General features: G+C 35.3%; 1 pseudogene across 1 annotated transcript; it reads right to left on the bottom strand.

Annotated features, from left to right (window-relative positions):
* Positions 1 to 20,776: 20,776 nt before the first annotated feature.
* Positions 20,777 to 30,623, bottom strand: LOC309817559 (vigilin-like; annotated as a pseudogene). The gene is made up of 2 exons: positions 30,555 to 30,623; positions 20,777 to 24,517 (listed from the first exon to the last, which is right to left on the bottom strand). The product of its transcript is annotated as a vigilin-like (transcript).
* Between the last annotated feature and the right edge of the window lie 41,466 nt (positions 30,624 to 72,089).

Here is a 72,089-nt window from a genome sequence, read left to right on the forward strand (position 1 = left end):
GAGGATATGGGGAGTAGGAAGGGTAAGCTGTGAGAAAGCGAGAGAGCGGCATGGACATATATACACTACCAATCATAAGGTAGATAGCTAGTGGGAAGCAGCCGCATAGCACAGGGAGATTAGCTTGGTGCCTTGTGACCACCTAGAGGGGTGGGATAGGGGGAGTGGGAGGGAAGGAGACACAAGAGGGAAGAGAGTTGGGAACATATGTGTATGTATAACTGTTTCACTTTGCTATAAAGCAGAAACTAGCACACACCATTGTAAAGAAATTATACTCAAATAAAGATGTAAAAAAAAACAAATTTTAAAATAGCAATCATATCAAATATCTTTCAGACCACTATGGTAGGAAACTAAAAATCAATAGCAGGAGGAAATTTTGAAAATTCACAAATATGTATAAATTGAACAGTCCACTTTTGAACAATGAATGGGTTAAAAGGAGTTAAAGTTGAAATCAGAAATTATCTTAAGAGAAAAGAAAATGGAAACGCAATATACCAAAATTTATGGGATAGGCCAAAAGTAGTTCTAACAGGGCAGTTCATAGCAGATAATGCCTACATTAAGAAAAAAGAAAGATCTCAAGTAAACAACTCAAATTACACCTAAAAGAACTAGAAAAAAAGAATAAAGTACTCATAAAATTAGCAGAAGGGAGAAAATAAAGATTAGATCAAAATAAATTAGATAGTTGAAAGACAATAGATAAAACAATAATGCTTTACAGATCACCAAACATTTGAAAAACAGTAATGTCCTTCTTAAACTCAGCCAAACATTGAAGAGGAGGGTACACTTCCAAAGTGATTTTAGGAGACAAACAATACCTTGATACCAAAGCCAGCCAAGAAGATTACAAAAAGGAAAATTACAGTCAAATATTTCTAATGGACAAAGATGAAAACATTCTTAACAAAATCATAGCAACAGGAATTCAATGCTACATTAAAAGGATTATATACATGAACAAGCAGATTTATCCCTGGAATACATGATGGTTCAACAACTGCAAATCAATCAATGTGAAGCACTGCATTAACAAAATAAATCATCTGAACATCTAAATAGATGAAGAAAAATTTTGCAACAATTCAACATCCTTTCATGATAAGAACTCTCAACACATTATGTATAGAAGGAATGTACCACAGCATAATAAAGTCCATATGTGTTAAGCCCATAGCAAACTCCATAGTCAATGGTAGAAACATGAAAGCTTTTTCCTCTAAGATCAGGGATGAGACATGTTTGCCCAATCTTGTTACTTCTATTCAACATACTATTGGAAATCCTAGCCAGAACAATTAGGCAATAAAGATAAATGAAAGGCATCCAAATTGGAAAGGAAGAAGTTAAATTATTCTTTTAAGCAGATGACATGCCTTATACATAGGAATCCCTTGAGTGTCTTCCAGCAAACTGTTAGAACAAGTAAACAGATTCAGTAAAGTTACTGGATACAAAATCAATGTACAACAATCAGTTTTGTTTCTATATACTATGAATTATCCAAAAAGAAAAAAATAAAAACAGCTGTGGTATTGTGATTTCTAGGAAATATGTATATATTTGGTTTTCATCCACAGTTCCTGTCTCACTGCTCCTCAAACTCTTGGAATTTCCTAAGTGTTGAGAGTGATAAAGATGTCTCCTGTTATATAAATGAGGCAATTTTTGGAAACACCTAAGGATGGAGACTCGTTGCTAGGAGACCCAATCATGAGATTAGAGGTTGGAAACTTTCAGTCCCACCCCTTGATTTCTTGGGAGGGGAGAGGAGCTTGAGGTTGAATCAATCGCCATTGGCCAATAATTTAGTCAATCATGACTATGTAATGAAGCCCCCATAAGAACCCTAAAAGACAGCTTTTTGGCCCTTTTTCGGAGAACTTCCATGTTGGGGAAACAGAATGCTTCCATGTGCTATCAAACTGGGCCCCAAGTTCCATAAGGACAGAAACTCCTTTGTTCAGGATTTTGTCCTATGTATCTCTTCATCTGACTATTGATTTGTATCCTTTAATATGGTTTGTAATAAATTGGTAATTTAGTGAGTAAACAGGTTCTCCTGTGTTCTGTGAGCCATTCTAGCAAAGTAGTTTAAGCTGAGGAGGGGGTTGTGGGAACCTCTGATTTTTTGTTTGTTTGTTTGTTTTTGTTTGTTTGTTTGTTTTGCGGTACGGGGGCCTCTCACTGTTGTGGCCTCTCCCATTGCGGAGCACAGGCTCTGTATGCGCAGGTTCAGCGACCATGGATCATGGGTCCAGCTGCTCCACAGCATGTGGGATCTTCCCGGACTGGGGCAGGAACCCGTGTCCCCTGCATTGGCAGGCAGTCTCTCAATGACTGCGCCACCAGGGAAGCCCGGAACCTCTGATTTTTAATCATTTGGTCAGAAGTACAGGTAACAACCTGGACTTGCAATTGGCATCCAGAGTTGGAGGGGGTTGTTGGAACCTCCAATTTGTACCCAGTAAGTCAGAAGAGCAGGTAACAAAGTGGGATTGGTACTGGCATCCGAAGTGGAGGGCAGGTCTTTTGTGACTGAGCTCTTTATCTGTGGAATCTGATTCTATCTCCAGGTAGATAGTGTCAGAAGTTATTTGAATTCTCAGACACACTGCTGGCATCTGAGAATTGCTTGTTGGCGTGGGAAACCTACACACACACGCGTTGGATAATTCTTGTTGGTTTAGGCCAAGGTTTATTTTTTGTTTGTTCATAGATGTTTATTAGTTCCAGTGTTTTTTTTTATTGTTATTGTTGAAAGGGCTATAATTCCTCCATTAAATTCCTTTTGCAAAAGATGCAAAAAATGCAAAGCAACTTCTGTATCCTTTGTCAAAATCAGTCGGCCCTATGTGTGTGGGTCTATTTTTTGGTTCTCTATTTTGTTCCAATGATCTATGTTTCTATCCCTCTAGCAAAGCCATACTATCTTGATTATAACAACATTATAATAAGCCTTAACATTGGGTAGAGTGATTCAGCCCTTTATTATTTTCAGGATTGTTCCAACAACTCTAAGGCCAGTAGAATAGTTTACATGCCTTTCCATATACATTATAGTAAAAATTGTCTAAGTCTAGAAAAAAACTTCTCAGTGATTTTGGTATTATTTTCATGAAACCTACAGATCACTTTTCAGAAAATTTACATTTTATTGTTTTGTTTTCCATTCTGTCAGCCTGGTATGTCTCTTCATTTATTTTGTTTTCTTTGTTTTCTTTCATCAGCATTTTGCAATTTTTAGCATACAGATTCAGTGCATGTTTTGTTGCACATATATTTAACTATTTCAATTTTTGGAGCAATTGTAAATGATATGTGCTTTTAATTTCAGTTTTCACATGTAGTTGTTGGTATTATATTAAAATGAGGTTGATTTTGTGTGTTGATCTTGTGTCTTGTCACCTTGCTGATCTCTTTCATTAGTTATAGTGAATTTTTAGTAAATTCCTCAGAATTTCCTACATAGAGAATCATGTAATTTGCAAATAGGACCAACTTATTTTCTTCCTTTCACTTCTGTATATCTTTATTTCTTTTTATTACCTTGTTGCAGTGATTAGAATTTCCAGTACCATATTGAATAAGAGAGGTGAAAGCAGACATCCTCACCTTGTTCCCAGTCTTAAGGGTAGCACACTCATTCTTTCATCATTAAACAAGATGGTAACTGTCATTTTTTTGTAGAAATACTTTATCAAGTTAAAGTAATTCCCCTCTATTTCTAAATTACCAACAGTTATTTTCATGAATAAATGTATTTTTTTCAAAAATGTTTTCTACATCAATGGATATAATCACGATATTTTTAAGCTTTAGCCTGTTATAATGGGTTACACTGATGTTCAAATGTTGGAACATTGTTGCAAATCTTGTATAAATCTCACTTAGTCATAGTGTATAATTCTTTTTAAGCATTGTTGGATTAGATTTGCTAATATTCTGTTGGAGACATTTTTGTGTCTGAATTGATGAAATATTGGCCTGTAGTTTTCATTTTCTATACAGTTTTTGTCAGTTTTGATATCAGGGTAATTACAAGTTGCATAAAATGTGTGGGGTAGTGTTCTTTATTCTTCCATTTTCTTGTAGAGACTATAAAACTTTTTAATTATTTTATAAATTGTTGGTGGAATTCTCCCAGTGAAACCATCTTGGCAAAGATATTTAATTTTGGAGAGTTTTTTAAACTGCAAATTAAAGTTATTTAATGGTTATAAGACTGCTCAAATTTTTTTATTTCATCTTAGTTGAGTTTTGATCATTTGTTATTGTGATGGTAATTTCATATGTCAATTTGGCTGGGCTATAGTTCCCAATTATTTAACCAAACACTAATCTAGGTATTGCTGTTAGGGTATTTTGTAGATCTGGTTAACATATAAAATACATTAATATTAAGAAAGGACATTTCTCTCAGTGATGTAGGATGGACTTCATGCAATCAGTTGAAGGCTTAAAGAAGAAAAACTAAGATTTCCTGGAGAAGGAGAAATTCTACTTCAGGACTAGAGAATCAACTCCTGTATGAGTTTTCAAACTGCCGTACGTATTTCAGACTTAGCACCCCCCACAATCAGAAGACTATTTCTTAAAATAAGTCTCTGTCTATCTCTCTCAATCTGGGTAACCCTTGTTGATACAGATTTTGGTCTTGAGAATAGTTCTAGAAGGTCAGATACTTAAGGATCAATTTTTCAAATTGGTTCTGGTGTTTCTGGTAATGGTTCTCTAATGTAACTGCATTTAAAGGGACTAATAACTCTATTTCCAGTGGTAAAGAGGACACTGATAGTCCACGGTGTGATGTGGCAATAGAGACATGAAAAATATCACCACTGGATATTCGAATCAAATACTTATAAAGGCAAAGTTCTAAATGACTATGGATTTCATAAGTTAGAAAAATTCTTGTCAGTCTTGTGAGAGGAATGAGATTTACCGCTTGCTCCTAACTGTGCTGGAAAAAATATAGAATGAAAAGAATAAGCTCAGGGCTTCAAATTCCCAGCTCAAGCTCTGCATAAATGATCTTAAATTTTCTATGTCTTCCCTGAAAGAAGTCCTTATCTCCTGCAGCCAGAGCTAAAATTTCAGAAAATTAAATACAGAATATCATCCTGCAAGCATATTAAATTACAATACAGATTAAATTCCCAACCTCCCAGAATGTCTTCTTTAAACTGATCAGGGAGGAATGGTATCCTGAAAATTGGAATAGGGACATATTGGGAGATTTTAATGAAACTGGGAATATTGAACCCCTAAATTCTGCTGTGTCTTCTTTGCCAATAGAAATAGCCCTTCTACCTCTCTCTGATGAGGTAACCACACTTTGCTTGAAGAAAGCAGAATGACCTACTCTGAGGTGGATGCCTTGCAAGACACAACTGATTCTCCTCGAGACTTACCTCCACCACCCCTCTCTGCTTCAAGACAGATACCTAGATTCAGTCTCAGCAGGCTCTGAGAGATGAGATATAAGTTGTGACCCAGGAGGAGGAATGCTATGCTCAAAAACAACTGCGTGATTTTTTACCATGTATACAGACAGAGATATGAGGAATACACGTGGAAATGAATACTAAGAGTGTAGAATAATGGTGAAAATAACATAAAATTATATCAAATCAAATTTATTGGTATGGACCTGCTAAGCAGAGATTCTGGATTCTAGGGGTGCTCAAGGAGTTATAAAGGGCTTAAAAGTTTATTTTCTTGATTGAATGAAACATGGACCAAATGGTGGCCTAGAGTGTATGAAGTTAAAATTCCAGACCTGCCTTGCCATACTGTAAAGGAAGTGATCCAAAGGCTAGGGAGACTGGGATATTGGAGTGGATTTATTATGTAATACCTGCTCATGCACACTGGTAGGGTCAAGAGGACACATCTTTCACCATGACTGAGAGAACAAAGCATTCTTTAAGAGTACTGTGGTTGCTCTTTTCTGTAGTTCAGAAATTACAGTGGGAACTGCTGTCACTGAGCAGTCTACTGAATTTTTACCTGATCTGTATAAGTGATTGAGTTCTAAATGAATCAACAGAAGTCTAACTTGAATTACCAAAATAGAGAAGCAACTCCCATGGAGAAAGAATCCTACACACTGGCAAAAATGTACACTATTTCTCCCAGCCTTCTCCAAAATAAGTTAAAACATTTTACCACTCTGACAGTGCAGTGGAGAAAGGGAAATACTGACTTTGGATGATCACTGGACACTGGCTCTAAGTTGACACTAATTCCAGTCTGGTGGTCCACCAGTCAGAGTAGGGTCTTATGGAAATGAGCAATGGAGTTTCGGCTCAAGTCCATTTCAAAGTGGTCCAGTGACTCCATGAACCCATAATGTGTTTATTTTCCTAGTTCTGGACTGCATAATTGGAATAGACATACTTAGAAATTAGAAGAATCCCCACAATGGCTCCATGACCAGTGGAGTAAAGACTATTATGGTAGAAAAGGCCAAGAAGAAGCCCCTAGAACTGCCTGCCTTACCTAGGAAAATAGTAAAATGTAAACAATGCCTGAAGGGATTGCAGACATTAGTGCCACTAACAAGGACTTGAAGGACACAGGAGTGGTAATTCCCACCTCATCCTCTTTCAACTCATTTATTTGGCTTGTGAAGTAAACAGATGGATCTTAGATAATGAAAGTGGGTTATGGTAAAGCTAATAAGGCAGTGACTCCAACTGCTGCTGCTGTTCCAGATGTGGTTTTATGCTTGAGTAAATTAACAAATCCTCTGGTACCTGGTATGCAGCCATTGTTCTGGAATTTATTTTTATGACCTCAATATCTGTTAGTAAAGACTACTAGAAGCAGTGTAGTTTCAGTTAGCAAGGCCAGAAAAATATCTTCATTGTCCTACCTCAAGGATTTGTCATCTCTCCCCAGTGCTATGCCATAATTTGGTCTGTTGATCTCTCTTTTTTTTTGAAGTATAGTTGATTTACATTATTGTGTTAGTTTCAGGTGTATGGCAAAGTATTCATATATATATATATATATATATTATAAGATAATGAATATAGTTCCCTGTGTTGCACAGTAAATTCTTGTTGTTTGTCCATTTTATATAGTAGTGTATATCTGTTAATCCCATACTCCTAATTTATCCCTCCTCCACTTTGGTAAACAGAAGTTTGTTTTCTATGTCTGTGAGTCTGTTTCTGTTTTTTTTTTTTTTTGCCGTACGCGGGCCTCTCACTGTTGTGGCCTCTCCCGCTGCGGAGCGCAGGCTCCAGACGTGCAGGCTCAGCGGCCACGGCTCACAGGTCCAGCCTCTCTGCGGCATGTGGGATCCTCCCAGACTGGGACACGAACCCGTGTCCCCTGCATCAGCAGGCAGACTCTCAACCACTGCGCCACCAGGGAAGCCCTCTGTTTTGTATATAGATTCATTTGTATTATTTTTTAGATTCCACGTATAAGTGATATCATATAATATTTGTCTTTCTCTGTCTGACTTACTTCACTTAGTATGATATTCTCTGTGTCCATCCATGTTGCTGAAAATGGCAATATTTCATTCTTTTTTTATGGATGAGTAATATCCCACTTTATATATATATGTGTGTGTGTGTGTGTGTGTGTGTGTGTGTGTGTATACATACACACACATATATAACACATTTTCTTTATCCATTCACCTGTTGATGGACACTTTGATTTGCTTCCATGTCTTGGCCGTTATAAGTAGTGCTGCTATGAATATTGGGGCATTGGAGTGCATGTGCCTTTTCAAATTACAGTTTTTGTCTTTTCCAGATATATGCCTAGGAATGAGATTGCTGGATCATATAGTAGCTTTATGTTTAGTTTTTTAAGGAGCTTCAATACTGTTTTCCATAGTGGCTCTACCAATTTACATTTCCATCAACAGTATAGGAGGGTCCCCTTTTCCCACACCCTCTCCAGCATTTATTATTTGTAGACATTTTGATGATAGCCATCCTGACTGATGTGAGGTGATATCTCATTGTAGCTTTGACTTGCAATTTTCTAATAAATAGCAATGTTGAACATCTTTTCATGTGTCTGTTGGCCATCTGTATGTCTTCTTTGAAGAAATGTCTATTTAAGTCTTCTGTCCATTTTTGAGAGGATTGTTTGTTGTTTTGATATTGAGTTGTATGAGCTGTTTGTATATTTTGGAAATTAGCCCATTGTTGGTTGCATTGTTTGCAAATATTTTCTCCCAGTCCATAGATTGTCTTTTTGTTTTGTTTACGGTTTCCTTTGCTGTGCAAAAGCTTTTAAGTTTGATTAGGTCCTATTTTTAAATTTTTGTTTTATTTCTTTTGCCTGAGATTGGTCTAAGAAAATATTGCTATGATTTATTTCAGAAAATGTTCTCTTCTAGGGGTTTTATGGTGTCATGTCTTATATTTAGGTCTTAAACCATTTTGAATTCATTTTTGCATATGATGTTTAAGATTGTTCTAATTTCACTGATTTACATGAGGCTCTCCAGCTTTCCCAACACCACTTGCTGAAGAGACTCTCTTTTCTTCTTTGTATATTTTTGCCTGCTTTGTTAAAGATTAATTGACCATAGCTGTATGGGGTTATTTCTGGGCTTTCTATTCTGTTCCATTGATCTATATGTCTATTTTTGTGCCAGTGCCATGCTGTTTTGATTACTGTAGATCTGAGTATTGTCTGAGGTCTGGGAGGGGTCTGGTGACATCTTGATTACCTTTTCCTTCCATAAGAAATCACATTGACCTACTACATTAATGATATTAAGCTGATTGGATCTCATGGGGAAGAAATAGCAACTACCCAGGACTTACTGATAAGACATTTGCATGTCAGATGATAAGACATTAATCTGACAAAAACTCAGACCCTTCTGCATCAGTAAAATTTCTAGTGGTCTAGAAGTATGGGGCATGTTGAGATATCCCTTCTAAGGTAAAGGATAAGGTGTTGCATCTGGTTCTTGTTACAATCAAAAAAAGGTACAATGACATATGGGCCTTTCTGGATTAGGGGACAATATATTCCTAATTATGGTGTGCTTTCTGAGAAGTTATTAATTTCGAGTGGGGCCCCAAAATAAGAGAAAGCTCTGCAACTGGTACAGGATGCTGTGCAAGCTGCTGTGCCACTTGTGCCATATGATTTATGAGACTTAAAGTTGCTTGATATTTCGGTAGCAGATAGATATGCTCTTTTTAGCCTTTGGCAGGTCCCTACTGGCGTCACACAACAGGTCCTTGGGATTTTGAAGAAAAGTCCTCCAATCCTCTCCAAGTAACTACTCTACTTTTGAGAATCAGCCTTCGGTTTTCTACTGGGCCTTAGTAGAGACTAAATGCTTAACAATGGGACATCGATTTACTGTGCAATCTGAGCTTCCATCTTGTAGTAGATGTTATCCATCTCACCAAGCCATAAATTTTGGTATGCAGAGCAATGTTTCATGCTATAGACTTAATATTTGTTCCTCCACCACCCAAATTCATATGTTGAAACCTAGTGATGGTATTAGGAGGCAAGGCCTTTGGGAGGTGCTTAGGTCATGAAGGTAGAGTTCTAATAAATGGGATTAGTAATCTTATAAAAGAAATCCCACAGAGCTCCCTATCCTTCCACCATGGGAGGTTACAGTGAGAAGATGGCCATCTATGAGGTAGCAGACCCTCATCAAATCCCAAATCTGCCAGCACCCTGATATTGGATTTCTCAGCCTTCAGAACTTTGAGAAATAAATTTCTGTTGTTTATAAGCTACCTAATTTATGGTATTTTTGTTATAGCAGCCCAAATGTATTAAAACAGAAATTGGTACCAAGAAGTATGGTACTATTGTAACAAACACCTAAAATGGGGAAGTGGCTTTGGAACTGGGTAATGGGTAGAGGCTGGAAGAATTTTGAGGTGAATGCTAGAAAAGGCCTACTTCGCTGTGAATGGCCTGTAAGGGCAATTTTGATGAGAGCTGAGAAAGTAAAGAGGAGAGCTATAGAGAAAGCCTCAAGCTTCTTTGAGAATACATGTTGTTTATTGCTCTGATATGATTTCAGATCCATTTGTTATGACTTAAGTGAAGTTGTTTTAATTTACTTGTTTATGACAAAGACAAAAAAATGGTCATTTTTAGAAGTAAAGTTGTACTGATATAAGAATGAAGTAAGTTGTGTCAGGATGTCAGCATCTCATGTCTTCTCGATAAAAACTTAGTAGCTCAGTTGCTGAGGGGCCCAGCTAGGGGCTTATTGATAAGAATATGTGGAGAAGCAATAGTTATTGCAAGGAGACATTAGAATAAATACTGAGAATTTGTTAGTAATATCTGAGAGTATTGGTCTGGGCAAAAGATACCCTTTGCTGATCTAGCTCTCTGAAGCTCTTGAGGAACTTGCTCCAGCCATGGCCAGGCTACACTTGGTTGGTAGTGGTGATAAACCATGCAGCAGTCTCAGGAAGAGAAGGAACATCTATTCCTGTCTTGGATAGGCACTCCATGCAGGCAGTGGAGAAAGCCAGGCAATGGTCCCTGGAGCGATAACCCTCAGAATAAGTGGCTTTTATTTTTGCTCTGGCAGGTAAATGTCAGCTGTCGTTGGCAAAGCTGTCTTTCCTGAGAATCTAAAGCTTGTGAAAAAGGTATACCTTGAACTTAATTTGGACCTTATTTCCGTCATCTCCTGTTGCCTGGAAAAATAGTGTAGTCAATTTGTCATTTGTTTGGAGTATGTTTATTTGTTTATTGGTTCATTAAAATACATTACCCTGTATGTTATTGGCTTGTGAAATTTCCACAGTGAACCTATGTTAAATAAACTATTGGCAAAGACAATCTCAGTGTCTGAGCATATTCGCCATCCCCAAAACAAAACAATACCTAAGTTGTTGTGAATACAATGTTGGTAAGAATATGAATGGCAAAGGCCATTCTGATGAGGTCTCAGATGGAGATAAGAAACATGTTATTGGAAACATGAGAAAAAGTAATCCCTGTTTTAAAGTGGCAAAGAACTTGGCTAAACTGTGTTCATGTTTTGAAGAGCCAGGCTTTGTTTCATTAACTTTCTCTATCATTTTCCTGTTTTTATTTTCATTTATATTTATTCTTAGCATTATTTTTTAATTTATCATCTTGCTTTCATTTATCTTGCTCTTATGTTTATAGTTTCTTGATGAAGGAATTTAGATGATTGATTTCAGAACATTCCTCTTCCTAAAGCAAGTATTTTGGACTACAAATTTCCTTCTCAATACGTGTTGTCATCCTCCATATTTTGATATGTTGCATTTCCATTTCATTTCATTCTATATTCTTGTTTTTCTCCTCTGAAACATTCTCTTTGACCCATATATTGTTTAGAAGTGCACTGTTTAATTTCCAATTGTTTGTAGACTTGCTTGTTATCCTTCTGTTATTTATTTCTATATTGATTCCAATGTGGTCAGAAAATATGTGCTGTATGACATCATTTTCAAAAAAATTATTGAGCTATGTTTTCTGGCCCAAGATAAGTTAGATCTTAATGAATGTTCCATGGGCAACTGAAAAATATATTCTACTCTGATTGGGTGCGGTATTCTATGTATGCTACTTACCTCATATTGCTTGATTTTGTTCTGTTGTTTTACATTCTTGTTCATTTTCTGTCTAGGAATTCTACAAGTTACTTTTGAATTCAACAAGTATAATTGTGTATTTTTCTCTTTTTTTCTGAGGTCTACTGTATCTATTATTAACAGAGCCATTTCTGATAAGTTTCAGTTAATGTTTGTATAACACATCTGTTTTCATCTTTTTACTTTCAACCTACCTATACCATTGTATTTGAAGTGAGTTTTTTGTAGACAGCTTTTTGAGAGATCATTTTTTAAATATTTATTCTGTCAATGTTTGTCTTTAATTGGTGTATTGAGACTATTACATTTAAGGTCATTATTGCTATATTATGGCTTAAATATGCCATCTTATTATTTCTTTTCTATTTCGGTCTTCCCCTTCTCTTTCCTCTGTTTCTCATTTCTTGCCTTCCTGTGGATTGCTTGTACTGTTTTTGTGATTCCATCTTGATTTATATGTAGTATTTTTGATAATATGTAGTATTTGTGAGTACATCATGTTATTTATATTTTTCTTAGTGGTTGTTCTAGTTATTACAGCATCAATATATAACATCACAGTTTACTGGTATCAACATTTTATCACTTTGAACCAAATCTAAATACTTTGCTTTAATTAATTACCTTTGTTCTTACCACATTTTAAATATAATTGTCTTATTTCCTGTGTGTACATTAAGCACTACATCACATGGTGTTATTATTTTTACCTCAACCATCAAATATGATTTAATGAACTCATGAGAAGGATACTCTATTATATTGCTCCTGTTTTTAAACATCCCAGCATTCTTCTTTCCTTTCTAAAGTTCCAAGCCTTCTTAAGTTTCATTTTGTCAATACTTTTTGTTTAGATAACTTTACCTATTAGTTATTGTTGTCTTTTTTTTCTTTTTTCTTGGCCTTGCAGTATGTGATATCTTAGCTCCCCAGCCAGGCATCAAATCCGTGCCCCCTGCAATGGAAGTGCAGAGTCCTAACCACTGGACTGCCAGGGAATTCCTTTTAGTTTTTCTTTAAGATTAAGTTTACCAGTAGTAAATTTTCTCAATTTTCCTTTGTCTGAGAATGTCCTTTATGCTTTCTGGTGAAAACGATTGTATTAGGAAATTAGAAAGCCACTACCTTTTTCTGCTGTGCTGGAGTCAGGTGATGAGGAAAATATGCTAACCTCTCTGAATCTTGGAAAACGTAAGGAGCTATTTAGGGAACAGATTTTCAATTGGTGTTCAGCTGGAGTATGATGGGTATCATTTAAAAGCTTTTATGTTCTGTTAGACCACACTTTCCCCTATCTTTTGGTTAGGGAGAGTAGGCTTTTCTCTTAGTGTTTCTTGTCTGTGGTTATTGATGGTTTGGGTTACAGATTTCTGCAGTATGCAGTCCAAGATACATGATATGTTTATATATGATATAGTTTATATGATGAAACATGAAGTATGCATAAAATAATTCTGCTGCACACTGAAGTACAATGCTTATTTCAAGGAACAGCACTTGTGTGATTGTTTTAGTTGCAACCTGAATAAGCCATTTTTTTCATGGCTACAAATTTTACTTGAAAAAATGAGTGACAAGCTACATTTATTGATACTTTGGTATGTAGTATAAAATTTCTTAAAAATTAATGAAGGGAGCCTGCCAATCAAAGAAAACAACATGCCTCATTTGTTACTAATAATAAAAGATTTCAGCTTTTAAGTAAAAATTGGAATTTTGGAAAATGTATACCTGCCAGTAGGAGCTTGACATCTCTCTATTACTAAAGTTGTTTTAATGATGAGATCAATGGTGATATCAATAAATACAATGTTAAAAATATACACTGAAATGTGTCAATAAATGGAAATCCTTCATGACTTAGAGGAATATTTTCCAAATTACTAATGAATGATGTTATGAATTCTTGCATGGTAAAAATTTTATTCAAAGTGCAAGAGGGTCCAATATACTTTAATTTGACAAAGTAAGAAGAGTTTATTGATAGTCTCACATTGCAACTAACTTTTAAGAAATGATCACTTGTTGAGTTGTGATATTGCATCTAAGATTATCCACAATTAGACAATTGAAATATTCTTCTCCGTTTCCACTATATTTCTGTATGAGGCCAAGTTTTCTTCATATCAGTGCATTGTAATAGCATATCAGAATAGATTACAGAATACAGAATCAGGTATGAAAATCCACCTGTCTTTTATTAAGCTAAATATTCAAAAGACTTACCAAAAATGTCTTAGACAAAATGTTTATCAATCAGAAGTTTATGTTAAATAACTGTGGCAAGTACAAGTTCGGAATCAACTTCAGTTTTCAACAAAGATCATGATTTGCTTTGGGGAGATGCAACAGCAGCAAATCAAAGCTGTAAGCCTACTTTTCCAATGGCTCAGAAACTCCCAGGATAAATATCCACTTTCCCTTCTTTTTGGGGGGGAGGGTGATTTTACATCTCATGCCTGGGGATTCTTTACTTGCTTGCCTATCGAATCTACTCCCAGCTCCCACCTGTTGAAGCACCTGAGTACAGCAACAAATCACCCAAGGTGGATATCCTTTGTCCACAAGTTACCCACATATTTCCACCTACTGACATCTCCTTATTTATTTTCTACAAATAAACCACTGAAAGGCTAGGCTTGACCTTATAATTTCAAAATCTTTAGAATTCTGTGATTAAGTAGGTCTTTTGGGGGACAGATGGTCTTAGCCCATAGTCTCAAACATATTTGTGTACATACCCCGACCTCCAATTTCAAGCTGCATCCACATTTCTATCCATATCGCCTCTATAGTCAAGAAGAATTAACACCAACTACACAATCCATATTTGGGAACATAGACCCTATGAAGTGGACAAATGAACTCTGAGGTGTTGGGTAACCAGAGTATAATCTAGTATATGAAGTAGTGTGTGTGTGTTGCTGTGTGTGCGTATATGAGCAGTCTCTTTGTCTTGAAAGATCCTTGCCAAGTGAAAAGAGCTGTCTATGGATGAGTCACAAAACAGGGTCTTTAGGACAGTGCTTCTCAAATTATCTATAGTTAAGGATAAGTTTCTTTCTGTTCCCCAATATGTCACAAACCAATAATTTTGGAAAATACAATAAAACTGAATTAGTAAAAAAGCCTAAAAAGACATAGAGAGTTTACATCCATAATGAGAGCATAAGGAGCTCAGTAGACCCACTCACCAATTAAATAAGCATAACTGCTGAAAATTAGCAAAAATAAAATAAAAACAAAACAAACTAAAACAAAAGTATAAACACTTAAAGCATCTTGAAATTATTGTAAACACATACAGAAAATAAAAGAAAACATTTATTCAAGAAAATCACTTAATCTCAGTAAGATCAGGAGGAATCTATGGCACTTGAGCCACAAAACACTCCCTCCTCTTCTATCAGCTTGATGGAAGCGAACTCCAGGTTGCTGAGGCTAAGAAGATAGGGCTTCCTTTACCCTCAGCTCTCAACAAAGGTAGTTGGTATCTCACCAGGAGAAGCAGGCCACAGGCATTTCTTATTCCCTCCAAATGTGAGTTGAAGCAGTTAAATTCCTGGTGAGTGCAGCCAAGAGGTTTGAGGTTCCCTTCTCCTACTCCTTTCTTACTAGCAAGATAAAAGTTATATCCCAGGAATCATGTATATCATTATTTTTTATGGCTGAATAATATACAGTTCTCAAATTTTCTTTATCCATTTATACACTGATAGGCACTTAGGTTGTTTCCATATCTTGGCTATTGTAAATAATGCTTCAATAAACTTAGGGGTACATATATCATTTCATGTTTGTGTTTTTGTTTTCTTGGGATAAATACCCATAAGTGGAATCACTGGATGATATGGTAGTTCTAATTTTAGTTTTTTGAGGAATCTCCTTACTGTTTTCCATAGTAGCTGTACCAAATGGCATTCTCACCAATGGTGCACAAGTGTTCCTTTTTCTCCACATCTTTGCTAGTAAGTTCAACATCTGTGTTTCCTCAGAGTCACCTTATATTAATTACTTTATTTTCTGTGTATGGGCCATACTTTCCTATTTCTTTTCTTGTCTTATCATTTTGTAAAAACTAGATGTTTTAAGTAATAGAGTTCCAACTATGGAAATCAGATTCTATTCCTTCTGGAGTTTGTTGTTGTTACTGCTGTTGTTGTTGTTGTTGCTCTTATGAGTGGTGATTTGAAGACACAATCTTATAGAAGAAAATGAATAAAAGCTATGAGGTGATCATTTATTTTTCTGCCCATCAGTGTATAAAATAATATCCTATCTCTAAATGAAAAATAGTCAATTCCTCTGTACTATGGCATACTAGTGATATTCTAGCATTAAACTGTTAGTACTCACTTCTAAGTAGACATCTTTAGATGTACTCCCTAACCATTCTTAATTTAAGGTTAGAAGAGGATCTAAAAAATCTACTATGATCCATTTCTCTCCTGTATCAAGGAAAGATCCAAGAAGCAAAGGAATCTAGTCATTAGAACTCACTTTTAAACATGTTGGTCAATGGATTGATACCAGTAGAGAGGCATGTCCTTATCAATGAAATGTTATTAGCAGGATGTCCTTGGTTTGAAAAACAATTAATGGTAAATAATCCCAGAATGTATGAATTTTTGAGGAATTAATCCTTGTAAAATAATATATAATCTCTCTAACTATCTGAGTATAAAATGCAGATGGTTCATAACCTAAAATGCTCTGGGTTGTGTGAGGTCACTGATAACCTTACTTATAGTACTTTCCTTTGAACTCAGACCCAAAACACATCTGTTGTGAGAAGCAAATATCTCAGGAATTTATCTCAATGTTCCAGACTATTTTCCTCTTTTTATGGGCCTGTTGATTGCTGGGATCCTTGAAATTATTTGTAAAGCTTCATATTACATAAGCGTGCTTATTCAAGTAAGGCTGAGTTGATAATCTTATCCTGTGAGTTATTTCAAGGACCAAGAAGGGAACAAAGGGGACAAGTTTTGAATTCATTTTGCTTGTCCACTATCTCTTGGATCGAAAATAATCAAGTAATTAGAATATGAGCTTCAAAGATATGTCACAACGTGGGCTTGCTGATCTTGTCTGGCTCTTGGTGAAACGTCAAAAATGTTCAAAAAATAAAGAAAAGGAAGAATTATTAGTTTTCATAAAGTCCTTTGGGGCTCAAGATACAGAAACATCATTATCTCCAGTTCAGGAAACTGTTAATTGTGATTCTCCAGATGAAACAAATTTGAAATAGGGGGAATGCTTCCTAGTGATTTCACAGACTTATGATTTTCCTTAGCACGTGGCAATGGACTAAAACATAAAACTGAAAATATCTGCTCAGAGGAGATAGTGAAGGCTATGTCACTAAGCTGAGACTATATTCCTATAGTACTGGAGTGGCAGATATGTTGGGCTCAAAAGGAACAAGAAAGTTTGTATAAGGAAACTTGTTCAAATTAGACTTGGGCTACAACCACTGCAACTATATGAACTGCACCTGAAGTAAAAAATGTCTCAAATGACAAAATCTGGGGTGTACACAATTTGCTAAGATAAATATATTTCCCAAGATATGGTGATTTTATAATGTCAAAGCTTTCCTCACACTTACTTATGGAGAGGCTACAACCAAGATTTTTCTCTCTCTACTTTCTATTACTCAAGTATTACTGAGCATTTGTTATAGAATTTGACTTTATTAACTACTAATCTTGTGAAATTATATGATTTCATCCATGCTTTCTTCTGGAAATTTCACGTTTGATTTTATGATCCACTTAAAGTTTCTACAATTGTTTGGAATGAGGAAAAGATAATTTTATTGTTTTCCATATGACTTTCCAGACATCCAAGCTGTAGTGGGTTGAATGGTGACCACCACCCCCTGTAAGGCATCCTTTCATTCTCACCCTTGGAGTTTGTGAATATAACCTTATTTGGGAAAAGGATCTTTGCAGATATAACAGAGGTTCTCAAGATAAGATTATCCTCAATTACCTTGGTGTGCTTAAATCCAATGACTAGTGTCCTTATAATAAAAAAAGGGGGAAGACAGACACATACAATAGAAAAAAGATGTGAAGATGGAGTCAGAGCTTGGAATGATGGGTCTAAAAGCCGAAGAACATTAAGGATTGCCAACCATTACCAAAATCTAGAAAAGGCAAGGAACAAAGTATCCCCTAGAGCATTTTGAGAGAATATAGGCCTGCCAAGACATTGATTCCAGACTTCTAGCGTCTAGAACTGTGAGAGAATAAATTTATGTTATTTCAGACCACGAAGTTTGTAGTACTTTTTTTACAGAAGCCCTGGGAAAATATAAAACTACAAATAAATGAGATAATTTCCAGAAACATAAAACATCAAATTTGACCCAAGTAGGAAAAAATATCTCAATAGACCAAATGACCATGATAGAAAATACAGAACTTTCCCTTAAGAATCTATGAGGCCTAGATGGTTTCAGAGAGTTCATTCTATGAACGTCTAGAGTGTAAATAATCCAATTCTACTTAAAATATTTCAGAACATAGAAAAAGAGGGAAAACGTCCAAATTTAACTTTCAAGTATATTTAATCTTTGGAGTTTTATTTCTTTTTGGAAATTTTATGAGTAGTTTATTTTTGAATTTGTGTTTATTTCTATAATGCTGGTTTTGTTTTTTATTGTTATTGCTATTGTCTTTACATAACTTATTTAAATTTTTCCCCCTTAAAACTCACTGGCCTTTTTTTTTAAACATCTTTATTGGAGTATAATTGCTTTACAATGGTGTGTTAGTTTCTGCTTTATAACAAAGTGAATCATCTATACATATACATATATCCCCATATCTCTTCCCTCTCTTAATATTCCATCTAATCTCATTGCAGATACTCTGATCGTTTTGTTGAATAACATGGCTAAACATATTTAAAAATAAAATATAGAAGAGGAAATTATTTATTTAACCTTGGGGTAAATTTAATTAATGCATCAATCTGACTCATTTCAGTGCCCAATAGTGGCAAAATCTAAAATAACATCCAGCGGTTCTAGTGAGCAATTGTTGATATTGGGGATGGAGATCATGAGGGTAAAACATAAATATCTGGTATGTTGCTAGTAATGTTTTCCAAGGATGGATAACCATAACTCAGATTCACCTGAAGAATAATGGTTAAGCTTAATGTGTTAGGACAAAAAGCTAGGGTACATGTCTATCTATAATCATAAAAGACATTGACTCAGTGGCATAAAATCAATATTATGCTAAAATAATGTCTATCAGGTCAGGCTAGTAACACCAGTTGTTGATGAAGATGTAGACCACCAGGAACTCATATACTTCTTGTACAAAGAAAATTTGGTAAAGCTTAGTTGAATTGCATATACCTATATCTTAACCTAGGTGTGTATGTCCGTTACCTTGACCCAAGCATCCTTCCTCCCCAACCTGCTATCCAGGCCCACCTTTGTAAGAAGAGCAGCTTGGCATGATGAAGCAAGTGATGGTATCAGAATTTTCACATTGTCATGCAAAGCCTTTAATTCTAAATGCCAAAGCAAAAACAAAACAAAACAAAATTAAGAGATATCAAATATTCAGTAACACTAGACATTTGCGGTGTTTTGGAAAGGCTATATGCATGTATACAGAAGCTTGAGACTATTTAAAAGAAAGTGAGCCACTCCTTAAAATTTGGTCATCATCATTAATATTAAGGTCTGTCTCCATTTCCCCTCTCTTGACAAACCCTCATATCCCATATAAGGGTGTTTTTCAGATTAATTCATCTAACTATAGCTTCATCAGACCCAGAGAGCATTTGGATATAGAAAGTTTACTGGAAAATCATCTTAGATGAACACCTGTTGGGGAATGAACAAAGCAGAATTGGGCAGAAAGTTTAATGTTGATGTAGTCCCAACAATGGAGACATCTGAGCTCACAGTGAGCGCTACACTTAAGATGGCCAAGCAGAGTTGTCCTAAAATGAGGAAACAGGGCTGGGTTGACTACTCATTGGATTGATGCTACCCCTGGGAAGGAGACATGCCTTGGGCAAGGTGACTCACTTCAGATGAGGAAAATGCTGGTGGTGAGTAGATGTAAACACTAGACATCAGCTGTTTACAGCAGCATCTGAATGAGTAGTAAGTGCTTCTATCATACAGGGAGGATCTTATTGGTGACCCACAGAATTCACTAAAATAACACTTGTTACCATTACCCTAAGGTTTTACCAGACTTAATAGATCACTGGAAAATAGATGAAAATACAGTCTCTTGGGTTTGACATTTTTTCCCAAGGAAGCCTTTTGTAAAGTATGTCTGGGGAATGAAAAAAAAAATCATGGAAATCTTAATTTACCAAATTGCAATTAGAAACATCATCTGAAAAACCAAAGCAATTCTAAGTAAACTGATAATATTTTTTACATTCCTTGGCCTTTCATATCCCTTCTAACATCACTGCTATGTTAATTTTGATATGCAATCACTCCAATGCCACAGCCAGCACCTAATCATGATATCCAAAGTTTATTTTTCTTTCTATTCTATAAGCCACATTAAATGAACATTTTGGTTGTTGGCAAAGAATCTGTTTGCACTCTACAAAAGAGAAGATCAGGAGTAATGCAAATAAGAATACATGAAAAAAGGGTAAAAATAGCATAATCAGTGCTATTTTTTTTAGCACAAATCAGTGCTAAAAACTAAAACAATCAGTTTTAGCTTTTGTGAAGTCAAACTTTATGCCTTGGGACGATGACACAGATGTAATCTCCTTGCCACATTATTGAGTTCTCATAATGAAAGTTAAGTGAACAATGACATGCTAAGCAGATCATGAAATTCAGGAAGCATGTGGTAGTTGTTTAAAATTTTAATGAAATACTTTTAAAACTTTAAAACAATGGAAAGTTTGTCCCATAAATGAAATTTCAAAGGCAGGTCCTGAGTGGAAATTAGACACTACATTGGTAATTACTGGACTCACACAGAATTGAGCACTTCACTTTCACTATAACATATTTTGGAGGATTTTAGGAGAGATGTATTGGAGTCAAAGTATAAGAAATGTACAAATGATCCAGAAGTTGGATCTGTTTAGAGATAATTTTTGACATCTTTCAGTAAGCTTGCTGGAAAAAAATTTCTGGGTTTTGGTCATTATTTGCATCTCCAAGGGTGAGTCTTAGAGTCCACTTGAGGATCCAAGCTTGGAAAATATTCAGAGCTGTTCATGTCAGGGATCTTTTGAATGGTGTTTGCAGTACAGGGAACATCTTTTTCTGCAAAACTCTTGGATGGAATATAGACTAAATCACACAGAGTGACCTTCTTCATATGCTCCTTCTGTAACTCATGCTTTGGAACAACAGCCAGAAAATATTCCTCAAGACTGAGGATGTGATTAATTGCTTTTGTGACTTTATTAGGGAGTCCAGTCACAGTGACGATGTTTGCATCTTGGACTCCTCTAGGAGGGAAAGAGATGTCAACCTGAAATTGATACATGATTTTATGAATGGCTTTTCCACGGGATCAAATAATGTGGCCATGAACACGATAGTTTAGTGAAATTTGCTTAGTAACTGTTTTTTCAAACTTTTGCACCATTTCCATTATTGTATCCCGAGCGGCTATGGTGTTATTTTTATATCCAATGTTTGTGATTTTGTCTTGTATCTCATTGCTCCCTTTACTTGGAAAATGGATAGTAACTTTATGCTCTAAACCAATTTGAGCAATAACTAACCCCTTCTGACCAATGATCTTGGGGTACTATTTGGGGTCTAATGTGAACTTGAGTCTGAAATTTCTTAATGATCGATCATCTATTTCAGTTTGTAAAACTTTGACTTGTTCTTGTAATCTAGCCTTGGTTTGTTCTACATTTGCAGCAAGGCCAGTGATGGAAATGATATCAGACTCTAATTCAAGTGCTGATACCTGTATATTAACTTCAAACTCATCCATTATCTTGTGTATCCTACTTCCTTTCTGACCAATGATGTAACGATGTAGATCAAAGGGCGCATCTACTTCAGCAGTGACAGGAATTAAAACCTTAAGGGTTTCCATGGCTGCTTCACACTTTTCCTTTTGGCCTGAGATAAATATGGTGTCACATTTTGTTGGGGAAATAGAAGCAGCTCCTGTAGTGCTCTTTTCCCTTTCCTTATTTTCTAGAACAGCTGGCTGTTTATTGGTAAGTGAAATCTCCTTTTTCTCTGGGAATTTGATTTGAACGCTATAATCTCTAGTGATTTGTCTGATCCGAGAACATATTGGTCCCATGAAAAACTGAGGGAACTTCTGGGGAATAACACATTCTGTTGCTACTTCATTGTCCAAATCCCCATTAACCTCTTGAATATGTTTATTGACTGCTTCTACACAGGCTCTGCTCCTTTGATTGTGACTTTGTTACTCTGTTTTCCTGAACATGAAAAGTTAATAATCACACCACCATACTCCTCAGTCATCTCCTGTAACACCTGGCCCCTTTGCATAAAAAAGTGCTGGTCATACATGGGATTTATCAGTATGTTGTCCTCTACCACATTATCTAGATTTGTAATTAAACTGTCTAGTTTCTTTTGTGCATCTTTGACAGACTTCTCTGTCCCTATAATAGTTAACAAGTCTTGATCCTTGTCCTCAGGGATAGGGAAAATGATACATGCTCTAGTCTCTTCACAGACTTTGGGAACATTGCCTCCATTTTTACTCATGAGGAATTTATGATACTCTGGTTTGAAATGGAGGACCACAGAATAACTCTTGGTTTGCTCTTCTACTAGTTGCAGCAGCTTTTTCTTGGCCACCTCCACATTTTGGTCAGGTCCCCTAATAACGACTCTTTGAAGTCCCGAGTTGTTTTTTGGAAAGTGGATATGGATACTTCCACATTCTTCCGTGACTGCACCAATCAAACCGTCTTTAGAGTCAATAAAGGATTTGTGTAGATTGGAAGGAATAGAAATTTCTAGTTCTGAAATATTGGCTATATCTTTCTGAATTGAAAGAATCAAATCACGAGCCACTTCACAGTTTGCTGGCTTTCCACTGATGACAATATTTTCTGAGTCGCTATTTGCTAATGAAAGATTAATTTTGGTGTTGCTTGCTGCACAGATTTCTTTGATGTTTGCACCTCCTTTTCCAATGATATTTTTGTGAAGCCTTTTGAAGATGAGAATAGTTATGGAATAGGTACTTTCTACAATGTCTGTCACCACATTCTCCAAATATTACGTGCATTTTTCTAATTCATTTCTTGGTCCTCTAATTTGGACAATGTCACTTTTTTTTGTGCTGGGTCAGGAAAAGTAATTAGAACCTCTGGAAACTTCTTACGGATGTCATGTATCCATTCACCTTTCTGCCCAATGATTGCGTGGTGAAATCTTTGCTCAATGATTAAGTCATTGTGCTCATTTTCTAAATGAGAAGCAAGTTCAAGAAGTTCTTTCTTGGCCTGTTGGGCACCATGAGATTCCCTCTCAATGCTGATCTAGTTATTCTTTGCATTTTCAGGTGAGATTAGCACAGAAACTTTATTCCTTTCTTTAATCCCATTTATGATAACACCTTTCTTCCTTGTCAGGAGTTTGTGAAACTTATAGTCAACATTAATCTCTGCATAATCCATCCTGTTAATAAGATCTTTTACTATGACCTCAATTTGTTCTTTAGCATAATTAACATCTTCTGTCAGCGCTTCTATTGTAATTTTATCTTCTCCAGTAAAATGTATGTGAACTTTTGGCATGTTCTAAGTAATTGTAGATATATTATAACCTTTCTTACCAATAACAAATCTGTGAAGCCAGGAAGGTACAGAGATAGAGGAAAGAGTGTAAACTTTGGTATTTGAGTAGGCTTCAGTAAACGCCTTCCTTAAACTTTCAGGCTTACAATAATATGTCACAGAATCTGACATGCTCTGTGAGGGTGAGATCTCTATTGAAACTCCAGTTCTTTCCAGGATCTCCTGGACGGAATTATTTTGGGGACCTATGTACATTTGTGCTGCAACTTCCTCTCCACATCTATGGATGTGGTTTTCTCTGTAGTATTGTCAAAAATCTTCTTTACACAAGCCTGATCCTGATCTAGTTGTTGCTTTTTTCCAGGAAAGCTTATTTGTATCTGATTGGCACTAGATGGTGAGATGTGGATGTGGTCCTCCATTTCCTGTAGGATTCTGTCAAAAGTTTTATTGGATGGTCCAGCAATGAAAGGATGAAATGCTTTTCCCACATCTAACCTTTCTTCAGCACACTTGTCTTGTTCAGTAGACATAAGTAAGACTTCATGTGGAACCTTTTTCATGATCTCTTTGGTGCCAATAGTATTGATCCAGGTGCTGTGGTTAACTGGGCATAAGGTCTGAATGTTGGTTGCAGCTTTTTGTTCTAGGTCTTGCAGTTTTTCACCAGTCTTGCCTAGCAAGACTAGCAAAGTAAAGATGTTCTTTGGGAATGGAAGCTGTAGTTAAAACTTGTTTCTTAAAACATGCAAAAATCTCCTTCTGAGCTTTCGTGACAGATTCTGGCTCACCAGAGACTATAATGTAGAGGCATTGGTTTTTGACAAAAGTTATTTCTAGGTTGGCACCAGTTCTTTGCATGAAGTCTAGATAGAATTTTGCTTGTGTACCTTCCTCAAACAGATTCACATAGTGTTTCTCCTCCAGAGGCACATAAAACCTTGAGTGATGACTGATGTCATGATAAGTTGACTATTATTGTTTGAGGATGCAGCAGGCTCCTGAGCATTTTCCAACCAACTTGTTTTCTCTAGAAGTTCAGCGAATTTCTCTTTGGAGTTTGGCGTGTCAAGATCCTCTTCTGAATTTAAAGCAGTAAAATCATTATCTTTTTGAATGTATCTACTTGGGTGCTGTTAAATTTTCTTTGTAATTCATAGTTGATTTTTAATTATTTAGAGGTATTGCAGCTACATGGTCAGTAGCCAGAAAATTCATCCTGTAGCTGCCTTTTTGCATATTACTGTGTGGGAAAAATAAATATTTTAAAGACATAATTCCTTTCCAAATTAATCTATAAACTCAAATCAATAAAAATTGAAATCCTAATATTTATAGAACTCATAAAAATGTCCAAGGTTCATCTATTCTACTGTTATGAGAGTACCAAGATAAGGTTCAAATTATAGGGACTGTGAGGAAACAGCCACCATTTTGTTAAAGAAGAGAAATATATCTTTTGATTATTCTTATCAGAGTCATCTCAAACCTCATTTTGCCTTACCCAGTGCCATCATTTTTTGACCTTTGGCACTATTGACTGCAAATTATTTTTGGAAAAATATAATTCTCTAGTCTTCAATAATACCATATTTACAGGGTTTCCTTATTTTCTTAATAGCTTTTTGAAGAATAATTTATATACTATAAAATTCACATAGTCTATGCATACAATTTAATGATTTTTAGTTAATTTACAGTGCTGTACAGCCATCACAACAACCCAGGCTAAGAACATTTCCATCACCCGAAAGAGCTTCCTCATGCTCATTTGCAGGTAATCCTGTTTCCACACCCAGGCAAAACTAATTTATTTATTTTTCCTCTATAAACTTGCATTTCCTGGACATTAAATAAAAATATTATCAAACAGTATAAGAGGATCTTTTGTACCTTGTGTCTTTGCCTTTACAATCCGGTTTTTGGATTCAACCATATTATAGCATATATCAGTAGTATTTTCCTTTTAATTGCTCAAAAATGCTTCAATTCTATTTACTTTTACCTTAATGACTGTTGTAACTCAATCTTCTTTCCTGGCTCCAAGACCTCCACTGGGACTCTATATACCCAAGTGTTACAGGATGCTCTTTTGGACTCCTTTCTTTGTCTATATTTTTTCCATATGTGATGTAGTTTACACTCATAACATTTAATATCATTGACAGACTGATGATCCTCAAATCTACTACTCCAACCCTGAAATGCAATGTGTATATGCATAAACCTTCTTCATATCATCACTTGAATGTCTAATAGTCCTTTCAAATGTAATATATCAAGTGAACGCTTGATTTTGTCCCCAGACTTTCTCTTCTTGGAATATTCTGAAACTCAGAAAATGTCCCCAGGGTTTTCTCCTATTTCTCAGGCCAAGTACTTGGCATCATCTTTGACTTCTCACTTTCTTTCACATAACACATGTAAAGTAAGAACATTCTTGTTAATCTAAGTCTGACCTATTCTCATCATTTCCATTCTACATTCTTAGTTTAAGCCAGCATGTCAATACTGTAACAAGTATTGAATTGCTATACCACTCCTACTCTTGGCTTCTTATGACCTATTTTCTACAAAACATTCAAATAAGAGGTGATGTCAGCATCATTGTGGTATAAAACATTCTTCCTTTTTGTCTCCCTTTTTAAACAATGAATTAAACATCCATCCACGGACAAAAACACCTTTGTGGGAGTTGTGGGATCCAGCACAGTATACCAAGGGATATGGAAGGAGTCTCACCCACCTGTGCATCTGGTAGGAGGTAGACAGATATCGATATGGGCTGTGGAACTAGAAGAGCCAGCAAACCTGCCTCAACCCCTCTCACCACAGTCAAAACAAACAAACAAACAAACAAACCATGGAGAGTGCTGACCTGGTCAGATACCTACAGATGAGAGAGATTTTGCAAAAGTCCAGGCTTCCTGGGGTGGAAATTCCAACATGTCACTGGAGCAAAAAACAAAAAAAATCCTGTTTGGTCACAGTGGAGATGGTATCAGGAATTTTCCCAGTGTCACCATCCCCCAAGGCAACACTGCACAGGGCTGAAATATCTGGCAACTTTAACCTCTTCTGTGAGAAGAAAGGAGAGCACACATTGCTCAGCTATCCCACTAGTGCAGGATGCTGCTGGAGAAACACATTTCTTTCCAGCAGAACTCAGAGTACTAAGGCAGAAGCTCCATGGTTGGGAGGAGGAAGAAGATTGGGAAAAAGCATTAAAGTGACATAGTTCCTGTTGACTGTGCTCAGGACTTTAACAGGAGGTCCACCCAGGAGACTCTGGGAGTACCTGTCCTGAAGATCTCCTCAACAGGTTTGCAGGCATCCCTAATAGTGCAAATGCTAAACTCACACCTCTTCCCACTCTGGCCACATGCTCCCAAGTGCAATGGTGAAAACAAGTCTGGTAAAAAGTGCTATCAGAAAAACAGACCAGGATTGTGGGCAAGGGAGAAACCACAAACTTGAGCTATAACACCACCTTCTGGGAAATAAGAGAGGTTTCTCAGGAACAAGAAAATAAAGGACACATATCATCACCGAAAGATAACAATAAATCTCCAATAACTGATCTCAATGGCAGATTTTTGCAATTTAGCTTATAAAGAATTCAAAATAGCTGTTTTGAAGAAACCCAGTGAGCTACAAGAAAACTCAGAGAAACAATTCAATGAAATCAGGAAAAAAATACATAAACAAAATATTTACTGAAGACATAGAAAATGTAATAAGAACCAAACAGAAATTGTGGAGCTGAAGAATTCAATGAATTAAATGAGAAATGTAATAGAGAGCATCTGTATCAGAGTAAAGCAAATGGAAGAAAGAATTGAAAGAATGGAAGTGAGCTAAAGGACAGGAATTTTGAAACAACCCAGTCAAAGTTGAGCAACAACAGAAATGAATGGGGAAAGAACAACAACAAAAGACTAAGTGATTTATGTGATTCCATCAAGAGACAATAATTAGAGTAATCAGGATCCCAAAAGGAGAAGAGAGGGAGAAAGGGGCAGAAACTTTATTTAAAGAAATAATAGCTGAGAACTTCCCAAACCCGGAGTGAGACTTGAAAGTCCAAGTTGACAAAGTCAATAGATAATTCTATTATCTCAGTGCAATAGTACAGTCTCCAAGACACATTAGATGAAACTGTGAAAAATCAAAGATAGAGAATCCTAAAAGGAGCCAAGTGGGGGGAAATTGTAACTCTTTAAAAAGAAACCTCCATTAGGCAATCAGCAGATTTCTCAGCAGAAACACTACAGGCCAGGGGAGAGTGTAATAACATATTTAAAGTGTTGAATGAAAAATTTGAAAACCAAGAATATTCTATCTAGTAAAGTTATCCTTCAGATCTGAAGGAAAAATGAAGACTTTTCTTGCCAAAAATCTGACAGCATTTATTACTACAAGACCTGCCTTTGAAGAAATGCTAAAAGGATTTCTATAAGCTTAAACAAAATGGCACTACTCAGTGACATGAAAACACTTGAAAGTATATAAAACATTGGTAAAGTTAAATATACAGTCACACTTAGAAAACTGCAACTTTTAATAGGATTGTGTGTTAACCACTTAACTATAATATAAAAGTTAAAGGAGAAGACTATTAAAAATAATTATAGCTACTATAATTTGTTAACAAATATACAATATAAAAGGAGGTAAATTGTGACATCAAAAATAAAAGACAGGGAGTGAAAGAATGAAGTTTGTGTAAGTGATCAAGATTAAGTTGCTATCACCTTGAAATTGACTGTTTTCTCTATGAAATATTTTATGTAAGCCTCATGGTAACTACAAAGCAAGATCTTAGAGTAAATGAACAAATGATAAAGAAAAGGGAAACAGAGCATACTAATATGAAAATCACCATTTTACAGAGGTGGGCAGAAACAGAAGGAAAAAGAAACAATGGATACAAAACATCCAGAAAGCAATTGATGGCATTGGTAAGTCCTTACATATCAATAATTTCTCTTAGTGTAAATGGGTATAATTTAACAATCAAAAGCCACAGAATGGCTGGCTGGATTTATTTTTTAAAGCAAGAGCACATTGTATGCTGCTTACCAGATACTCACTTTGACTCTAAAGATGCTATGTGAGACAAGTCAGACAGAGAAAGACAAATACTATATGGTCTCACTTATATGTGGAAACTTAAGCTGAACTTGTAAAAACAGAGTACAATATTTGTTACCAGAGGCTGGGGGTGGAAGAATTGGGGATCTGTTGTTTAAGGGTACAAACTTGGAACTACTAGATAAATAAACCCTGGAGTCTAATGCACAGCATAGTGATATAGGCAATACTGTATTATAAACTCCATAGTTCCTAAGAGACTATATCTTACTTGTTCCCACCACAAAAAAATGATAATTACATGACATGTTAGAGGTGTTAGCTAACATCACTGTGGCAATTATATTGCAATACACAAATGTATCAAATCAACATGTTGATCACCCAAATGATACATAATGTTATATATCAATTATATCTCAATAAAAATGTTTAAAAAATGATAAATAACAGTCAAAAAGTTGATAAAGCATCAATAAACTCATACTCTTGTCCTTAATACTGTTGAGTGGGTTCCCACTGCAATTAGAATAAAATAAAACTATTAAGTAAAACTGTATGAAATTACCAATGCTTGATTATTTTTATCTATGAAAAGACATTTTATCTAATTCTTTTTGACCTTTTAAATCCTTTAGGACACAATCCCTTTCAACCTCAATTGTCTCATCTACCAGTCATATTTCTATTATGTTACTGCTACATTGGTCCATCTGTTGTTTGACCATGTCTTGTGCAATTATTCTTCAAAGCCTTACCATTTGCTAGTTCATCCATTTGCAAATCTCCTATTTCCAAGTCTCCTGTACTTTCCTCCTCTTATCATTCACTTCAAACATCATCTTAACTCAAATATCTCCTGAAAGATGACTTCTCTGCCTGACCTAACTAAATAAACTCTTCACTCTATCACTTTGCTCTTTTCTTTACTATTTTATTTACTTCAGTGACACAGTTAGGGTCTATCGCTATGCTTCCTAATACATACACACACACACACACACACACACACACACACATTAGGATGTAAGTTCCTTAATTTCAAGAATTTGTTTGTTCATTGCTGTATTTTCATTGCCTAGTAGGGTGTGTCATGCTCCAAGAACTAAAAATTATGTTTTATGGCTAATAATTCAAATGACAAGCAGAAAAAATAAAACAATAAAATACAGCAAAAGCATATTCTATTGAACATAAAAAGGCACTTAAAAATCAATACAGGAGTGCCTTCAAGATGACAGAGGGGTAAGACATGGAGATCACTTCCTCCCAACAAATACATCAAAAATATATCTACATGTGGAACAACTCCTACAGAACACTTACTGAACGCTGGCAGAAGACCTCAGACTTCCCAAAAGGCACAAAACGCCCCACATACCTGGGTAAGGCAAAAGAAAAAGGGAAAAACAGAAATAAAATAATAGGGATGGGACCTGCACCTCTGGAAGGGAGCTGTGAAGGAGGAAAAGTTTCCACACACTAGGAAACCTTTTCACTGGGGGGTGGGTGAGTGGGAAGCTTCAGAGCCACAGAGGAAAGCCCAGCAACTGGGGTGCAGAGAGCAAAGTGGAGAGATTCTCGCACAGAAGATCAGTGCCAACCAGCACTCACCAGTCTGAGAGGCTTGTCTGCTCACCTGGTGGGGTGGGGGATGGGGGTGGGGGCAGTTGGGAGTTGAGACTTGGGCTTTGGAGGTCAGATCCCAGGGAGAAGACTGGGGTTGGCTGCATGAACACAACCTGAAAGGGGGCTAGTGCACCACAGCTAACCAGAAGGAAGTCCAGGGAAAGCATTTGGAACTGCCTAAGAGGCAAGAGACCAATGTTTTAGGGTGTGTGAGGAGAGGAGATTCAGAGCACCACCAAAATGAGCTTCAGAGACAGGCACGAGTCACGGTTATCAGCACGAACACCAGAGACAGGCGTCAAATGCTAACACTGCTGCTGCAGCCACGAAGAATCCTGTGTGCAAGCGCAGATCACTATCCACACTTACCCTCCTGGGAGCCTGTGCAGCCTGCCACTGCCAGCATACTGCGATCCAGGGACAACTTCTCCAGAACACACAGCACACCTCAGGCTGTTGCAACATCGTGGGAGCATCTGCCGCCACAGGCTGGCCCAGCATTCCGTACCTCTCCATCCCCCCAGTCTGAGTGAGCCAGAGCCCCTTAATCAGTCGCTCCTTTAACCCCCTCCTGTCTGGGCAAAGAACAGACACCAGAGGGTGACCTTCATGCAGAGACAGGACCAAATTCAAAGCTGAACCCTAGAAGCTGTGTGAAAAAAGAAGAGAAAGGGAAATTTCTCCATGAAGCCTCAGGAGCAGTGGATTAAATCCCCACAATCAGCTTGATGTACCCTGCATCTGTGGAACACCTGAATAGACAACGAATCATGCCAAAACTGAGTCCGTGCACTTTGGGAACCACTGTAGAATTTGGGTTTGCTGTATGCGACTGACTAGTTTCTGATTTTTATGTTTATCTTAGTATAGTTTTTAGCACATGTTATCATTGGTGGGTTTGTTTAGTGGTTTGGTTGCTCTCTTTTTATTACATTTATTTTTTAATTGAATAATATTTTTTAAATTTTTTATTTTAATAACTATTTTATTTATTTTCTTTCTTTCTGTTCTTTCTCCCTTTTCTACCAAGCCATGTGGCTGACAGGGTCTTGGTGCTCTGGCCAGGTGTCAGACCTGAGTCTCTAAGGTGGGAGAGCCGAGTTCAGGGCATTGGTCCACCAGAGACCTCCCAGCCCTTCATAATACCAATCGACGAGAGCTCTTCCAGAGATCTCCATCTCAACGCTAAGACCCAGCTCCACTCAACAGCCAGCAAGCTACAGTGCTGGACACCCTATGCCAAACAACTAGCAAGACAGGAGCACAACACCACCCATTAGCAGAGAGGCTGCCTAAAATCATAATAAGGTCACAGACACCTGAAAACACACTAATGGATGCGGTCCTGCCCACCAGAAAGAAAAGATCCAGCCTCATGCACTAGAACACAGGCACCAGCCCCCTCTACCAGGAAGCCTACACAACCCACTGAACCAATCTAACCTACTGGAGGCAGACACCATAAACAACAGGAACTACAAACCTGCAGCCTACAAAAAGAAGACCCCAAGCACAGTAAGTTAAGCAAAACAAGTAGACAGAGAAATACACAGCAGATGAAGGAGCAAGGTAAAAACCCAACAGACAAAATAAATGAAGAGGAAATAAGCAGTCTACCTGAAAAAGAATTCAGAGTAATGAGAGTAAAGATGATCCAAAATCTTGGAAATAGAATGGAGAAAATACAAGAAATGTTTAACAAGGACCTAGAAGAAATAAAAAGCAAACAAACAATGATGAAATTAAACATTAAATAAACAAATGATAAATGGAATTAAAAATTCTCTAGAAGGAATCAATAGCAGAATAACTGAGGCAGAAGAATGGATAAGTGACCTGGAAGATAAAATAGTGGAAATAACTACTGCAGAGCAGAATAAAGAAAAAAGAATGAAAAGAATTGAGGACAGTCTCAGAGATTTCTAGGACAACATTAAATGAACCAACATTCGAATTATAGGGGTCCCAGAAGAAGAAGAGAAAAAGAAAGGGACTGGGAAAATATCTAAAGAGATTACAGTTGAAAACTTCCCTAATATGGATAAGGAAATAGTCAATCAAGTCTGTGGAGCCCCATACAGGATAAATCCAAGGAGAAACACGCCAATATACATATTATTCGAACTATCAAAAATTAAATACAAAGAAAAAATATTAAAAGCAGCAAGGGAAAAACAACAAATAACATACAAGGGAATGCCCATAAGGTTAGCAGTTGATCTTTCAGCAGAAACTCTGCAAAGCAGAAGGGAGTGGCAGGGCATATTTAAAGTGATGAAAGGGAAAAACCTACAACCGAGATTACTCTAGCCAGCAAGCATCTCAATCAGATTTGATGGAGAAATTAAAACCTTTACAGACAAGCAAAAGGTAAGAGAATTCAACACCACCAAACCAGTGGTGGTTTGAATGGATAAAGAATATGTAGCCCATATATACAATGGAATATTACTCAGCCATAAAAGAAACAAATCTGAGCTATTTGTAGTGAGGTGGATGGACCTAGAGTCTGTCATACAGAGTGAAGTAAGTCAGAAAGAGATAAACAAATAACATATGCTAACACATATATATAGAATCTAAAAAAAAAAAAAGGTTATGAAGAACCTAGGGGCAGGACAGGAATGAAAATGCAGACGTAGAGAATGCAGTTGAGGACATGGTGGGGGGAAGGGGAAGGTGGGACGAAGTGAGAGAATGGCATGGACTTATATATACTACCCAATGTAAAATAGATAGCTGGTGGGAAGCAGCCACATAGCACAGGGAGATCAGTTCGGTGCTTTGTGACAACCTAGAGGGCTGGGATAGGGAGGGTGGGAGGGAGATGCAAAAGGAAGGGGATATGAGGATATATGTATACATATAGCTGATCCACTTTTTTACACAGCCCAAACTAACACACCATTGTAAAGCAACTATACTCCAATAAAGATGTTAAAAAAAATAGAGGGATTGGGTTTCTCAGACAGAAGTGAATCATATTTACGAGTGCTGGTGAAATTAGATGAGTGGTTGAAAATGTAAGAAATCTCAATAGAGGCAAATACGCACTACTATATATATAATAGATATCTAATAAGGACCTACTGTAGACAACAGGGAACTCTTCTCAATACTCTGTAATGACCTACATGGGAAAAGAATCTAAACAAGTGGATATATATATATAACCAATTCACTTTGCTGTACAGGAGAAACTAACAAAACATTGTAAATCAACTATACTCCAATAAAAATTTAAAAAAAAAGAAAAACTGAAATTATGACCTCATGTTATGCTTTATCCTGGCATCTTGGACAATAAATAAAGAATGATATAGATAAAAAAAGAAATCAATACAACAATGCAGCAGGAAAATAAATGCCTTATGTAAACAAAAGAGAAAATGTGAATGACCAAGAGAAAAAATTAATTCAGTTTCTCTAATACTTATGAAAACACAAATAAACTATCCATAATATTACCATTTTCATAATATTAGCAAATATTAAAAAGTTTAACCACAATAAGTTTGGACTAGGACAATTCTTACTCTCAATTAGTGTATTTATTTTGCTGCTGACCTGTACCAAACAATTCTTGGAACTGTACTGGTCAATGAACCACACTTTAATTAGCATTGGACTAGGATGTGGGGGATGGGCATGCTACTAATGCAAATGTCAATTGTTAGAAGCAGCTTTTGGAGCATTTGTCAATATATATCATTGATAAATTGTACACACCCTTTACTCCAGAATCAAATTTCTAAGAGAAACACATGCCTATATCTATCAGGGAACATTTTTCAGGATCCTCATAACAGAACTGTCCCATTAATAAACAATTTAAGACCAAAACCATAACCATAAATTAAAAAGATGCTTACATATTTGTGATATATTAATCCATTCAATGGAATATTGAATATGTGATTATATAAAAGAAATTAACATGTACTCATATATATAGACATCAATAACAAAAATAAGTTAAATATGTTTAATATTTTTATAGCATCATACTGTCTCTATATTTAAAAATCACATCTAAATCTTTAATGATGCTATATATTGTGAATATTAGGTATGTGTATTTTGCATGTGCATAGTAAAGTCTTTAGAATATATGTATAAGGATACGTTTAACTAATGGATTTAGGCTCAGGGATAGGATTCAATGGTACTACACTTTTAATATATCAAATTGTGCTTTAATCAATTGAAGTTTCTGTCTATATCAATACTTTATTAGGAGTTTTTGCACTCAGAACTTATGAAGCAGATGTAAATATTGATAATAAATGACTGGGGTTCATACCTTTTTAAAATAAGTCTCTTACATTTCATTATATATGTTCATAAAAAGTGAGATATAACTAATGGACTTACCCAGGATTGTAAAATGTTATTCATTAAAAATTTTCAGTTAGAAGAATAATCTCTCTGTTAGTGTGACTTTCCTGATATGTGTCTCAGGCTGCCCTCCTCTCTACAGAGTCTCGAAAATCCCATATCAAAAAATGTACAGTTTAGGTTTTAATATAAATATAAATGTTTTGAAATGAATGAAATGATAGGATATCAAAATATGTTGGATGTAGTTAAAAACATAAAAGTAAATTTATACCCATAAATGCCTAAAATAGAAAAGAAAATCCAAATCAGTGATATGGCTTCCATCTTAAGAAACTAAAAAAGAAAAAAAAAACATAAACTATAGGGAAAAAAGCAAACAATAAAGGGTACAAATACTTTAAAGAGAAAACAGAAAAACAATACTGAAAATCAACAAAATCAAGAGTTTGTAAAAAAATCAACAAAACTTATTAACCTCTAGTCATACTGATCATTCTTAAAAAAGATACAAATTACTAATATCAACCATGAAAAAGGGGACATCACAAGAGAATCTTCATTAGTTAAAAAAGTAACAAGATAATATTTTAAAACTCTCCTTTTTAAGGAATGATATTTAAAATATACCTGGAAGAAGAATACTTCCACAAGATGTTCCTAGTAATACCAGAAAACAAATCATTGACTAGATAAATTTAGAAAATAAATAGGTTAACAAAATTAAACAAGTAGTGTTTTCTTCAGATTTTTTCAAACATACAAGAAAAATATATAGTGAACACAATTTCCCAACTTATTGGACACATTATACTGTAAGGTATCTAAAATCACATTGAAAACAGTTGGAAAATAATTATTTTAAGAAATTACCATGATGGGAGAAAATATTTGCAAATGAAGCAACCGACAAAGGATTAATCTCCAAAATTTACAAGCAGCTCATGCAGCTCAATAACAAGAAAACAAACAATCCAATCCAAAAATGGGCAGAAGACCTAAATAGACATTTCTCCAAAGAAGATATACAGACTGCCAACAAACACATGAAAGAATGCTCAACATCATTAATCATTAGAGAAATGCAAATCAAAACTACAATGAGATATCATCTCACACCAGTCAGAATGGCCATCATCAAAAAATCTAGAAACAATAAATGCTGGAGAGGATGTGGAGAAAAGGGAACACTCTTGCACTGCTGGTGGGAATGTGAATTGGTTCAGCCACTATGGAGAACAGTATGGAGGTTCCTTAAAAAACTACAAATAGAACTACCATATGACCCAGCAATCCCACTACTGGGGATATACCCTGAGAAAACCAAAATTCAAAAAGAGTCATGTACCAAAATGTTCATTGCAGCTCTATTTACAATAGCCCGGAGATGGAAACAACCTAAGTGCCCGTCATCGGATGAATGGATAAAGAAGATGTGGCACATATATACAATGGAATATTACTCAGCCATAAAAAGAAACGAATTTGAGCTATTTGTAATGAGGTGGATAGACCTAGAGTCTGTCATACAGAGTGAAGTAAGTCAGAAAGAAAAAGACAAATACCGTATGCTAACACATATATATGGAATTTAAGAAAAAAATGTCATGAAGAACCTAGGGGTAAAGCAGGAATAAAGACGCAGACCTCTTAGAGAACGGACTTGAGGTTATGGGGAGGGAGAAGGGTGAGCTGTGACAGGGCGAGAGAGAGTCATGGGCATATACACACTAACAAACGCAGTAAGGTAGATAGCTAGTGGGAAGCAGCCGCATGGCACAGGGATATTGTCTCGGTGCTTTGTGACAGCCTGGAGGGGTGGGATGGGGAGGGTGGGAGGGAGGGAGACGCAACAGGGAAGACATATGGGAGCATATGTTTATGTATAACTGATTCACTTTGTTATAAAGCAGAAACTAACACACCATTGTAAAGCAATTATACCCCAATAAAGATGTTAAAAAAAAAAAAAAAAAGAAATTACCATGAATGAAAATATATGTGAGTGGAGGGGAGGAGGCTACTCCAAGTTCTGTATTTTCCCTAACAGAAAATATACCTCCAAATAATAAATATTTTCTCATAGTTAAAGCACTGACTATAAACATGATATAGTTTTTTAGAAAGCCATTAAGTGGAGAGAGGTATTTCTATTCAATTTTGTAAACATTACCCATGTTTAAGTCATTCTCCCAAGAGTAATCAAGATTTTTCTAAACATGCTTTCATGCAAAAATAAGTTTTGAGAAGAATAACAAAAACATATCTTTAAAAAATGTTTAATATATTCTCTTATCTTATGTTCTCTACAAATCCAGTAATCTTCACTATCTCTTTGGTTGGTAAATTTCTAAAATTAGAAACTTACCTTACAAGTTGCCTAAATAATATTTTTAACATCTTTATTGGAGTATAATTGCTTCACAATGGTGTGGTAGTTTCTGCTTTATAACAAAGTGAATCAGCTATACATATACATATATCTCCATATCTCCTCTCTCTTGCATCTCCCTCTCACCCTCCCTATCCCACCCCTCTAGGTGGTCACAAAGCACTGAGCTGATCTCCCTGTGCTATGCGGCTGCTTCCCACCAGCTATCTATTTTACATTTGGTAGTGTATATATGTCCATGCCACTCTCTCACTTCGTCCCAGCTTACCCTTCCCCCCCCCATATCCTCAAGTCCATTCTCTACATCTGCGTCTTAATTCCTGTCCTGCTCCTAGGTTCTTCAGAAGCTTTTTTTTTTCTTTTTTTAAATTCTATATATATATATATGTGTTAGCATACAGTATTTTTCTCTTTCTGACTTACTTCACTCTGTATGACAGTATCTAGGCCCGTCCACCTCACAACAAATAACTCAATTTCGTTTCTTTTTATGGTGAAGTAATATTCCATTGTATATATGTGCCACATCTTCTTTATCCATTCATCTGTCGATGGACACTTAGGTTGCTTCCATATCCTGGCTATTGTAAATAGTGCTGCAATGAACATTGTGGTACATGACTTTTTTTGAATTATGGTTTTCTCAGGGTATATGCCCAGGAGTGGGGTTGCTGGGTCATATGGTAGTTTGTCTAAGTAATTTGAGATGACAATTTCTTGCAACTGCTAATTTGCCTGGTTATGAATGAAAAAGCTGAGGACAAAAATTTTAGACTTCCATTTCTCAAAACCTGCAATGATCTGTACTTAAAATACAGCATTCCCTATTAAAAGCCATAACTGACTGGACATTGGAATGTAGTTTATTTATATGAGATTTTAAGACCAAAGAAAAGATCTCTCCTCCAAATTAGAAATTTAGATACTCAGACTCTTTCATGCAATAATATTGTCAGAAAAGTTCAAAAGGATTTTCTTTGATATGTTCTCAAAATAAATGGATCAACTGTTACTAAGAATTAATAAATACCTTAATAAAAAATTACAGTACAAAAGAAATTATAGTACAATATGTGTCCAAGCAGAGACTAATGTATATTATCATTAGTATTTCTAAATAGAATTTGAATTGTTTAATGAAAGGTTTATTTACTCCCAAATTCAGCAGCCTTTTTTTTTTAATATTCTGCTTTGACCATAAACCTGTTGAAATGTAAAAATAAGAGCTTTTTAGTTTTTATTGATGGGTTTTGGCACTAAGAATAAAGGATACACACACTCATACCACACACACAATACCCTCAGAAAGCCTTACAAATATTTTAAAACGTGGCAATCTGACAGTTACAAAAATGGCTTAATGATTGCATCAGAAAGTGCTGAATAAATATGGATTGTTGTTTTAAGTGATTTTATAATGAAAAGACATTGGTCTGTCTGTTGAATTTTAAATTTCACCATCAATATATTGCTGTACATTACCACAAACACCCTCATGTGTGCATGTGTGTGTGAGAGTGTGTGTATTTGTATATCTTTTACCTGTAAATGGTGAATTATTAGACTGCTGTAAGTTATTGCTAAAGCACTATGCATCTACACGCTATTCAGGCAATCTGTGCAAAATGTTGGGTAACTATGTGACAGAAAATATTAAACCCAACCAAGTTAACTTAAGATATACTCTACTCAACTTGTAAATAAAACTTGTAACTCTAAAAAAAAGAGAAAATAGGTTATAAAATGCTTGTGGGAAAATAGACCATATAAAAGATGAATTATGAGGAGAGATAAAAAAAGGTTGGCATAAACAGAAGTGGCTAAAAAAAATATTGTCATCCATCATCATCAGACAAATATTAAAACACAATCCAGTAGAAGTTTCCTGCAAAAATCCAAAAAGGAACAAATATAACTGCAGAAGGTGAATTAGCAGACTGGTCTGAGCAGGCATTAAACCACTATACATGCAAGGGATGCCAAGGCAACTTAGACAGAATTTTGATGGACTTTGTGATCTAACATAAAGTTCAACCAAGGTGGAAACATGTCCATAGTGGTGATAATGTCCATACTAGCATATTAAAGTTACACTGCACTCAAGTAATAGATGAAAGTTAAATAACTATATATGTAGACATATAATTTATATTTATATACATTGATATATACATGATATTAAAATTTAAAAATACATAATATTAGTATAATTAGTAATTATAGGTTTAAAGGTATGGTGATCCTAAATTCATAAATAAGTATAAGTTGTGAGAATAGATTATAAATATGTACCAGAAGAAGGCTAGTTAGAACATGGAAATATATAGATGCATCTGACACACTTTCAAAAATCAGGAATGAAGAAAAAAGTGTGACCTGCCAAGGCTGAATTGTCAGACTTATGTGAGATAGCACTCTCATTTTGCATCAGAAATTTACCTGGGAGGCTTTGAATTTTGAGGGACTCTATGACCTTACATTGAAAAATTCAACCAGTTTGGCCATACACCTAGAGTACTAGATATCATGAGTACTATTGTGAGGCTAATATATTAAATATATATACAAGTGATAGATATAAATTCAATGACATAACCAAAGAGAGGATAAAGTATACAGACATTATGGTTCAAAATATATGGTGATTAAAGGGATAAGAAGAGAATAATTTGCAAAGAGTGATAATAGAGTGACAATGGCTAATAACGGAGGGTGCTGAAAAATAGATCATTACAATTAGAATTTTAAAGATAGAAAAATAAAACATCCAGAACTAAAAATATAAACCAAACAAATATCACATGATATATCAGAATAATATTAAAGGAAATAAACCAATATTTACAAATAATTTTGTAGAACTTTCAAAGGACAAGAATAAAGTTAGAAATCAAAAAAAAAATCCAGGAAAGGTAAAACTATTACCTGGAAAGGGTGAATAATCAGACTGATCTATGTTGGCTCTATAACACTGTGCACAAGAAGGCTGCCAAAGCAATCTAGAACTTTAAGGGACTGACATCACAATGAAAATACTAACCAAGATATCCACGTGCTCACAGTACTAGGATTGACCTAGGCTAGGATATTAAATATATATAAATATGGTACATGTATGGTATAAGTAAAAATATAAAAACAAAAAGAGAAAAGAGAAAGCAAGGCACAGAAACATTATGGTATAAAATATATGATTAAAGAGATAAAAAAATGAATGATTTAGAAGGAGCAATAATAGACTGACAAACAGATATAAAGAAGGTTGCTAAAAAATAGACCATTACAACTACATTTTTAAAAATTCCAGAACTGAAAATGTAAATCAAACAATTATCACACTATATAATAATAAAGGAAGCCAATATCTAGACATAATCTAGTAGAACTTGAAAAGATCAAAGGTAAAGTTAGAAACACACAAAATCCAAAAAGATAAAAAATAAATTACCTGGAAAAGGTAAATTATCAGACTAGTCTAATTTGGCTCTGAAATATTATGTACACAAGTGTTGCCATGATGACTTAGAATTTTGAGGGAGTTTCTTATCTCACAATAAAAAAGCCAGTCAAGATAGCCACATGTTCACAGTGCTAGGTTTGACCTAGGCTAGGATATCAAAGGTATACATAAGCGATAGATATAAATTCAAGGACAAAACCTAAAAAGAAAAAAAAAGTACTCAGACATTGTGCTATAAAATATATGGTGATTAAAGAGATACAAAATTAATAATTTGGAAGGAGTGACAACAGAATAACAAACACATACATGGGAGGGAGATATCTGAGGAAGACCAGTACAATTTCACATTTTTAAAATAAGAAAAAAAAATTCCAGAAAATGTAAGTCAAACAAAAATTACAACCACATATCAGAGTAATCATAAAGGAAAGATGTCAATATCTATGTATAATCTGATTGAACTTTTGAAAGTCAAAGATAAAGTAAGATCCAAAAACTCTAGAGAAGGTAAAATATATATTACTTGAGAAGTCTGAATTATCAGACTGCTCTATGATGGTTCTGAAACACTCTGTACATGAAGGTTACCAGGACAGCACAGACAGCATTATGAGGGACTTTGTGACATCACAGTTTTAAAAAACAACCAACTTGGCCACATCCACACAGTGTTGGATGGGCCTAAACTAGGACATTAAAGGTACACTCCACTCAACTGCAGGTTGAAAATTGAACATTAAAAAAATGCAGGTTTATGGCATAAAAGTTTTGATGGTGAAGGATCTCAGAAAATATTAACAGGACTGATAATATAGTCAAAATTCACAGTGATGTTGCTAAAAATTGGATTATTACAAATAGATTAGGAAAATACTCAGAAAATCATTTTTGTCAAAGCTGAACACATGAAACAACTTAAAATTTTACCATATAAAAATTGATAATTACCATTATGAGTAATAATGAAAGCAGGGCAACATCTACAGAAAGTCAGGCAAAATATTCGGAGGCAAAGATAAAAAGAGAGACACACCCATACCCAGAAAAGGAAAAAATACTACCTGTAGAGGATGAATTGTCAGACGGGTTGGCAATTTCTCTGAAAGTGTAATCCCAAAACTATCTGGGAATTTATGGAGAATTTTGAACAATTCTGTGACATAAAAGTGTAATACCCAACCAAGTTATGTTAGCATACTGAAAGATATACTCCACTCACCTAATAAATGAACATTTTTAAAATTAAAAATATGAGAATTATTTTTATAAAAGGATTGATGGTGAAAGAGATGAAAAAATATAAATTATATGAACGTATAATATAGTCACCATACAGATAAGTGTGATAAAAAAGAAAAATTTTTCATAGTTGAAAGAATATCTGAATTTTAAAATAATCTCTCAATTTAAAAGAATAATATTAAAGACTCCAAGACTGAGAGTGTTTATGGTGAAAGTTTCAAATATCAACAGTGCCTTTTTGTCTTTGGCTTTTGGCAATTTGATTACAATGTATCTCAGTGTAGATTACCTTATATTCATCTTATTGGTCTTTTGAAATTCATGGCACTGGATTTCATTTCCCAAGCTATATTTATGAACTATCAGCCAGTATTCCTTTTCTTAATTTCATTATTTGGTAATTAATTAATTTTTATTGAAATATAGTTGATTTACATAATATTATATTAGTTTCATGTGTATAACAAAGTGATTAACATTTTATACATTGTACTCCATTTAAAGTTATTATAAAATATTGCTTATATTCCCTGTTCTGTATAATATATAACTTATTTATTTTAAACATAGTAGTTTGTACCTCTTAATCCCCTAGTCCTATCTTGCCTCTCCTTCCTTCCTTCACCCCACTGGTAACCACTAGTTTGTTCTCTCTCTGTGTGAATCTGTTTCTGTTTTTCTGTATTCATTCATTTGTTTTACATTTTAGATTTTATATTCCTTTATATTTAGATATAAAGGACAATATGCAGTGTGTGTCTTTATCTATCTAAATTACTTTGCTAAGCATAATACCCTCAAGGTGCATCATGTTGTTGCAAATGGCAAAATTTTATTCTTTTTATGGCTGAGTAGTATTCCATATATATGTGTATAGTATTCCACATATATATGTATATGTGTATGTATATATATGTGTGTATATATATATATAGTATTACATGTATATCCATCATATCTTCTTCATCCATTTATCTGTTGATGGACAGTTAGGTTGCCTCCACTATCTTGACTATTGTAAATAATGCTGCTATGGATATTAGGGTACATGTATCTTTTTGAATTAGTGTTTTCATTTTCTTTGCATATATTCCCAGGAGTGGAATTTCTGGATCATATACTAGTTCTATTTTCAGTTTTTTGAAGAACCGTCTTACTATTTTCCATAATGCCTGCACCAATTTACACTCCTTCCAATAGTGTACAAGTGTTCCTTTTTCTCCACATCATTGCCAACATTTGCTATTTGTGGTCTTTTTGATGATAGCCATTCTGACAAGTATGAGGTGATATCTCACTGTGATTCTGATTTGTATTTCCCTCATGATTAGTGTTGTTGAGCAACTTTCATGTGCCTGTTGGCCATCTGTATGTCTTCTTTGGAAAAATGTCTATTCAGGGCTTCTGCTCATTTTTAACTGGGCTGTTTGTTATTTTGATACTGAGTTGTACAAGCTGTTTATATATTTTGGATAGTAACCCCTATTCATCATATGATTTGCAAATATTTTCTCCCATTCAGTAGGTTGGTTTTTCATTTTGTCAATAGTTTCCTTTGTTGCGCAAAAGCTTTTAAGTTTAATTAAGTCCATTCTGTTTACTTTTGCTTTTGTTTACTTTGCCTTAAGAGATATATCAAAAAAATATTGTTACAATTTATGTATTCTGCATATATTTTCTTTTACAAATTTTATTGTTTCTGGTATTACATTAAGGCCTTTAATCCATTTTGAGTTTATTTTTGTGTATTGCGTGAGAAAATGTTCTAATTTCATTTTTTAACTTGTGGCTGTCCAGCTTTCCCTGCACCACTTATTGAAGAGACTGGTTTTCCTCATTTTATTTTATATTTTTGCTTCTTTTGTCATAGATTGATTGATCATAAGTGTGTGGGTTTATTTCTGGGCTCTCTATGCTAAATTTGTGGTAATATGTTAGACTGCACCAAAAAACTGATATAATGTCATATTAATGTCATAATAAATATTTACAAGAATCTTATACATATATAGATATATATAGATATATAATTTACAAAATACAAAGTATAATTATATATGCCTTCTTTTCTTTTAAATAAGTCTACATTTTATTTTATTGTTTTATTTTATCTTTTGCTGGGCACCTCCCTGCCATTCCTCTCTATTAATCAATAGTAACTCCACCCAACGCAACAGGTGGAATTCTAATTCATTATTTTTAAAGTATAATATTGCACAATATAGATATAAAATAATATATTCAGTTATTCATTTGTTCTTGAGCACTTGTTTTCTTTTGTTTTTTTTGCCACCATAAACAATACTGCAATAAATATATTTATACATACATCCATACATGCTATTATTTTATTTTTATTTTATTATTTTTATATTATTATTTTATATTATATTTTTTATATTATTATTTTTATTTTATTTCCATTTGTTGGTTTCCAAAACATGGGATTGTTGGGTCTATTTGCCACTGTTGTATATATTCTACATTCAAAAATAAAATATAATTACAGGCTTTTAAACTATCTTAATGTTTTTGTTATTTTAATGTTATTCAGGCTTCTTACACTGAATGGGAGAGCTTTCTGTCGCATTTTTTGTCCTTTTGCCAGAACACTGTTAATAACATTGGGGTTATTTTATCTTTAAAGATTAGGTAACACTATACATGGAACTCATTTGATTTTCATGTATTTTTCAGTGGCAGATATTAAAATTCCTTTTAAATTTATTTTATGGTAATGTTTGTAAGCAAATGTTTCACAATACTATAATGTATACTTGAAAGTTGCTAAGACAGTAAATCTTAAATGTTCTCACTACACATACCCACAGACACTCACAAATGTTAACTATGTCAGGTAATTTATGTATTAACTAACCTTATTTTAGTAATCACTTTTTAATATATATGTATATCAAATCATCACACTGTACACCTTAAATTTACACAATGTTATATGTTAAATATATCTCAATAAAGCTGGGAAAAAATTAAAATATAAAACAGAGAAAGAAATGTTTCATATCTCCTTGGCTAAATTTTGGAAATTTATATTCAGCTAGGAAATATTCTGTTTTCTCTAGATTTCCTAGTTTATTTATACATCATAGTAGCATGTAGTATTTTCTTGTCATTGTTTCTGTCTTTCCAGGTAAATGTGTTATGGATTTTTTTTATTGCTCACTCTTATATGTTTTGCTCTCTTTTTCCCTCAATCAGGATCATAAGGTATTCAACTGTATTTTTAAATGGATGAATGAGTATTCCCTCTCATCTAGAAGATATCTCATCACAATTGACACCCAGAAAAGTAATAATTCCAGTTGTCAAAGCTGCCAAATTAGCTCCAATGTGTAATAACTGGGAATATAATAAGAAGGAAAATAAAATGTCTGACTCCATACTTAGAACTACATAGTTTTCATGAGAAGTTCTTATTGGAAGCCTTTTTTTCCCACTTTCTCTTAACTTTATATGAGTACCTATTAGAAATTGAAGGTATTGTCTTCTTCTCCTTCGAAATTATAACAGGTTTACAAAAAGAAACTGGGCATATCAGGAATCAACGGATTATGTAGTATGCAGTTATTACTAAACAATTTGTCACACACAAAGAAATAATAGTGATAAATAAATGGAAAGCAAAGAATTAACAAATCTTTTGTCAGTTCACATAATATTTTAAACCATTTCAAATTCTAAAGGAAAATTTTTGATTTCTAAATTTTGTTCTTTTAAAATAGTTTCAAGAAAAATATTACTAAGAAATTCAATTAAATGAAGTCCCATGTATAGCAATTGTAGTTATGAGAAGAGAAGTTTGCTTATTTCTTCATAAGGGAGTGCTTAGTATATCTAGGATTTAGAAACTTGGATAAGACCTAACAACCAAAAACTCTTTCAAAGATGTGATAATTTCCTTTTTCTTAACATGTCTCTTAGAGAATCCTAAGATTAATCGACTTTTTCGTTTTGACTGCTATTTTGTAAGATTGATAAATTTCAAGTTTAGGGTCAAATAATACCACTAAGTCATTTTTGTATTACCAGTAAAGGAATGTAATATATTGGAATCAGACTCAGACAAACTTGTTATATAATCTTGGCTCAGTTACTAACTTGTTAAGAGACCTTAGACAAGATTTCATATAGATAGATAGATAGATAGATACAATTTAATCAAAAAACTTCAGAAGGTTGCTCTGAGGATTACATGTGAAACATATAACAAAATACCTGGCACATATTATAGACTAAAATACTCTTTTTAAAAAATTTCCTCCTTTTCACAGTTGGTTTCCAAGAATGATGAGGATATGACCATTGGTAATTTTTGCATGATTTCCATTAGTTCTTGAAACTCTGTGGTACTACTACATGTATCAGTCTTCTTGGATCTGCTGATTCAGGTCAGTCACTTCGAACAAAATTAAAATATAAGTTAAAATCTTATCATTCCTACTTCCTATATCATATGTTAAAGAATGAAGAGATCATCACTCACTATCTGAAAATGAAACAAAGCTGAATTTATTGCTTACTGTGGCAAGGGAGAGATATGCTCATCATATCTCTCCAAACAGAGCAGATATTTGATATTATATAGAGCTTTTGGAAAGCATGGAGTACAAAAATTGATGGAAAATCAGAGATGTGATTAGCTTGTCATCATCTGTAGAAATGTGCTTACTCGGGTGAAACTGTTATTGATTGGTTGACATTCCAAGACGTATTTATCAAAATGAAGCTGTCCCTGATTTACTGACTTTCAGAAGAAAAAAACACACTGATTAGTTGCCTTAGAGAAGTGTGTCCACTCTAAGCACAGATACAAATTAAAAATAAAAGGCTTAATTCTCCCTGTTGAAAGTAGAGAAAGACTTCAGCCCCCTTCCTTTTTTTTTCAGAAGTTATTTCTCCATCCTTTTCAAATGTATGTAAATCTTCATAATGATTAAATAAGCCTCATGCCTGTCTCTCATCTCAGGAATATTTCCTCAAGGACCTGGGAATCATCTTTTTAAAATGCAAGCATCAAGGGAATAGTGCACCTATCTCTCAGTTCCTGGGGAAGACTAAGAGCCTGTCTTTAGTGGGTGCCTTCCTCCAATTTGCAATGGTAAGTTTGTTTCTCCTCTGGATAAATCCAGCACAGGGGATCTCCCCATTTACCATGATAAAGTTAAGCAAAACTATGTGTGCCACAAGATGTCATCAAGTCCTCTTACTTGAGAACTAGTTACTGTCTACAGTATTTTGAAAACATGTATGTAATAGGTTGTACACGCTTGGCTGTATAAACAAGCACTGAGGTTCATTTCTGTCTTTGCAATCCCTTAGGGATTGCTTGTGTTGCACATCACATTCTGGTTCAATGCTTATCCAATAATAAAACTGTTGGGAGAAGGTTTTGTTTGTAATTATATTGCCCTGACACCACTGAGGTAGAGTTTATGTTAACTTTTGAACATATGTAAAACCAACTCTGTTACTTACTTGTTTACATGACTACAGAATAATCTGACTTTTCCTAAATTTGTGGAAATTCTAAACTTCTCACGTGTTTTCTATTAGCCCTATATAGCATAGTAGGCATTACAGTTTAATCAGCACTCTGGGTAGAAATATAATCCCACCAATTAAGCACACAATTATTAATCCAAACTTCATGGGTTTGACTTCCAGCCAACCACTTACTGGCTATGTGACTGTGGGCAAATTACTTTCCTCTCTATGTACCAGTTTCTTTATGTGTAAAATATAGATACAAATAGTACATTCTGTATAGGGTTATTCTGGGGAATTAATATGTTACCAAATTTAACATAGTTATGTTAATTAATTTTTATAATTAAATTATTTTTAAAATATATAATTTATAAAATTATTTATAATTTAATTATAATAATATTTTATTTTTAAAAGTCTCTGACACATATAAGGAGTATATATTGTGTTTATTAAATTAAGACTATTCTTACACTATACATTTCTTAAAATCAGAATGTATAATTGATTATTTTTATACCCCAGTAGCATCTAATACTAATAAAACTTTACTTTATTTATAGTGCAAGTATACTTTAAGCTTGGTCCTTCCTGATTTTCCATCTAGTATGACATGGAGTACAGAGTATAGATAACATGAAGTGTAATCACTCAAAATTGTTTACTATAAATGAATAAGTATTTATTTACAAATAACGTAATAATTCAGAAGCAATAAAATGATGACAGGACCAGGTAGACACTGATGATATATTAATATATCCAAAGAAGTTCTCTATCAGACTCCATGGGGGTGTAAAAATCTATTGCAAAGGGAAAGTTTTATGAAAATCATATGTAGTTTTGGCATTGGGAATAATGAACAGTTCTATAAGAGGCAATGTTGCAAAATGGAAAGAGCTATGATTTCAGTTTTAAGCTGAACCTGGGTTCAAGTGTAAGCTATACTGTGAATTAGCTGTTACCTAGAGCAATTCATTGACCCTTTCTGAGTTCCCCATTTTGAAATGAGAATAATAACATTTACAACTTATAGAATTATTAAACTTGAATTTTATAATTTTTTGAAGTGCTTTGTACGTGGAAAACACATGGCAGCTTATAGCCATTGTTATTATGAGCATTAGTTGTAGTAACTAGAAATTGTAGTAATAGTAGTAGTTGTAGAAGTAGTAGTACTAGTAATAGTAGTAGTTGTAATAGCACTTTGTCTGCTATTTTGGCCTCCTTTGCCCCTCTTTCAGGGGCTACCATTGCACTTCAGGCAGTTGGTGCCCTTCAGTCTGTATGAGAAAAAGCTATTTGCATTTTAGAGGCATTTCCAATTAAACTCTTTCTGTTTAGGTGGCAGACCGCAAAAGGTGGGTGGAAAGATTTTTTTTGTTTAAGTGTGTGTGTGTATGCAAATTTTAGTTCCTGAAATAATATTACATTAGCAGCTCCCTATTAGCAAGGCTAACGTTGCCTACATAGAGTTTATTTGCAGCTTACCACATTCATCTTCTAACTAACCCAATGATCTGATGCAATTAGACATTGCAAGTTTAATTGGTAAATAGCACCATTATGCTACTCTCAGAATGAATCAGTATGTTCATTTTTTAAAAAAATTGTATTCATTCAAACATGTTTTTCAAAATTACAGAATTAATGCATATTCAGTACGGAAAAATTAGAAAATGCATATATTTATAAGGAAGAAAATACCAAAAATACACAAATTTCATGACTCAAAGAAATTCACCATTAAAATTTGAATACATATCATTTCAGACTATTTTTCATGCATGTACTTATATACTTTTTCTTATAATGGGCTATATATTTTTAATTACTTAATGCTTTTTATGAGAAGAATTATACTTTCCTAGCAGCTTTCTTAGTAGCTATTTCTTTTCATAAATGTATCACAATTTACTTAGGCAATCTCATATTATTAATCATTGCCTCACTTGATCCAAAATATTGAGTATTATGTGGATGTGTGTGTTTGTGCTATAACTTGCATCTGATTGAATAATTGTCAATTTTAAATACATGGATTAAGTCACATAAAAAGTTAAAAAGTTACCAGTTACTTTTTAAAAAACAGTACTTTTGTTTCATGTAGCAGAAAAATAAAAGGAAAAGGTCTTTAAGTAGTGGTAAAACCTATATTTTTGTAGGTTAAGTTCATGAAATTTAGGGCTAGAGAGTGTGTGAAAGAAATTTGGATAATTTATATATATGTGCATCTTTCAATTTTTCATCTTAGATCTCAGCATCGAATGGCAGGTGCTTTTTTCATTGAAATGAAAAGAAAGTACTTTCTGTAACAGTGACAAATCTATTTAATTCTCATAGGAAGGAAGAATCATGTTTTATTGCCATCATGAATATTAAAAGTGCTGAATAATCTACCACCTAGGAAAACTGAAGTGGGTACATGCTCCCATCACTTATAATTGTTATTCCTTTTAACCAAAATGAAAGAAAAGAAGCAGTTTTACTAAAATGAAAATAACAAACCCAAATAGCTTTTAGAAATGAATATCAGTATGCTAACTTCGAAATTTTTGAACTTTCCTCACAAAGCATTAATTTTGTTTTAGTTTAAATTACTGACTAATGAAATCTGGTTGGGCTTTCTTGACATGTATAAACTGTATCTCTTTGAAATTTATTTATACTTTAAATTGAATTATTTTTAGTAGTCAGTAATTGGTTAGCATTTATTTTCCCAAATAACAGGCTCTATTATAACTGGTCCCTTCTCATCTTCCATCCCTCAAACATTCCTTATTCTAAAGCTGCTCAGGCTGCTTTAGCCTTTGTGCCTTTCTTTTTAAGATACCAAAACATTTGGATGACAGTTGCTAATATTCAGTCAAAAACCCAGATGCTCTGATTATATTTTTGCAGATGTTTATTGAGAGGAAAACAAAAGTGTCTACTTCTCCATAAGAAGAAAGGATACACATTTGATTGCATCATTATTAGAATGTACTTACAAATGGGCAGAGGCATTGTACTGAAACAAACCCAGGCAGGGTTTTCTGTTAAGAGGATCTATAATCAATCAGTCTCTCTCTCTCTCTCTCTCTCTCTCTCTCTCTCTCTCTCTCTCTCTCTCACTCTTTCCCTCTCTCTCTCACTCTTTCCCTCTCTCTCTCACTCTTTCCCTCTCTCTCTCTCTGACCGCTTAAGTGTGCTCACCATTATTTTGTGCTCCTGTATAATATGGCTCACCAGAAGACAACAAGAGTCCAAGCTTTTGATTTACACTTAAACAGAATAGAATTCCTACTGCAATCTTAAGCCTAAACTGCTTTGGGTTGGGTGATGGGTGATACTGTGGACTGCCCCAGGTAAGAATGACAATGTACCCTATTTCTCATTGGCCCTATGCCACATTTTAACATATATATTCAGAGATCTCTCAGAGAAGCAGGATTATTTGAGCACAGTTTTTCACATGACTGTCATCACATTTTAATACTCTCACAACATTACCCTAAATTGTCACAGCTAGCAAGATGTAGATATAATATACAGATCACTGATTTTAATTTTACCCATTACCACGATAATATAATATCATATGACTGTAGACTAAAATTTGTATGAGAAAATTTTCAGTTTATAAAATGTATATATTTTAAAATATAAATTCAACAGAAAAATCACTTTGTATTTTTTAAAATAAAGCAGCTCTTATTATGAAGTAGTGTTTAATAATATATGATTATCACCATATAAATATCTTTTAATCAAGATGTTAATAATAAATAACTTCATTCTGGGCTGAATGAGTCAGAAATGATGGATCCTTATTTTAAAAGCAGATTTAGAAAGAAAAAGTAAATATGAGACATTTAAAATGAGAAATTATTGTCATATAAAGTTCAAAATCCATTAGAATCAGGTGATTTTACCCTCATACATGTGTGCATATATGAAGAGATACATAACTAAAGAGATATGATAAGCATGGAAATGGTAGAATGGTTACCTGAAGCTTGTTAATTTCCTTTTAGTTAAAATGCTGAGGCTTCTTTGAATAAGAAATATTTTCTTAGTTAAATTCAAATGCTTCTGGTTTTGGCTTGAACTATGAGTGCCTCAGAACCAGTTTATTTAGTTCTAGCTTTATTCAATTGTGATAGAAGCCTATAATAAGCAGCACAATATAACACTATTTATTCTTGTTTGTTTTCAGCCCTTTACATTATTAACATAAAATATTTTCCTCAAAATTTATTTTCTGCAACGTGTTCTTTCTTTGATGCATTACTCACCTCAAACAATAATAAATTATTTTTGTCAGTACGAATTCTACTTGCAGATGATCACCTACTAGCTCAGTATATTCATAACAATTCTTACCTCAATAATGCCTCTGATCTCCTTTTTTTCTCATTTACACTCTCTATTCACTAAATCAGACATTCACAACCACTCACTTAAGACTATAGAAGAATATCTTAAGTAATCTTGTTGTTTATAGGATTTCCTCAGTCCAATAACTCTATACAGTGCCACCAATGTATGCTTCCAAAACAACAATCAAATCATATTGCTCAAAAATATTCAGTAGCTTTCTCCTTACCTTCCTGTGTGTGCATGTGTGTATATACACATGCATACATGTCCGTTTTATATTTTGGAAGGAAGGAAAAGATTGAATATTTTTAGGAATTTTTATCATGCTTTGGTTGAAAATACTTATTCTCTGAAAAAAACTTCCAAGCACAAAACTGCAGTTAAGGTCCTTCTTTGTCCACTGTACGGTGGGGAATAAACTAAGGAAATATTCACAGTATTGTTCCTAATGTAACCTGTTCCAGAATGTCAATCTTTTTAAGAAGTCTCAAGATGATTAATATAAAATCAGCCTTGAATGTTTAGATAACTGCTTATAATTTGCCTATATTTTTTCTAATGTTTTTCTTCCTTATTTAGGTACAAGTTTTGTCTGCTTTATCTAATAATCAGTTTACCAGAGATCATGCTATGCCCCAAATGTACTCTTCTGCCTTTGAAATATGATTACTCAGGGGTGTGTTTTTGTCTCATTAAAATTATGGCATTTTCCCTTGAGTATTCTTTTAAACTAAGAAATTTAAACAGATAACTTTATACTAACATTTTCTATTGTTTATAAAACCTTCAGAATTTTATCAGCACTGAAACTGACTTGAGTGTGTACCAAACAGCACTGTGAGTTGGTTTCAATTTAAATTAAGTTTCTTTAGAGTTTAGTGAGAACTTGAGCAGGTTTAAAGTGAGTTTTTATTATATTCTCTTTTAGGCATGCTAAATGTTTTTAAAAAATCCATTTTTGTGCTACGGCATTATTTAAGCTATTCCTATTTTTCTGATCTGTCAAATAAAATATGTGTCTGTGTAGTGATTTCTAAGGAGAAACAGCTCCATCTAAAGGCTATTTTGAGTCATCTCAACTTTCTTTTTCATTTCCAAGTTTTCAGAAATCTATTGCAAAAAATTACTGGTAGAAATGAAAACCCTTATAACTTTAATATAAAACAATATTTAGCATATATACTTAAAATCATATATATATATATGATTAATTAAACAAGGAGGCCATTAGACTGTGGTCCTGATGCTGTGTCAGCCTATGTAAGCAAACCAAAATCTAAGCCTGTAAACAATTAAAGGTTAAAAATTGAAACTTAGGGACAACCAATTAGGCTTTAAACTATAGCCAAACAATAATTTCCTTACCTTGCTTCCACCTTTTCTCTGTAAAAGTATTTCCCTGAGTTCCTGTCCAGGGACACTCCTAATCAATTCCGGTTTGGTGCTGCCCAACTCAAATAGATTTTTGCTCAACTAAGCTCTTAAAGTTTTTAATATGCCTCAGTTTATCTTTCAACAGTCTTGGTGTCAGAAGAGAGAACTGAAGGAGACCCCCTGTGATCCCAAGGAGCAACAAGCAACCAGGCAAAGGTAACCCACTGAGCCCCTTGATCTCACTGCTTTCTTGCTGCCTCTGGAGGTCACTGGTAAGTCCCTCTAGGAAGCTAGTTCTGCAGCTTTTGTGTTATGGGCTTTATTTGAGCATTTCTTCTTCTGGACTGGCTCCAGATACCAGCCGGAGTTGGACTGGATTCCACTTAGAAACTGTGCTGGGTCCAGGGTTGGACTGGGTCTGTCTCAAATTGGACCAGGTTCAGTGTGAAGCTTCAAATGAATAAAACTTTGTTTTAAGGCTGAACAAATAGCTTAAACTTACAAAAGGAAATCTTGAATTACAGTAGCTGCAGTGGAGAACTTTTCACCTAGATAAGCTTATCCACTTACAAGGTGCCCTAGAGAAAAAGGGGTTTCAGCCAACCACTCACCCATGTAAAGGGTAGATGAAAAATTATTTTTTCTCCTCTACAGTTTCTGATGATCAGGATGAGACCTGCTGGGATGCCCCACTTTCTCCAGAGCCTGCAGATGGTATACTGAGAAAACTGGCAGAAGCCAGCCAAGAGTGAGAATTCTTATCAGAGTCAGCTATCCTTGATCTCTATCTGTGGTGCACAGTCTAGAGACGAAGGTAAAGTTTCATTTTGTCCCTTCCTTTCCAAATTAAGATTGGCAGGGGAAAAAAAATTTGTAAGAATTAGAACTTTGATTGTGACTCCTGAGTTTGCTTTTGGGTATTCATTGGTTATTGATCCTTTCTCTCCCAGAAACAGCTATTGCCTTCTTGTCTATCTCATTTTGTGTTCTAAGAATTTGTCTTGGCAACTGTCAGTTTGGGAGCCCCCAAAATATGGTTAGAGAGAAATATGGGTTGCACTCCATTTGCAGCTAGGGTCCTGCTGATCTCAGGTGGCGTTGGCCTGCAGTGGCTTGAAGCAGGATTTTGATTCCCCAGCCAGAGATCAAAGTCAGGTCACAGCAGTGAGAGCACTGAATCTTAACCACTAGACCACGAGAGCTAGTAGCCTGTGACAAGGCCCTTGCCCATCATCTTTGTAGAAATGAATTTCCACAAAGAGATGGAAAGTAGTGAAACAAGTAAAGTGTTTATTAGGAGAAAAAAGAGTACGTGTGAATAGGCACACAGGGCAGGCTCAGAGAGAGAGTCGTACCCTCGTGGTAGTTTGAATCAATGGTATGGGGCAGTTCTTCTGGGTTTCCTCTGCCAATTATCTTGCTTTGCCTGGCTCTGAGTCTATATTTGGTTAATCTCAGGGTCCTCCCCTATGTGTGTACGTATCTCTTAACCAAGATGGATTCTAGTGCAGAGACCTATGGGTAGGTTGACATCACTTACTATGGGGTGGCACACCCTCCCTTTTTGGCCTGTGAAGAGCCTTTCTGTGCATGTATAGTCAGGAAGGTCTCCTTGACCTCGAGAATGAGAAATACGTGGTATCTTTGTTGTTTTGTTGTTGAGGTATAGTTGTTTTACAATGTTGTGTTAGTTTCTACTGTACAGCGAAGTGGACTTCCCTGTGCTATACAGCAGGTTCTTATTAGTTACCTATTTTATACATATTAGTGTCTATATGTCAATCCCAATCTCCCAATTCATACCACCACCACCACCCCCGCTTTCCCCCCTTAGTGTCCATACGTTTGTTCTCTATATCTGTGTCTCTATTTTTGCCTTGCAAGCCAGTTCATCTGTACCATTTTTCTAGATTCCACATATATGTGTTAATATACAATATTTGTTTTTCTCTTTCTGACTTACTTCACTCTGTATAACAGTCTCTAGGTCCATCCACGTCTCTACAAATGACCCAGTTTTGTTCCTTTTTATGGCTGAGTAATATTCCATTGTATATATGTACCACTTCTTCTTTATTCAATCATCTGTCAATAGACATTTAGGTTGCTTCAATGGACATTTAGGTTGCTTCCATGACCTGGCTAAATAGTACTGCAGTGAATATTGGGGTGCCTGTGTCTTTTGAATTATGGTTTTCTTTGGGTATATGCCCAGTAGTGGGATTGCTAGGTCATATGGTAATTCTATTTTTAGATTTTTAAGGAACATCCATGCTGTTCTCCATAGTGGCTGTATCAATTTACATTCCATGTGGTCTCTTTATCTTTTATCTGGGCAGGGCTCAGCTCCTCCTAGCTCCTGCTATTATCTTCATCTTGGAGTATCTATCCACAGGGGACAAACTCCAACTGCTCAGCCTGGGGCTCATCTATCTCCTGCCTCACCACCAATTATTGCCAGCTCTCTTTCATTCTTTTGGTTATTTCTGAGAGTAGCCCTGGATTCTGGGAGGGTAGTATCCTTTTGGTACACTTCTTGTGGTTGTTAAATATTGCCAGGAAAATTTACTGTTTGTCCCAGCCAAAACTTGACAAGACACTTGAAAGGATTTTTTTTTTTAAAGTCAGATATTGCCCCAATTGGAAGCTGATATTAAGAGTCTGGAAAACAAACAAAAAAGAGTCAGAGGAATTTTTTTAAGGTCTTCTCTCTTAAACTAAAATGAAACTATGTACCGAGAGGGAAAGAAAAACATTCTGAAGCTGTTGTGGAAGGATTTGCTAAAACATTCCAAAGACACACAGATCCAAATCTAGAACTTAGGAATTTTTTGTTTTTCAGTTTAGTTGAACATCTTCTCCCTCTCATAAAGAAGTAACCTGAAGGTAATATAAGTAAATGCGTAGGTCAGCCTCATGATATCATTCAGGTTGCAACCCAATTCTATGAGGAATTAAAAACAACTGTACTTGTCTTACAAATCAAGTATTTTCAAGAAAAGAAATGCAGCTCTAGAGACAATTCAACATCCATCTATCATTTTTAATCAATCCCTAAACTTCCTCTATTCATCTCAAAAAACTCACAGATATTGTAAAATATCTGGATTTAGGAAACAAAAGCACTTTTTTGGAGAAACTTACATTCTTACTCTGTGCTTTTGAGAGGTATATATCTGACCTGGTCTTCTTTCAGAACTCAGAGCCAAATCTTAAAATGGAAACTTCACAGAGGGAATTCTTAGAAAATAGGAAGCATTTGGAAATTAGTCAAATAAAAACTCAACACTCTTTTCCACAAATAGTAGTAAAAAGTTTGGCATCTGAGGAAGTAAACTTAACTTATTCCATCTACCAAAAATGTGATTTGGACCTAACTGTTCTTTTACAAACTAGTGAGATTTGCATTGATGTACATGTCTCATGGCTAAAATTTAAAAATGAAAGCTGTAAGATCTATGTTTGCATTTGTATGCATGTTTATGTATACTATAGATGTGTGACATTTTTTACCTTCGGATGGTATGCCAAAATTAATTCGTGAAGAGCTTTATTTAATTGGTTTAAAGAAAAATAAGCACTTAGATAAATTAAGTATGCTCTCAGAAATATAGAAACTAACCCAAACGTTTTTCAAGTTCACATGATCTAGGATAATCTTTGCTACATAAAAGCTAGCTTGTCTGTTGTCTAATTAAAATAGGCATATCTTCAGAATTATTAATAACAAATATAAGGCAGACATACAACTTTATTCTATCTGGGTGTGCTAGTCATAAGTTTGTGCTATCTCTTACAAAATGTGACAGGAAGAAAAGCTAAAACATTAAAACTTAAGGACAACCAATCACAAACAGCCAAGTAGGCTTTATGCTATAGCCAATCAATAATTTTCTTACTTCACTTCTGCCTTTTTTCTATAAAAGTCTCTCCCTGAGCTCCTGTTTGGTGAGTTCTCCTAACCACTTCTGGTTTTTCATTGCCTGGTCCAAATCAAATTTTGCTCAAATAAACTTAAAATTTTTAATATGCTCCAGTTTGTCTTTTAATACTATATCTCCTGAATATGTTTGCTATCTAATATTTGACTAGACAGAAACTAGACTGCATTTTCTAAAGTTTCATGTGTCTCGAGCAAAAATTGATATGGATTAAATTTTGTGCTGACTTTGAGATAGTTTTTGGCTTTTGAGAAAAATTCAAGTCTCTTATAATTTAAATTAATTTTGGCATTAGTGAAGGGATTATCACACTAGAATTGGATGTACATTAGTGACATTTTATATAAAAGTGGTGATAGTACTAATATCATTTGTATTTCTAGGAGCAAAGATTTCAAGTCATCCAATACAGTTAGTAATTAAGTCAACCACAATAACTGAACTACAGAATGATCAGACCAGATATTTACTGATTAACAGATAATTCAGATTAAACTACTCAAATGTCAGGTGTTTGAAATTCCTACCAGTTTATTTTGTTTTGGTCCTATCTAAAGTAAAGGCTTAGGCAAAGCCACAACTCCTGGCCTTTAGCTATTTTCATAGAGAGCAACCCACAATGAAATAAAATATATAATAAGTCCATGTTCAAAAGAAAAACTATTCCACTAATATGGTATTCACAATTTATATGATATATGCAGGCAATCAAAAATACATCAGTGGCCCCCACTTCCAATTTCCTTCTACCTAAAGAGTTAAGTAGAGGGACAAGGGGAAGATGGCGGAAGAGTAAGACACAGAGATAATCTTCCTCCCCACAGATATACCAGAAATGCATCTACACATGGAACAACTCTTACAGAACACCTACTGAACGCTGGCAGAAGACCTCAGACCTCCCAAAAGGCAAGAAACTCCCCACATACATGGGTAGCACAAAAGAAAAAAAGAAAAAACAGAGACAAAAGAATAGGGACGGGATCTGCACCAGTGGGAGGGAGCTGTGAAGGAGGAAAGGTTTCCACACACTAGGAAGCGCCTTCGCGGGTGGAGACTGCGGGTGGCGGAGGGGGGAGCTTCGGAGCTGCGGAAGAGAGCACAGCAACAGGGGTGCGGAGGGCAAAGCGGGGAGATTCCCGCACAGAGGATAGGTGCCGACCGGCACTCACCAGCCTGAGAGGCTTGTCTGCTCACCCGCCGGGGAGGGCGGGGCTGGGAGCTGAGGCTCGGGCTTTGGTAGGAGCGCAGGGAGAGGACTGGGGTTGGTGGCGTGAACACAGCCTGAAGGGGTTAGTGCACCACGGCTACCTGGGAGAGAGTCCAGGAAAAGGTCTGGAGCTGCCGAAGAGGCAAGAGACTTTTTCTTCCCTCTTTGTTTCCTGGTGTGCGAGGAGAAGGGATTAAGAGCGTTGCTTAAAGGAGCTCCAGAGATGGTCACGAGCTGCAGCTAAAAGTGCGGACCACAGAGACGGGCACGAGACACTAAGACTGCTGCTGCCGCCACCAAGAAGCCTGTGTGCGAGCACAGGTCACTATTCACACCTCCCTTCCGGGGTGTCTGTGCAGCCCACCACTGGCAGGTTCCTGGGATCCAGGGACAACTTCCCCGGGAGAATGCACGGCAAGCCTCAGGCTGGTGAAACGTCACGCCGGCCTCTGCCGCCGCAGGCTCACCCCACACTCTGTGCCCCTCCATCCCCCCCCAGCCTGAGTGAGCCAGAGCCCCCGAATCAGCGGTACCTTTAACCCCGTCCTGTCTGAGCGAAAAACAGACGCCCTTCGGTGACCTACATGCAGAGGCAGAGCCAAATCTGGGAGCTGTGAGAACAAAGAAGAGAAAGAGAAATCTCTTCCCAGCAGCCTCAGAAGCAGCGGATTAAAGCTCCACAATCAACTTGATGTACCCTGCATCTGTGGAATACATGAATAGACAACGAATCATCCCAAATTGAGGAGGTGGACTTTGAGAGCAAGATTTAGGATTTTCTCCACTTTTCCTCGTTTTGTGAGTGTGTATGTGTATGCTTCTGTGTCAGATTTTATCTGTATAACTTTGCTTCCACCATTTGTCCTATGGTTCTATTCGTCCGTTTTTTTAAAAAAAATTTGTTCTTAATAATTATTTTTGATTTTAATAACTTTGTTTTATTTTATTTTATCTTCTTTCTTTCTTTCCTTCCTTCCCTCCTTTAGACAATGAATCATCCCAAATTGAGGGGGTGGACTTTGAGAACAAGATTTATGACTTTTTCCCCTTTTCCTCTTTTCGTGAGTGTGTATGTGTATGCTTCTATATGAGATTTTGTTTGTATAGCTTTGCTTCCACCATTTGTCCTAAGGTTCTATCTGTCCGTTTTTTGATTGTATTTTTTTAGTTTGTTTTCTTAATACTTATTTTTTAATTTAATAACTTTATTATATTTTATTTTACTTTATCTTCTTTCTTTTTTCCTTCCTTCCTTTCTTCCTTCCTTCCGTACTTTCTTTCTTCCTATTTCTACTAATTCTTTCTCTCTACTTTTTCTCCCTTTTATTCTGAGCCATGTGGATGAAAGGCTCTTGATGCTCCAGCCAGGAGTCAATGCTGTGCCTCTGAGGTGGGAGAACCAAATTCAGGACACTAGTCAACAAGAGACCTCCCAGCTCCACATAATATCAAATGGCGAAAATCTCCCAGAGATCTCCATCTCAACGCCAGCACCGAGCTTCATCAATGAACAGCAAGCTACAGTGCTGGACACGCTATGCCAAACAACTAGCAAAACAGTAGCACAACCCCACCCATTAGCACAGAGGCTGCCTAAAACCATAATAAGTCCACAGAAACCCCAAAACACACCACCAGACGTGGACCTGCCCACCAGAGAGACAAGATACAGCCTCATCCACCAGAACACAGGCACTAGTCCCCTCCACCAGGAAGCCTACACAACCCACTGAACCAACCTTAGACACTGGGGACAGACACCAAAAACAACGGGAACTACGAACCTGCAGCCTGCAAAAAGGAGACCCCAAACACAGTAAGATAAGCAAGATGAGAAGAAAGAAAAACACACCGCAGATGAAGGACCAAGATAAAAACCCACCAGACCTAACAAATGAAGAGGAAATAGGCAATCAACATGAAAAAGAATTCAGAATAATGATAGTAAAGATGATCCAAAATCTTGGAAATAGAATGGGCAAAATGCAAGAAACATTTAACAAGGACCTAGAAGAACTAAAGGTGAAACAAACTACGATGAACAACACAATAAATGAAATGAAAAATACTCTAGATTGAATCAATAGCAGAATAACTGAGGCAGAAGAATGGATAAGTGACCTGGAAGATAAAATAGTGGAAATAACTACTGCAGAGCAGAATAAAGAAAAAAGAATGAAAAGAATTGAGGACAGTCTCAGAGACCTCTGGGACAACATTAAACTCACCAACATTCAAATTATAGGGGTTCCAGAAGAAGAAGAGAAAAGAAAGGGACTGAGAAAATATTTGAAGAGCTTATGGTTGAAAACTTCCCTATTATGGGAAAGAAAATAGTTAATCAAGTCCAGGAAGCACAGAGAGTCCCATACAGGATAAATCCAAGGAGAAATATACCAAGACACATATTAATCAAAATGTCAAAAATTAAATACAAAGGAAACATATTAAAAGCAGCAAGGGAAAAAAAACAAATAACACACAGGGGAATCCCCATAAGGTTAACAGCTGATCTTTCAGCAGAAACTCTGCAAGCCAGAAGGGGGTGGCAGGACATACTTAAAGTGATGAAGGAGAAAAACCTGCAATCAAGATTACTCTACCCAGCAAGGATCTCATTCAGATTTGATGGAGAAATTAAAACCTTTACAGACAAGCAAAAGCTGAGAGAGTTCAGCACCACCAAACCAGCTTTACAACAAATGCTAAAGGAATTTCTCTAGGGAAGAAACACAAGAGAAGGAAAAGACCTACAATAAAGACCCCAAAACAATTTAGAAAATGGGAATAGGAACATACATATCGATAATTACCTTAAATGTAAATGGACTAAATGCTCCCACGAAAAGACACAGACTGGCTGAACGGATACAAAACAAGACCCATATATATGCTGTCTACAAGAGACCCACTTCAGACCTAGAGACACATACAGACTGAAAGCAAGGGGATGGAAAAACATATTCCATGCAAATGGAAACCAAAAGAAAGCTGGAGTAGCAATTCTCATATCAGACAAAATAGACTTTAAAATAAAGACTATTAGAAGAGAAAAAGAAGGACACTATGTAATGATCAACTGATTGATCCAAGAAGAAGATATAACAATTGTAAATATTTATGCATACAACATAGGAGCGCCTCAATACATAAGCAAATACTAACAGCCATAAAAGGGGAAATCGACAGTAACACATTCATAGTAAGGGAATTTAACACCCCACTTTCACCCATGGACAGATCATACAAAATGAAAATAAATAAGGAAACAAAAGCTTTAAATGATACATTAAACAAGATGGACTTAATTGATATTTATAGGACATTCCATCCTAAAACAACAGAATACACATTTTTCTCAAGTGCTCATGGAACATTCTCCAGGATAGATCATATCTTGGGTCACAAATCAAGCCTTGGTAAATTTAAGAAAATTGAAATTGTATCAAGTATCTTTTCTGACCACAACGCTATGAGACTAGATATCAATTACAGGAAAATAACTGTAAAAAATACAAACACATGGAGGCTAAACAATACACTACTTAATAACAAAGTGATCACTGAAGAAATCAAAGAGGAAATTAAAAAATACCTAGAAACAAATGACAAGGGAGACACGATGAACCAAAACCTATGGGATGCAGCAAAAGCAGTTCTAAGAGGGAAGTTTATAGCAATACAAGCCCACCTTAAGAAACAGGAAACATCTCGAATAAACAACCTAACCTTGCACCTAAAGCAATTAGCAAAAGAAGAACAAAATAACCCCAAAGTTAGCAGAAGGAAAGAAATCATAATATTCAGATCAGAAATACATGAAAAAGAAATGAAAGAAACGTTGACAAAGATCAATAAAACTAAAAGCTGGTTCTTTGAGAAGTTAAACAAAATTGATAAACAATTAGCCAGACTCATCAAGAAAAAAAGGAAGACTCAAATCAATAGAATTAGAAATGGAAAAGGAGAAGTAACAACTGACACTGCAGAAATACAAAAGATCATGAGAGATTACTACAAGCAACTCTATGCCAATAAAATGGACAACCTGCAAGACATGGACAAATTCTTAGAAATGCACAACCTGCCAAGACTGAATCAGGAAGAAATAGAAAATATGAACAGACCAATCACAAGCACTGAAATTGAAACTGTGATTAAAAATCTTCCAACAAACAAAAGCCCAGGCCCGATAGCTTCACAGGCAAATTCTATCAAACATTTAGAGAAGAGCTAGCACCTATCCTTCTCAAACTCTTCCAAAATATAGCAGACGGAGGAACACTCCCAAATTCATTCTACGAGGCCACAGTCACCTTGATACCAAAACCAGACAAGGATGTCACAAAGAAAGAAAACTACAGGCCAATATCACTGATGAACATAGATGCAAAATTTCTCAACAAAATACTAGCAAACAGAATCCAACAGCACATTAAAAGGATCATACGCCATGATCAAGTGGGGTTCATTCCAGGAATGCAAGGATTCTTCAATATACACAAATCAATCAACGTTATACACCATATTAACAAATTGAAGGACAAAAACCATGTGATCATCTCAATAGATGCAGAGAAAGCTTTTGACAAAATTCAACACCCATTTATTATAAACACCCTACAGAAAGTAGGCATAGAGGGAAATTTCCTCAACATAATAAAGGCCATATATGACAAACCCACAGCCAACATCATCCTCAATGGTGAAAAACTGAAAGCATTTCCACTAAGATCAGGAAGAAGACAAGATTGCCCACTCTCACTACTCTTATTCAACATAGTTTTGGAAGTTTTAGCCACAGGAATCAGAGAAGAAAAGGAAATAAAAGGAATCCAAATTGGAAAAGAAAAAGTAAAGCTGTCACTGTTAGCAGATGACATGATACTATACATAGAGAATCCTAAAGATGCTACCAGAAAACTACTAGAGCTAATCAATGAATTTGGTAAAGTATCAGGATACAAAATTAATGCACAGTAATCTCTGGCATTCCTATACACTAATGTTGAAAATTCTGAAAGTGAAATCAAGAAAACACTCCCATTTACCATTGCAACAAAAAGAATAAAATATCTAAGAATAAACCTACTTAAGGAGACAAAAGACGTGTATGCAGAAAATTATAAGACACTGATGAAAGAAATTAAAGATGATATCAACAGATGGAGAGATATACCATGTTCTTGGACTGGAAGAATCAACATTGTGAAAATGACTCTACTACCCAAAGCAATCTACATGTTCAATGCAATCCCTATAAAACTACCACTGGCATTTTTCACAGAAATAGAACAAAAATTTTCACAATTTGTATGGAAACACAAAAGACCCTGAATAGCCAAAGCAATCTTGAGAATGAAAAACAGAGCTGGAGGAATCAGGCTCCCTGACTTCAGACTATACTACAAAGCTACAGTAATTAAGACAGTGTGGTTCTGGCAAAAAAATAGAACATAGATCAATGGAACAGGAAAGAATGCCCAGAGATAAACCCACGTACATATGGTCACCTTATGTTTGATAAAGGAGGCAGGAATGTACAGTGGAGAAAGGACAGCCTCTTCAATAAGTGGTGCTGGTATAACTGGACAGGTACATGTAAAAGTATGAAATTAGATCACTCCCTAAGAGCATACACGAAAATAAGCTCAAAATGGATTAAAGACCTAAATGTAAGGCCAGAAACTATCAAACTCTTAAAGGAAATCATAGGCAGAACACTCTATGACATAAATCACAGCAAGATCCTTTCTGACCCACCTCCTAGAGAAATGGAAATAAAAACAAAAATAAACAAATGGGACCTAATGAAACTTCAAAGCTTTTGCACAGCAAAGGAAACCATAAACAAGACCAAAAGACAACCCTCAGAATAGGAGAAAATATTTGCAAATGAAGCAACTGACACAGGATTAATTTCCAAAATTTACAAGCAGCTCATGCAGCTCAATAACAAAGAAACAAACAACCCAATCCAAAAATGGGCAGAAGGCGTAAAGAGACATTTCTCCAAAGAAGATATACAGAGTGCCAACAAACACATGAAAGAATGCTCAACATCATTAATCATTAGAGAAATGCGAATCAAAACTGCAATGAGATATCATCTCACACCAGTCAGAATGGCCATCATCACAAAATCTAAAAACAATAAATGCTGGAGAGGGTGTGGAGAAAAGGGAACACTGTTGCACTGCTGGTGGGAATGTGAATTGGTACAGCCACAATGAGGAACAGTATGGAGTTTCCTTAAAAAAAACTACAAATAGAACTACCATATGACCCAGCAATCCCACTACTGGGCATATACCCTGAGAAAACCATAATTCATAAAGAGACATGTACCAAAATATTCATTTCAGATCTGTTTACAATAGCCCAGAGATGGAAACAACCTAAGTGCCCATCATCGGATGAATGGATTAAGAAGATATGGCACATATATACAATGGAATATTACTCAGCCATAAAAAGAAACGAAATTCTGCTATTTGTAATGAGGTGGATAGACCTAGAGTCTGTCATACAGAGTGAAATAAGTCAGAAAGAGAAAGACAAATACCGTATGCTAACACATATATATGGAATTTAAGAAAAAATTTGTCATGAAGAACCTAGGGGTGAGACAGGAATAAAGACACAGACCTACTAGAGAACGGACTTGAGGATATTGGGAGGGGGAAGGGTGAGCTGTGACAAAGCGAGAGAGAGGCATGGACGTATATACACTACCAAATGTAAGGTAGATAGCTAGTGGGAAGCAGCCGCAAAGCACAGGGAGATCAGCTTGGTGCTTTGTGACCGCCTGGAGGGGTGGGATAGGGAGGGTGGGAGGGAGGGAGACGCAAGAGGGAAGAGATATGGGAACATATGTATATGTATAACTGATTCACTTTGTTATAAAGCAGAAACTAACACACCATTGTAAAGCAATTATACCTCAATAAAGATGTTAAAAAAAAAAGAGTTATGTAGCTGTACCACCAAAATGTGTGCTTGTGCCCATTTCTGCTGCTGTGTCTTTAGATTCTGCCAGCAGACAATTGAAATATGAGGCTATTTTTATCTAAGAGATAAACTTGAGGTTGTAACCCTCTTGGTTCAATTTTTTTCAAGACTTCCAATTAAATAAATATAAAATCACCCTAGCATAGTATGCATAGCCCTCTGGTCTCTGCCTGCATAACCAACCTCATTTTCTTCTCTTTCATCACTTATATTCTACTCAGACTAAACTATATATAGTTTCCCTAAAAAGAAATGCCTACTTGTGACTCCTTGCCATTGCACTACTATTTGTTCTGCCTGGAATGCTCTTTCCATGCATATCTGCTTGCAAATCTTATACCCATTCTTTAAGTCTAAGAACAAGAGGTAAAGCTCCAGTTTTCTCATCTGTAAAGTCTAAATATTGCTAAATACTTCTCATATTGCTCTGGAAAGAAATGAGATATTGTAAAAGTACCCTTCAGCAAATTACTGGCAAAAGGTAAATACTCAAAAATTATAGTTTAACATTTGATTCTGTAAATTTTTAGATTAATTCAATATCTAATCTTAACTTTAAAAAATAAAAGTTGGATGATGACTTCCTATTGCAGAAACTCAGTGAAAAATATATAATTAGGTAATTTTTCAACTAATTTCATTAATTTGTGTTCAATTTGTCTGATACCTGTCTCTTTCATGTATAACAGAACTAGTGATTAAACTTTTTCCAAATAAGAAAAGAAAAGGTATTCTTGAGATACCTTAACATAACCAGGTTATGTTTGAGGGAACAGATAGAATTTCTGATTTCAAAATTGCCCTCTACTTTGTAGTTGATTAACCAGATAATTTCCTAAACCCTCAGCTGATGTGATCCAATGTGAGAAGCACATGATATTGATATATTTTTAAATACAAACAGGAGGATATCCTCACAGAAGAAATATATGTGATTTGATCTGAAGGCTGCTACACAGAAGAGTTTTAGTTGGCATCTTCATTGAGTTAAACCATTATATATAACCACCATTATACCTCCCTAAGATGTTGTACTACCATCTCTACAGCTGGATAGTGACAAAGATTATGTCATTGTTCAAATTCTTCTCAGGGTCCCTTGAACTCTTTTTCAATTAGGTCTGATTTTTGGGCTTATGTGTTCTTCTCTGCATTGTCCAATTTTATGAAGAATTCTGTCTGAGTTTAACCATAATATCCTATCCTCCATATCTGATCATCCTTGATATCAGTTGAGTTCCTCACCCTTCACTAACTTCCTGGTGATGTGTGATCATCCCAGCCTGCCTTCAGCAACAATCCTTTAAGTCAGTTTAGCCAGATCCCCCTCTTGCCCCTGATGTACTTCTAGTAATTTTTCACCCACTGACCCCACCCTGCTCTCTGGCTATTGATACTCACTTGCCCATGCTGTATTCAGAGTTGAGCCCAATCTCTCTCCTCCACTGCAAAATACCATCACAGTGATCCTTATACTTATCGTAATTGTCCTCCCCTCCTTGAACAAAAAGTCTTCTTTCTACCATGCTTTAAAAAGTGTCACTTAATGTTTTTTCTCTAACTGTATGAATATAGACATGCACAATAATCTGTATGTACATCACTTTTGATGAACCTAAGCAGAAGTCCCACTCAAGAATGTGGAAACAGCAAAGGTATATAGCCCGCACCTCAGAGTTTAATGGAACAATCTTGTCACTGCTTAAGACTAGTTCAGAAATAATAAAAATCATTTTTAAATAATAAAAGGAAGAAACTGACACATTTGAAAAGAAAAACATTTTAAATTAATAAGGTTGATCATTTCAATGGTAAAAGTTTATTACAGGTTTGGTTTCATGGGAAGAAGACTTTGAGAGTTGAGTGTGCAGGAAGCTCTCTGCAGAGCTGAGACAATCTCTGACTGGGCTAACAGATGAAAGTTATTCATATATACTGGAATTGAACAATTAAATAAATAAATGACAGATGTCGGGATCCAGGTTTCTCACTGTTTGTTAAAGTGGGAGGTTACATGTAAGCAAGGGACGAAATATCAGAATTGTTAACATTCTACCTCAGTAGAAATCAGTTTTATCACCTAAAGTTCAGTGCTTATGTGCATTTTTCTTTTCCCTTTAGACTTAAAGACCCAACTCATTTCTAAAGTTACATAAGTCAGCAGCTTTTTTGCTCCAGACTTCAGTGAGGATATTTCATACATTTATAAGGCAGTTAGATTGTTTTGTCACATTCTACATTCCATCCTGGAATTCCCCAGGAATCCTTGCCAACACTTATAATTTTCTGTTTTTTTTTTTAAATTATAATAGCCAACCTAATGTGTGTGAAGTAGTAACACATTGTGATTTTGACTTGCATTTCCCTAATAGTGATGTTGAGCACCTTTCCATGAGTTTATTGGTCATTTGTTATATTCTTTGGAGAAATATCTATTCAGGTTATTTTCTCACTCTTAATTGGATTGTTTGTTTTTTGGGGGTTGAGTCATAACTCTTCTTTATATATTCTGGATATTAATTCCTTGGTATACGTATGACTTGCAAATATTTTTTCCTTTCTGTGAGTTGCATTTTCCCTCTTTTGGCAGTTCACATTGATGTGCAAAATTTTTAATTTTATGAATCAAATTTATCTATTTTTTCATATTTTGCCTATGCTTAATGTCACATCCATGAAATCACTGCCAAATACAATGCCGTGGGAGATATGCTCTACATATTCTTCTAAGAGTTTTATAATTTTAGTACTTATGTTTAGGTCTTGAATCCAATTTTAATTAATTTTCGCATATGCTCTAAAGTAAGGGTCCAACTCTATTCTTTGCATGTTGATACCCAATTTTCCCAGCATCATTTGCTTCAAAGAGTGTCCTTTCTCCTTTTAATGTTATTGGCACCCTTGTCAAAAATCAATTGACTATACATACAATGGTTTATTTCTGGACTTTCTATTCTATTCCATTGGTCTATATTCTGTCTTACTTTTTATTGAAGTATAATTGGCATACAATATTATATTAGTTTCAGGTGTATAATATAACTATTTGATATTTCTACATATTGTGAAATGATCACCACAGTAAGTCTAGTTAATATCCATCACCACACATAGTTACAGAATTTTATTTCTTGTGATGAGAATTTTTAAGATCTACTGTCTTAGCAACTTTAAAACGTACAATGCAGTATTATTATTGGAGTACTATTGTCTCCATTTTGTACAATACATCCTCATGACTTATTTATATTAGAACTGGAAGTTTGTACCTTTTGACTTCCTTTACCCATTTTGCCACACACAACCCCCACCTCTGGCAATCACAAATTAGTTGTTTCTCCAAGCTTTGTTGTTGTCACTGTTAGATTCCACACATAAGTAAGATTATATGGTACTTGCCTTCCTCTTTCTGACACATTTAACTTAGCATAATGCCCTCAGAATTCTTCCATGATGTCACAAATGGCAAAATTTCATTCCTTTTTATGGCTGAATATTTCCTTATATCTATCTATATAGATATAGTGTATTGGTTTTATAACCTGCAACTTTACTGAATTCATTTTTATATTCTACCAGTTTTCTTGTGGTTTCTTTAGGGATGTAGATAGATAGATAGAATGTATCTGTAGATATTTTATTTCTCATGACAAACTTTTATTTTTCTTCTCATGCTTACTGAGTGAATACTGTATTTCAGTCACTAGAATATACATATATAATATTCAAAGTTACTCTTTAAATGTACGCCTACTTAATAAATATGGAAAGTATCTTAAATAATTTTACCAGTCACACAGAAAGTTGCAATATTTTATTTTTTCCCTTTATTTAACAGTTCTCAAAGTATTGAGGTAATTACCCAACATCCTCCAAATTCTGATCTGCAAATATCATTTCCCACTAAAAAAAAATTGGGATTCCTTGGAGAAATTGATAATTTCAGGTCTCGATTAGGAAATGTAGATGATAAACCTGGAACATCTTGGTATACAATTTATCTAAATAGCTATCTTATATTCTGTTATAGCATCCTGAATGTACTGAGACAGAATTGGTACTAAGAAGTGGGATGCTGTGGTGACAAATTCCTAAAATGTGAAAGCAGCTTTGGAACTGGGTAGTGGTAGAAGCTGTAAGAGTTTTGAGGTGCATGCTAGAAAAGCCTACATTTCTGTGAACAGATAGTTAAAGGTTATTCTGATGAGAGCTCCGAAAGAAAAGAGCTGTAGAGAAAGCCCCAAACTTCTTAGAGAATAGCTAAGTAATCCCGAACAGAATGTTAGTAGAAATATGGATGGTACAGGCTATTCTGATGAGGTCCCAGGTGGAAATGAGAAACATGTTATTGGAAACTACAGGAAAGGTGATCTTGGTTATAAAGTGGCAAAGAAACCTGGCTGAATTCTGTTAATGTTCTAGTGTTTTCTGAAATGTAGGACTTGTGAGTGATGAAATTGAATATTCAGCTGAAGCTATTTTTATGGAAAGTAATGAAGGTGTGGCTTGGCTCCTCCTGACTGCTTACAGTAAAATGTGAAAAGAGAAATATGACATAAAAGTGGTACTGTTAAGCAAAATAGAAGCAAAACTTAAAGATTTGTAAAACTCTCAGCATATTGTAAAAAATGGTAAGATGTGGCCAAGCAACCATAAGGAGATTAGGATGAATCAGCCATCTCAGTAGAAGCAAAGAGCTATTTTTCAAGACAATGGAAGAATGACCCTGAAGGCAATTCAGAGTTCATCAGGGCTGCCAATCACCTGACAGGCCCAGAGTGTCAGGGCTAGGGGACAGAGATTTTGTAAGATGGGCCACCTGTGGCCACCTGTGGGACATTTGACTGCACTGCCTAGTGTTGCATCACATTGAAAGCTCCACTCCCCCACATGCTGGTACTATGCCCCTTAGCTGCCCCAGGTGCAACTCCAGTGGGTCCCAGTGGGGTGTGAGCCACCCCACCAAAGAGCACAGGTAGCAATCTTTGATGGTTTCCATGTGGTGCCATCTCTGCTGGTGCACAGAATGAACAGGCCTGGAGGTTATGGCTGCCTCTAACTAGATTTCAAAGGACATGGCTGCCTGATAAAGTCATGGGCCCAGGACTCCAGCTTGGAAGAGACACTTCAGGGTGGTTTCATTGAGCCAAGCGGGTGATGTTGCTACCCCAGTGGACCTGGAAGGCAGAACATCAAGCCAAAGAGGATTATTCTTGAGCTTTAAAAGTTAATGTTGTTTGCCCTGTTAGCTCTAAGACTTATATGGGACCTATCCTTTTTCCTCTTTTCCTATTTCTCCCTTTTGGAAAGGTAATATCTATTCTCTACCTATTCCACAATTGTATTTTGAAAACACAAAACTTTTTTGGTTTCCCAGTGGGAAAGGAATTTGCCTCAGAGTGAATCAAACATTGAGTCTCACCCATATCTGATTTAGATGATATTTAGAGGAGACTTTGGATTTAGATTTTTGAGTTCATGCTAAAACAAATTGAGACTTTCAGGGTTACTGAAATGGAATGATTGCATTTGGCATGTGAGAAGGACATGGATTTGGGGGAAACAGGGACAGAAAGTTATACACTGAATATTTCATTAACCCAAAATTCATATATTGAAACAATCCCCAATGTGATGGCATTTGGAGGCAGGGCCTTTGGCAGGTGATTAGGTCATGATTACAGAGCCCACTTAAATGGGATTAATGCTCTCATAAAAGAGACTCCAAAGAGCTCCCTCACCCCCTTAAATCATGTGAGAACACAGCAAGAAGATGGCTGTCTTCTTGCTCTGACAAGGAGTGAGCTTTCACGAGACACTGAATCGGTCAGTGACTTGATCCTGGACTTCTCAGCCTCCAGAACTGTGAAAATAAATTTCTGTTATTTACCAGACACCTAGTTTATGGCATTTTGTTATAGAAGCTGGAACAGACTAACACATGGTATTATTAGTATCTCACATCTATATGGTCCAGGTAAAACTAAGAAATCAATATGGGTACACTAGTACTAACTAAGCTTCAAACTTTATTTGGATTTTACCGGCTTTTCCACTAATGTCCCTTTTTAGGTCTGAGAACAAATTAAAAACAATTGTATTTAAATCTCATACCTCCTAAATGCTAATTAATTTTAGTATGACAAACCATTTAATCCAGACATCTAAAGGACACAAATTTGCACTTTGATGGAAGAAAAGCAAAAGCAAATAAACACAATCAATATATTTCCACCATATTTCCTCCACTTAATACAAATCCATCACAGAACATTCTAAATTTCCAAAGCCTTGGACTATTTATTGTGGAAGTAATTAAGAAAGGTTACACAAACTACAATATGTTGAGTTTTGATTATATTAAAACCTAACACCTCTTATGAAGACCAGAGTGTGTTCCTTAGCTAAAAAACAGGGAATGATTCTTTGAATTGGATTTTTTTCTACTAAGATTCAAGTTTGGCAGATCCTCTTGTTCTATTCCACATTATTCTTGTTCCATAGTAGCTACCATTGGGATAGTTACAAGATACAGTTACAATTTGCAGAAAATATTTGATTTCTACATCCATAATATCTTAAAGTTTATATTTTATTTTAAATACAGCATATATTTTCTGATGTACTGTTAATTATGGAGGGTGAAGGAATGGAGCAGAGGCTTCCTCCAGTACGCTTCTTTCATACATGTTGTATAGGACCTTTCTTTACTTTGAAGTGTTGTCTAAAATTGGAACTGTAGTGTTGTGTATTAATATTTCAGAGTAATTGCATAGTCTTTTAGTACTTATTGGTGTAAACTACCAAATTAAAAGCACTCTGCTGCCCTAAATTATTAATTTGTTTTTGTTTATTTAGAATAAGTGAATTCACCCTTTTCATACTTTTTCCATAATAATATGATAGTCAAAACAATTTCATGAATCAACTATGTTGCTTCAAGTAAATGAAGTAATTATAACTTGGTAAAACAATCAATGGATTCATGAATTGTTTATTCAATTTATTTCTAAAAGTGAATAAACCAATGAGATTACATCTAAAAAAAATTGAAAAGATGCTATGCAACCTTTATGCACAAGTATTTGAAAATCTTTTTTTTTAATTTTCTATATCAAAATCACAGTTTTGACTTACTTCT

Source organism: Grampus griseus (assembly GCF_964374135.1).
Source record: "Grampus griseus genome assembly, chromosome: X".
Taxonomy (NCBI): domain Eukaryota; kingdom Metazoa; phylum Chordata; class Mammalia; order Artiodactyla; family Delphinidae; genus Grampus; species Grampus griseus.